Raw genomic sequence first — 72,089 nt, 5'->3', positions numbered from 1 at the left:
ATTCTCCAGGGGTGCTGCCTATGCTGTATAATTCCAGTGATGCAGCTGTACTTGATCCTAAGTTTAAATGAAAGCCTAGAGCAGAATATGAAACAAGCTTCAACATCACAAACAGTTTTGTGAAAACATAGCAGCAAATGTGGAAATGGAAATTGCAATTTTGACGAAGTGTTTTCCAATGAGACCATATTTGTGGCCAAAGTCAGTGTGACTCAGAAGAAACAGAATCATAATCCAGCGCATCTGCCGGAAAGGTAAAAGTGAGATTTTCTGCCAGAGCATTAGAGAGAGGTTCTTCTCAATTATTTCATGTTAGGGACTCCAATTAAACCTTAATTTTGATTTTTTATTAATGTTCCACATTTTGGGATTATTTATTTACAAGATGCAATTTGTTGTACAGGGTTCTTTTCATAAAGGCAGCATAGGATTATCCCAAGACCTTGCAGTATTAGAAGAACAGAGTTTCAGAGATCTTGCATTGCATTAGCTTTCCATTGCAATGCAGCACTAGATGGGCCAGGAGCTCCTGTGAGGCACAAACAGTTACTGAATAAGGTCCAGTATGGAGTCTCATGGTGGCTTCAGCCAGAAGTATGTCTGGCTTGCCAGACTGAGGCATATTGTGGGCACAGAGGTTAGCATTGCTTCCTTCCACAGTCTTACTTATAGTATGAAATGATTTTCGACTGTAGAGTGGTAAGCTCCACTAGTGCAGGGGTTCAATAACAAAAAATTCACTGGACAGTCCTGCTTAGTGCTGTACCCAACCCACCCGAACTCAACTTGCCCCATCCGGGGCTGCTGTGGGGGCTCAGGAGGGGCTGCTAAAACATCTAAGGGGTTGCTTTATTTAAAAGTTAAATATGAAAAAATAAACAAGACACACAGGTATGCTCACATGCGTGTAACTGGGAGCTGTGAAAAACAAAAATAAGGCATCTGCCACAAAATATGTAAATAAAAATGCAATAAAAAAATGGAAAAAAAGAATATCACGAGATTTTCACAAAATAAGTATCCAGACTCCGTGGAGGGGAAAATATCCAATCTTGATCCTGTGGTATACACCAGTTTATTTACATCCCAGCATTAAATCTGAAATTATTTTAATCCTCGAAAATGGAGAAGGCGGTACAAATTTGGAGGCTTTGGCCCCAAATTTTTCAGTTTGTCCAGTAATATGGTAATTATATATTTGCTTGGTTGAAGTCCTTTCAGTTCCACACCAATATAGGAGTGGAGGTGAAAGCCTGTATGTTGTTCCAGATTGCGTGTCCCTTTCTCATTTTTAATCACCTTCTTGACACGGTCCTCTTCCTCTTGCCTCTTCTCATAATGTAAAAAGTCATCAAAGAAGGAGAGGTATGTTTGTAACTAGCTATGATTCGGACAACTTGGCAAGATTTTTCCAGGGGGACCATCTGTTGCTGAAAATATGGGTTTATTAAATTGTGCATGTCCTGTTTAAACAACTTAAGGGTTGGTGGGAGGGCCCAAGACAATTCCATCTTGCACCTCTTTTTTTTCCTTGCATTATGTGCTCTTTGGGGCCTAGTTTTAAAAACTGCCATCCTGTTTGCCACTGCAGTGCCACTCCAGTGCCACTCCTAGATGGGCCAGGTGTTTGTGCCACTCACTTGTGTCGCTTAGCTTAGTCAACTAGCGACCTCGGTGCAACTTTTTGGCCTAAAATCAATATTGTGAGGTGTTCAGAACAGACTGGAAATGAGTGGAAATGAAAATTATTGAGCTTCATAATACAGTAGGATCAAAATGACCCCCAAATTCTGTGATTTTAGCTGTTTTTATGTATTTTTTTTTTAAAAACATCCAGAGCCAAAACCAAAACTCAAAAGGGTGGTTTGTAAAACCAATCCAGATCCAAAAACAAAAAACAAAACCTCAAAAGTGTCCGCCGCACATCTCTAGTACTGTGTGACATAATGTGCACTGGGTGCACTGTGTGACATAATGTGCACTGGGGGCACTGTGTGACATAATGTGCACTGGGGCATTGTATGGCATAATGTAATCTGGGAGCACTACAGTGTGGCAAAAATAAGATTTTACTCACCGGTAAATCTATTTCTCGTAGTCCGTAGTGGATGCTGGGCACTCCGTAAGGACCATGGGGAACAGACGGGCTCCGCAGGAGACTGGGCACTCTAAAAGAAAGATTAGGTACTATCGGGTGTGCACTGGCTCCTCCCACTATGACCCTCCTTCAGACCTCAGTTAGGATACTGTGCCCGGAAGAGCTGACACAATAAGGAAGGATTTTGAATCCCGGGTAAGACTCATACCAACCACACCAATCACACCGTATAACTCGTGATACTATACCCAGTTAACAGTATGAAATATAACTGAGCCTCTCAACAGATGGCTCAACAATAACCCTTAGTTAGGCAATAACTACATACAAGTATTGCAGACAATCCGCACTTGGGATGGGCGCCCAGCATCCACTACGGACTACGAGAAATAGATTTACCGGTGAGTAAAATCTTATTTTCTCTGACGTCCTAGTGGATGCTGGGAACTCCGTAAGGACCATGGGGATTATACCAAAGCTCCCAAACGGGCGGGAGAGTGCGGATGACTCTGCAGCACCGAATGAGAGAACTCAAGGTCCTCCTCAGCCAGGGTATCAAATTTGTAGAATTTAGCAAACGTGTTTGCCCCTGACCAAGTTGCAGCTCGGCAAAGTTGTAAAGCCGAGACCCCTCGGGCAGCCGCCCAAGATGAGCCCACTTTCCTCGTGGAATGGGCTTTTACTGAGTTAGGATGCGGCAATCCAGCCGCAGAATGCTCCAGCTGAATTGTGCTACAAATTCAGCGAGAAATAGTCTGCTTAGAAGCAGGAGCACCTATTTTGTTGGGTGCCTACAGGATAAAAAGCGAGTCAGTTTTCCTGACTCCAGCCGTCCTGGAAATATATATTTTTAAGGCCCTGACTACGTCCAGTAACTTGGAATCTTCCAAGTCCCTAGTAGCCGCAGGCACTACAATAGGTTGGTTCAAGTGAAAAGCTGATACCACCTTAGGGAGAAACTGGGGACGAGTCCTCAATTCTGCCCTATCCATATGGAAAATCAGATAAGGGCTTTTACATGACAAAGCCGCCAATTCTGACACACGCCTGGCCGAAGCCAAGGCCAATAACATGACCACTTTCCACGTGAGATATTTCAAATCCACAGTTTTAAGTGGCTCAAACCAATGTGATTTTAGGAAACTCAACACCACGTTGAGATCCCAAGGTGCCACAGGGGGCACAAAAGGGGGCTGAATATGTAGCACTCCCTTTACAAATGTCTGAACTCCAGGCAGTGAAGCCAGTTCTTTCTGGAAGAAAATCGACAGAGCCGAAATCTGGACCTTAATGGAACCCAAGTTTAGGCCCATAGTCACTCCTGACTGTAGGAGGTGCAGAAAACGACCCAGCTGAAATTCCTCTGTTGGGGCCTTCCTGGCCTCACACCACGCAACATATTTTCGCCAAATACGGCGATAATGGTTTGCGGTTACTTCTTTCCTGGCTTTTATCAGCGTAGGAATGACTTCCTCCGGAATGCCCTTTTCCTTTAGGATCCGGAATTCAACCGCCATGCCGTCAAACGCAGCCGCGGTAAGTCTTGGAACAGACAGGGCCCCTGCTGTAGCAGATCCTGTCTGAGCGGTAGAGGCCATGGGTCCTCTGATATCATTTCTTGAAGTTCTGGGTACCAAGCTCTTCTTGGCCCATACGGAACCACGAGTATCGTTCTTACTCCTCGTTTTCTTATTATTCTCAGTACCTTTGGTATGAGAGGCAGAGGAGGGAATACATAAACCGACTGGTACACCCACGGTGTCACTAGAGCGTCCACAGCTATTGCCTGAGGGTCCCTTGACCTGGCGCAATATCTAGTTGTTTTTTTTTGAGGCGGGACGCCATCATGTCCACCTGTGGCCTTTCCCAACGGTTTACCAACAGTTGGAAGACTTCTGGATGAAGTCCCCACTCTCCCGGGTGTATGTCGTGTCTGCTGAGGAAGTCTGCTTCCCAGTTGTCCACTCCCGGAATGAACACTGCTGACAGTGCTAAGACGTGATTTTCCGCCCATCGGAGAATCCTTGTGGCTTCTGCCATCGCCATCCTGCTTCTTGTGCCGCCCTGTCGGTTTACATGGGCGACTGCCGTGATGTTGTCTGATTGGATCAGTACCGGCTGGTTTTGAAGCAGAGGCCTTGCCAGACTTAGGGCATTGTAAATGGCCCTCAGTTCCAGAATATTTATGTGTAGGGACGACTCCTGACTTGACCAAAGTCCTTGGAAATTTCTTCCCTGTGTGACTGCCCCCCAGCCTCGAAGGCTGGCATCCGTGGTTACCAGGACCCAGTCCTGTATGCCGAATCTGCGGCCCTCTTGAAGATGAGCACTCTGCAGCCACCACAGTAGAGATACCCTGGTCCTTGGAGACAGGGTTATCAGCCGATGCATCTGAAGATGCGATCCCGACCACTTGTCCAAGAGGTCCCACTGAAAGGTTCTTGCATGGAACCTGCCGAATGGAATTTTGCTTCATAAGAAGCTACCATTTTTCCCAGGACTCGTGTGCAGTGATGCACCGATACCTGTTTTGGTTTCAGGAGGTCACTGACTAGAGATGACAGCTCCTTGGCTTTCTCCTGCGGGAGAAACACTTTTTTCTGTTCTGTGTCCAGAACCATCCCCAGGAACAGTAGGCGTGTGGTAGGAACCAGCTGTGACTTTGGAATGTATAGAATCCATCCATGCTGTTATAGCACTTCCCTAGATAGTGCTACTCCGACCAACAACTGCTTCTTGGACCTCGCCTTTATAAGGAGATCGTCCAAGTACGGGATAATTAAAACTCCCTTTTTTCGAAGGAGTATCATCATTTCTGCCATTACCTTGGTAAAGACCCTCGGTGCCGTGGACAGTCCAAACGGCAGTGTTTGGAATTGGCAATGGCAATCCTGTACCACAAATCTGAGGTACTCCTGGTGAGGATGGTAAATGGGGACATGTGTCCAGGGATACCATGTAATCCCCCTCCTCCAGGCTTGCAATAACCGCCCTGAGCGATTCCATCTTGAACTTGAATTTTTTTATGTATGTGTTCAAGGATTTCAAATTTAAAATGGGTCTCACCGAACCGTCCGGTTTTGGTACCACAAACAGTGTGGAATAGTAACCCAGTCCTTGTTGAAGTAGGGGCACCTTGACTATCACCTGCTGGGAATATAGCTTGTGAATTGCCTCTAGCACAGCCTCCCTGCCTGAGGGAGTTGTCGGCAAGGCAGATTTGAAGAAACGGCGGGGGGGGGGGAGACGCCTCGAATTCCATCTTGTACCCCTGAGATACTACTTGAAGGATCCAGGGATCCACCTGTGAGCGAGCCCACTGATCGCTGACATTTTTGAGGCGGCCCCCCACCGTACCTGGCTACGCCTGTGGAGCCCCCGCGTCATGCGGTGGACTCAGAGGAAGCGGGGGAAGAATTTTGATTCTGGGAACTGGCTGACTGGTGCAGCTTTTTCCCTCTTCCCTCGTCTCTGTGCAGAAAGGAAGCGCCTTTGACCCGCTTGCTTTTCTGAAGCCGAAAGGACTGTACCTGATAATACAGTGCTTTCTTATGCTGTGAGGAAACCTGAGGTAAAACATTTTCTTCCCAGCTGTTGCTGTGGATACGAGGTCCCAGAGACCATCCCCAAACAATTCCTCACCCTTATAAGGCTCTATGTGCCTTTTAAAGTCAGCATCACCTGTCCAGTGTCGGGTCTCTAATACCCTCCTGACAGAATGGACATTGCATTAATTCTGGATGCCAGCCGGCAAAATATCCCTCTGTGCATCCCTCATATATAAGACGACGTCTTTAATATGCTCTTATGTTCGCAAAATAGTATCCCTGTTTGACAGGTTCACAGACCACGCTGCAGCAGCACTATCTGCAGGTCTCAGTCTAGTACCTGAGTGTGTAAATACAGACTTCAGGATAGCCTCCTGCTTTTTATCAGCAGGTACCTTCAAAGTGGCCGTATCCTAAGACGGCAGTGCCACCTTTTTTGACAAACGTGTGAGCGCCTTATCCACCCTAGGGGATATCTCCCAGCGTAACTTATCCTCTGGCGGGAAAGGGTACGCCATCAGTAACTTTTTAGAAATTACCAGTTTCTTATCGGGGGAACCCACGCTTTTTCACACTTCATTCACTCATTTGATGGGGGAACAAAACACTGCCTGCTTTTTCTCCCCAAACAGAAAACCCTTTTTTAGTGGTACTTGGGTTAATGTCAGAAATGTGTAACACATTTTTTATTGCCGGGATCATGTAACGGATGTTCCTAGTGGATTGTGTATATGTCTCAACCTCGTCGACACTGGAGTCAGACTCCGTGTCGACATCTGTGTCTGCCATCTGAGGGAGCGGGCGTTTTTGAGCCCCTGATGGCCTTTGAGACGCCTGGGCAGGCGCGGGCTGAGAAGCCGGCTGTCCCACAGCTGTTACGTCATCCAGCCTTTTATGTAAGGAGTTGACACTGTCGGTTTATACCTTCCACCTATCCATCCACTCTGGTGTCGGCCCCACAGGGGGCGACATCACATTTATCGGCATCTGCTCTGCCACCACATAAGCCTCCTCATCAAACGTGTCGACACAGCCGTACCAACACACCGCACACACACAGGGAATGCTCTGACTGAGGACAGGACCCCACACAGCCCTTTGGGGAGACAGAGAGAGAGTATGCCAGCACACACCAGAGCGCTATATAATTTAGGGATTAACACTATATTGAGTGAATTTTCCCCAATAGCTGCTTGTATATACAATATTGCGCCTAAATTTAGTGCCCCCCCCCTCTCTTTTTAACCCTTTGAGCCTGCAAACTACAGGGGAGAGCCTGGGGAGCTGTCTTACAGCTGCACTGTGAAGAGAAAATGGCGCCAGTGTGCTGAGGGAGATAGCTCCGCCCCTTTTTCGCAGACTTTTCTCCCGCTTTTTTATGGATTCTGGCAGGGGTATTTATCACATATATAGCCTCTGGGGCTATATATTGTGATATATTTGCCAGCCAAGGTGTCTTTATTGCTGCTCAGGGCGCCCCCCCAGCGCCCTGCACCCTCAGTGACCGGAGTGTGAAGTGTGTATGAGGAGCAATGGCGCACAGCTGCAGTGCTGTGCGCTACCTTGGTGAAGACTGATGTCTTCTGCCGCCGATTTTCCAGACCTCTTCTTGCTTCTGGCTCTGTAAGGGGGACGGCGGCGCGGCTCCGGGAACGAACACTAAGGCCAGTTCCATGCGGTCGATCCCTCTGGAGCTAATGGTGTCCAGTAGCCTAAGAAGCCCAAGCTAGCTGCAAGCAGGTAGGTTCGCTTCTTCTCCCCTTAGTCCCTCGATGCAGTGAGCCTGTTGCCAGCAGGTCTCACTGTAAAATAAAAAAATTAAAATAAACTTTCTTTCTAGGAGCTCAGGAGAGCCCCTAGTGTGCATCCAGCTCGGCCGGGCACAGAAATCTAACTGAGGTCTGGAGGAGGGTCATAGTGGGAGGAGCCAGTGCACACCAGATAGTACCTAATCTTTCTTTTAGAGTGCCCAGTCTCCTGCGGAGCCCGTCTGTTCCCCATGGTCCTTACGGAGTTCCCAGCATCCACTAGGACGTCAGAGAAATATTAATTTTGGGAAACTAATGATAAAATATTGCCGACCCTCCAGCTTACATGCGGAGGAGTCTCACTCTCATTGCAGAGTGAGGAGGAAACAGAACATGCTATGAAGTTGTTAAAAATCTGCCTTGAATCATTAAATGGGACAGAAGGAATCCTAATTTATATGTGAAAGAGGGTTTCAATGTAATTTCAGTATTGTTGAAATCAGGAGTATTCAACATGCAGCCCTCCAGCTCCTGTGGAACTACACATCACAGCATGCCGTGCTACAGTTTTTCTATTAGGGCATGTGAAAACGTGCAGCACATAATGGGATGTGTAGTTTTACAGTAGCTGGAGGGACACATGCTGAATTACACTTGTTTACAACAACTGCCTGGTGATTACGTCATTAAATATAGGATAAATAAATTGCTACTTCTGATCTATCCTGACTTTGCTCCATTGAGTTTCATGGAGACAAATTACTAAACTTTAAGATGTGTAATCTTTCTTTCATCCACCAAAAAGGTACATCCCACGGTGGAATGGAATACCTTGAATATTCTACAGTGCTATTAAAATAAAGGATTCCTACTAAGAGCACTTTGGAAGACATTCTAGGCTCCTATTGAAGAGAAAGTTGGAAAAGAAGAATTTAAGACAATGCACTAGTCTTTTATTAATTAAAAAAAGTTACAAATTTAGTCCCCAGGTGGCGCTGTTAACACACTGTAAAATTCATGTGACTAGTAGTCTGATAGTGGTTTAACACTGATTCCCAGCAATTTGACAGACTGATTACTGGTACAGCCAAAACAACGGTGGCCTCTCATCACTTCCGATGACTATGCTGTAATACTACTGTCATGATTTAATTGTACTGATACAACTAAATTTCCTTCAACTTAATTCCTACATATCAGATATCTTATTCATAGCTTGTGCCACCATTCTTTGAGTGGTCACCAGGGGTGTAGTGATGGTGGCTCCAGTGGAGCACGAGCTCCAGGTGCCGGAAAAGTTTGAGCAGGAGGAGCAGAGAAGGAGCACACTGACTCGGACTCTGAGACTAGGTAGGGAATAGGGCAGGCAGAGGCGACAGCAGGAGACACTGACAGCCAGCACATGCAGAAGCTCTCTCTGGCCCTCAAACTGTTGCGGAGCAGCTATTTCTGCCACTCAGGCAATTCTGGGGCATTATTTTGATTGAGAAATTGGGAGATTATAAAATCTGTGGAGAGGGTCTGTTTTGGGGCATTATTTTCATTGAGAGATTGGGGGGATTATCAGGTCTGTGGGAGGTCACATTTGGGGCATTATTTTCATTAAGGGATTGGGGTTAGTGCGGTCAGGTCAGTCGAGGGGCATACATAGTGTTTTTAATTTATTTCAATTAAAAAAGTAAACAATTGAATACAGTTACTTCCATAGTGGCTCTACTGTGGTGTAACATGTATGAGGAGCTCTACCATGGCATAACATGTATAAGGGGCTTTACCAGGTGAAATGTGTATAAGGGGCTAAACTGTGGCATAATATGTATAAGGAGCTCTACTGTGACATTGTCAGGGATATACTAGCCAGGACTGGTGATTCCGAACTGGGTTCAGGATGGGAGACAGACTCTATGGGATAAAAATGTCCTGGTTGGACGAAGTTCTATGTTAGCACTGAGGTGTCGGCTGGTACTGGTGCCTTTGAGCCTTGTTCAGACTGGGAGACGATCTCTCTGGGAAGGAAGCGGGCTGGTTGAATAAAGTTCCTTCTCATGAAGTGTATTATTCAAGACATAGACTTTAAAGATGAAGAAGAAGAATATGATGAGGGCACTGAAGATCCGGATTGACTCCACTGGGATAGGCGTAGGAACCGTTTTTTTGTGATCAGAAGCTGAGTTGCTCCTTTGCGGACTGAAGCTGTAGTGGAGGTGGCTGAAGCACGATGATGTCAGTAGTTGGACCACTCGGAGCTGTTCAGGTCTAGGAGCATGAGAGCTAGGTAGGTAGGAACCAGAAATCAGGACTGCAATAACAACAAGAACCAGGAGCAAGGACACACTCTGGAAACTGGGAGCACTAGCATGCAGACTAGCTGCAGAAGACGTTGCACTGGCATCAGAACAGTGTCGTAACTAGGCATTTTAGCGCTGTGTGCAAGAAACAGCATTGGCGCCCCCTTATGTAAAATACGGGCACATTTATGGGGAAGGGATGTGGCCACAAAATAATACCAATTCGCACAGAAGCGCCGCACAGTAGCGCCACTACACCAGGTAGAGCCCCTTTTACACATTACGGCAGCCAGTCCCCTTTTTACACATTACGGCAGACAGCGTCCCCCTTTTTACACATTACAGCAGACAGTGCCCCCTTTTTACACATTACGGCAGACAGTGTCCCCCTTTTTACACATTACAGCAGAGAGCGTCCACTTTTTACATATTACAGCAGACAGCATCCCCCTTTTTACACATTACGGCAGACAGAATAGAGAGATAGATAGACAGAGATAGACAGACAGACAGACAGACAGACAGATAGATAGATAGATGGATCCACAGCAGCGCTATGTAATTGGTAGAGGTGCTGCTGCAGCTGTCCCTCTGCTTCCTCATTGGCTGCCAGCCGCCTCTGTGAATGCTGGGATGAGGGAAGCGCATCCCAGCATTCACAGCAGCACCAGCCAGCCAATGCGGAAGGAGAGGGACTGCTGCAGCAGCGCCGCTACCAATTACATAGCGCTGCTGTGGATCCAGTCCCCCTCCCTCGTCCTCCTCTGGGTACTCCGCTGACGCTGCTCCTCTCCTCTTCACCTCCAGCAGCGCACACAGCACAGGCGGTTTGTAATGAGTCAATTTGACTCATTACAAGCCGCTGACATAGTTGCTGGCCGCGCGCCCTCAGGGTGACTGCGCTGTGTGCCAGGCACACCTGGCACACACGTAGTTATGGCTCTGCGTCAGAATGCCCCAGAATGCTCCAAGATATTACCCTGCCCTTCCCAAGCATTGGCTGCAGCAGGATTGTCTGAATCAGACCTCTGATTGGCCTTTGCTGAGCATGTGATCAGACCAAGATGGCGGCACCGTTAGCCCGGCGGTGCCCGCACTGCAGCCGCACTAAGCTCCCCTGTGATGTCACCCGGCCTCCTCCTGCTCCCCGAACCTCCGTCCGATCATTGGCCGCCTGCTCCCGCCAGCCACCGCAGCACCGCAGAAGAAGCAGCCATAATGCACGGACAGGTAAGCCACAGCTCCCCGGTGCCACACTCCCACTGGCCGTGACAGACATAATGTGTTTAAGTGGCTCTACTGTGTGTTGTAAGGTGAATAACAGGCGGTGTAATGTGAATTGGCACTATTATGTGGCCACGCCCAATATTTTAGTTGCTTGTCTTCTGCGCTCACTGTCCATATTTTATACATGGGGGCACCCAAAGGAAACTTTCACAATGAGCTCTACAAGGTCTAGAATTGACCCTGTCACCAATTTAAATATTGTTTCTTTTCAAATGTAACATGCCATCACATGTTGGCGAGGACCCCAATTCAGTACAGGGGAGAGGGGCGCCAAAGCATGCCCTTGCTCCGGGCACCATAGTACCTAGCTACACCTCTGGTGGCCATCATTCCTTGAGTGGCATTTGTTATTTGAAAACGGTAACAAAACATGCATTGACGGACTTTAGTCTGTGACTATTTTATTGAAAAAAAAAATTTCTTCATTATATTACGTTTTTTTTCTTTTATCCATCCCTTCCACTGACACCACATTGGAGGTGCCTGCTCTGGAACTTCTCCAGCGCAGTTCAATAGGTACCATGGTCTTGCAAGCAGTGGGAATCAATAATGAGCAGCTTCTGTAAATGTCTTGGAGCACTGGAAGAAGTCAGAATCCAACTTACGAAGTACAAACAACAGCTGACTCCTGATTGGGTAGTGAGCAATTGGTATCCGGTCTATAGATCTACACTAGGTCTACAGTCAATTGGTCGACCACTAATGGTAGACATGATTTAGGTCACCCGGCTCAAAAGGTCGACATGTAAAAGGTAGACAGTTCAGAAGGTAGACAGGGTCAAAAGGTTGACAGGTTCAAAAGGTTGACATGACAATTGTCAACACACATATGGCAGACTCAAATTTTTATTTCAACTTTTGCATACTTTACCATCCACATAGACTACGATTGGAAATAGTAACCTGTGCCCGGCGCAGCAGTAGCGGAGTGAGGCACTTGCCGGAAGCCGCAAGCCATGTGATGGGACGAGGTACACTAATGGGGCTTGTTTGTGGCAGAAAGTGAAAAACAATAAAACATTTAATAAAATTGTGTCTACCTTTTATTGTGTTGACCATTTCTATGTCGACATGTTATCGACATTTTGAACACGTCAACCTTTTCTACTGTCTATTCATTCTATGTCGACCTTTTGACCCCGTCGACTATTGGCTGTAGACCTTTTTAGTGTAAATCTAATAATCCACACTCTGAGCAATCACCCAGTCAGGAATCTGTAGTAATTTCTAGTTGATCTATCCTTCCTCTATCATTCAGGTATTTGCCAAACATGACCAGCAGGGGACGACAGTGATCACCATCTGTTAATCTAAAGAATAAACTCACTGTGAAATGCTACTGTGTGGGAGGCAGAGGTCACAATACTTTAAACCATATCACCCATGGCAGATTACCATTAGGACCCGCTGTTGGTATACTGACGGCCAGCATCCCGGGCCGCCGATATATCATACTGAATCCAATATAAGGCCTAATTTACTCTCTTTATTCTTTATCAAATGAATTACCAAGACCAACACATGTGCAACTTGTAACTGAAACCTCTGAAAACTCAAGCTGGGCATACACTATATAATAATCTGGCAGACCATCTGTCCAATCTGGCTGGTTGGGATGAAAATCGGCTAATGTATGGGAACAAATTACAATCAACCATATGCATCCAAATACTGGAAAACGGCTACTTAACCAGTTTGTGTGAACAACCTTTTTTGTCCATTTTCCAGTGTTTTGATTTGCTCCAGTACATTATCAGATTTTCATTCCAACCAGCCAAATTGGACAGATGGTCTGTTAGATAATTGTATAGAGTATGCCCAGCTTTATAAATCTCTAATTCAATTACGTCTTTATGTAGGCTTCAATTTATTACTGGTAGGGTCAGTGCATCCTTATTATGATAGAAATAATAGGCTGTACAGCTCATTTGTATATCTGTCCAGTTAGAAACATTTACAAGAATTAGAATCGTTAATTTCCAATATTATTAAAACCAGATTTTCTTTGTCCACAATACTGATAGTAGTTATGTCATACCCTTTAGAATAACATCATTTATAGACTGTGTGACATAATTCAGGTTGGTTGCATTTAATCCAGAGATATTAATCTGTCCGTTTATACATAAGTATACGTGTTTTTTCTTAGCCAGGAAATCCACTTGATCCGCTGTCAGAAAAAATAGAAAGTAGCAAATTATCTTCCTGAGGATTCAGATTTGCTCTGAAATTCTATGCACGGTAACAATATGTATGAAAATGCTGTAAAATGAACTGAGAGGTCAATGAGTTAGACGGATTAAGCAAGGGGCAACAGCGGTGGCCGTCCCGGGGACCCCCACACGTTCTGTTTTTGAATTGGAGGAGTCCCATCCGGAGGCTCAGCTGTTCATTAACAGGATCATGAGGGGAAATCCCGCGAGACAGTTTGTGTGCTCCGATGCGCTGTCATGCTGCTGCAGCGCTGCTCTGCTCCAGAGGTGGGTAGGTGAGTGTGCTCTGGTGCACTGTACGTGTGCATGTGTGTGTGTGATGTATGTGTCTGCGTGCGCGCACTCGTGAATGTGTTGGGAGGAGCGCTTTGCCAGCAATAGTGGGGGCCCCACAACTTCTGTTGCCCCGAGCCCCCACCTGCCTTAATCCGGCCCTGCCAATGACAGATAAGATTGTTTCATTTTTCTTTTCCCCTGTTCTAAATACAAACATAAATAAAAATGTTGTTTTTTAAACCTACCCGCACAATACGAAACTTTAGACTGCCCCTGTGGCTCATAATATAGTCTCTAATACAGTATTCACATTTAGTACCCAAAGAAACATTAATAGTTTATCCCCTTCACTGCTAAGGATGAGTGGTACTCTGTCCCCACATATGCCCCTCCTAGTCTCTTTTTAGTCTTTGTATATCTAAATCATACTTGCCAACTTTCTGACTGAGCCCTACAGGAGGAGGCAGCTAGGTCGGCACAACAGGGGGTAGAACATCGGCATAGGTGGGTGGTGCAGTGGTGTGGAGTTGTGATTGCATCATCGCATCCCTGCTCCCATTTATTACCAGCATTATAAAGCAGGTGGTGGGGCTATGATGGCGTGATTCAGCATGGATCGCATCATCACTTTCGCTCTGCAAGTGGGCGAATGAGGGGGGCAGTAGGGGGTGTGGAGCCGGCTGGCCAGGTTCAGGAGACTTGCCTTTTTTTCTGGATGGCCAGGAGAGTAGGCAAGTATGATATAGTATATATATATATTAGTTAAATGCGGGGGATGAAGGATATGTAGCGACCTTGGTGTCAATATAAAAGGTATATAATTGCCAATTATAGTTAAAAATAGATATTTAATTACATGAAAAGTTAAAATGTTACAGGATAGTTATAAAGTAATTAAAAAGAAAAACATTCTAAAAAATGGGACAATAATAATACACAATATGAACTAAAAACATTTAAATGAATTTTAAAATATATAAGAGCAAGTATAAGAAGTTCTTTCTTATCTTAATTTGAGGTAGGTGTATGTTCCCAACGCGTTTCGTCTACTGAGACTTCTTCAAAGGGTGAGGGTACAATGAACTTGTGAGACTATTTATAGCTGGTATAGCATGGTGGGAGGATCAAAATTTACCAGGGAGTCATGTGATGCAATCAAATGTAAAATGCAGTTGGTATATCTTTAAATATAATATAATTACTAACAGTCAATTGGGGATGTTATAGTGAGAAAAAACGATTGGTTCTGAACGTTTTTAGATAGTATAAAGATGAGAAATGTCCGTTTTTTATGTAATTGTGGCACTTCCGCCACACTTCCGGTGGACGGAGGCCGCGGGACGTCACTTCCGCCCCACTTCCGTTGTTGTCTGCGCATGCGCCCGCGGCGCTGCGACGTCATTTTATCAGTTCTTTTAGTTCACATAGTGGCTTTGTATGTTCGCGCATGCGCCCTCGGCGCTGCGACGTCATCCTTGCAGTTCACATAGGGGCTTTGTGTGATGAGGATCATGGAGTCTTTACAATGTGTCCTCTCTCGGCGGCCATATTTGATAGGCTTTCAGCTGTCCCTGCTCCCATTTATTACCAGCATTATAAAGCAGGTGGTGGGGCTATGATGGCGTGATTCAGCATGGATCGCATCATCACTTTCGCTCTGCAAGTGGGCGAATGAGGGGGGCAGTAGGGGGTGTGGAGCCGGCTGGCCAGGTTCAGGAGACTTGCCTTTTTTTCTGGATGGCCAGGAGAGTAGGCAAGTATGATATAGTATATATATATATATATATATATATATGTATGTATATGTATGTATATGTATATATATGTGTATGTATATGTATATATATATATATGACTGGACTTTACAGTATTCCCCACCTAACGTTGCATAATATGCAATCTAGAAGCCATTGTTAGATTGAGTGACCTTCACAACATTATTACTTACAGGTTAATCCAGTGATAGCAAACAGGCCGCCCTGCTTGGTGATGTGCTCCCAAGATCGCAATGTTCCTAAGAGTCTCATCCTCTCCCTCATCTTCTCTCTGATAATTAGGAGGCGTATTACTGCCGTCTTAAGGCTGTCCTTCCTCGTGACAAGAAATATCAGCATTATAATGAGACATGGGAGATGCACGGGTAAAGAAAATATGCACAAATAAAAGGACTCAAATATTTGCACTAAGGGGTGCTGTGCATGTGGCACGGTGCTGTGGGGGTATGAATGTGTGCTTTTTATGTGAATGGAAAACATGCGTTGGCATAAGGATCATTAATCCTGGTACTGTACATTGGGCAAAATTCTGAGTTGATTGCAGCAGCATATTTGTTAGCAGATGGGCAAAACCATGTGTACTGCAGGGGGGGGCAGATATAACATGTGCAGAGAGAGAGAGATTTGGGTGGGGTGTGTTGAAACTGAAATCTAAATGGCAGTGTAAAAATAAAGCAGACAGGATTTACCCTGCACAGAAACAAAATAACCCACCCAAATCTAACTCTCTCTGCACAATATATCTGTCCCCCCAGCAGTGTACATGGTTTTGCCCAACTGCTAACAAATTTGCTGCTGCGATCAACTCTGAATTACCCCCATTATCTGCTGCTGTGCTATGCACTGTTTTGGCCAGTGAAGTCAATCCAGGCCGCATACACGGGTTCACTACGGCTGGCCGGCGGTCGGGCTCCCGGCGACCAGCATCCCGGCGCCCGACCGCCGGCTTACCGACAGCTTGGCGAGCGCAAATGAGCCCCTTGCGGGCTCGCTGCGCTTGCCACGCTACGGGCACGGTGGCGCGCTATGCGCGCCACACTATTTTATTCTCCCTCTATGGGGGTCGTGGACCCCCACGAGGGAAAATAAGTGTCGGTATGCCGGCTGTCGGGCTCCCGGCGCCGGTATACTGAGCGCCGGGAGCCCGACCGCCGGCAAACAGAAGACCACCCCGCATACACATGTCAGAGCAAAGCCTCAACGTCCAGAAAATAAAAAGTGTGCTGTTTCATATTGTAGCTAACACCAAAAATCTGTTTGTCCAATAAGGAAATTGTGTAATACTACTGCGAGCATGGACATATATTTACTCATATATAAGAATATAAGGGGAAGCGGTTAACATACCGCCAGTCGGGATTCCGGCGGTCACAATACAGATGCCGGAATCCCGACAGGCAGTGAAATGCCCCCGCCGGAATACCGGCGACACAGGCTATTCTCCCTCTGTGGGTGAATATGACCTGTGGCGAACGCAGAGAACCACCGTGCCCACATTGTGGCAATCGCAGCGAGCCTGCAAGGGGGCTTTCTAGCGCTCGCCCCCTCTGCCGACATACTGGTGGCTGGGAAGCCACTATCGGTATACTGACGGCAGGCATACCGCTCGCCGGTATATCATATTGAATGCAATATAAGGCCTAATTTACAGCAGGTCACAATTATGCAGCCTGAAAGCAAAATAATGGCTGAAAGTCGTTGCTTAATGCCTGTTTTTTATGTTGACTGTATCTTATTCTTAAGACACATGTGTAAGTTTGCAGCCACATCAATATGCGCTATAATTGGGTCAATATATGTATGTGAACAGCCAATCAGTACGGTTTTTACACACTTCAGCCAATTGGGAGCAAGCTACTCTGATTGTCTAGTTTCCTTTTTTCCGTACTATCCCCTTCTCATTCATTATTGTTGCGAATTCGAGCAAGTACTCTTCAATCATTCTGGGTTTTATTTATTTTTTTATGCTCAGATAATTTAATAACAGAATAGGATTATAGGAGATATAATTATATAATTTAAAAAATAGGGATTACAATTTGGAATAAAATATCACACTATACAGAAAAAAATGACACAAGTTATAGGATGTTTCCTCAGCATGGAGAATTTCCAATGAGTCTGTGCAAGAGCTTGCTGGTGTTTTTATTTCCTATAAGAATTTACTTTATTGCTTTGGCACCAACCTCTAAGGGTCCCAAGAGGGACCCCTGAGCTATTCAGGGTGTTAGGGGTGCATGCTGCTTTTTCAGGCCCTATTCACCTTTGGTATTCCCATCTGTTTAGACCAGGCTTGGGCTGGTATAGTTGATATAGCCTATTAGGATGGTGGTCACAATAGGGGCACACTGTATGTAAAAGTGGCCATTAGGCCACACAGACTGTTCAAAACCAGGGTGCTGGGTTTATTGGTAAACAGTAGGTATGGTGGTATTGCAGGGGTTAACAGAAGTGATATCAAACAGTGGGTAATAGCAGGTACAGTATCTGTGTTTCTCACCCCAGGAGCTAAGTACTGCAGTACAGTGACACTCTTACAGATGAAACATGGCTGCAGTCTGCCTGTGCGCAGTAGTACATAAGGTTGTAAGTCGCACCTGCCTGCAGACTCTGGGCCCAAGTGTCCAGAGTGTATGCAGCATAGCAGACAGAGCATAGTGCTGCTCTCCCAACAGGCATCACATTTTTACAGAGGAACCCAAGCAGCAGTCACTCTGCTAGTGTGACTAACCCTCAAGGGCTGGCTGGGCAGGGGGGCAGGGAGCCATCTGCCCCCTGGGCCAGTGCAATTTAGGTGTTCCAGGGCCACATGACTGCAGATTCCCTGAGAAAAAGTGAGCTGCTTGCTTGAGTCTGACCCCAAGGCTGAAAGTTGCCAGCCAGCCCCTGCTAACGCTGTCGGATATACAGTAGCCTGCCCCAGGTTCACACTTTTGCAGGTGTATGTATCGTTCATTGAATCACTATATTATTGGTACCAGCCCAAGTTATAGCACTGATGTTGGCTAATTATTTTAAGAGGACATTTATTTATGGGGCACATTTTTATTTCAGCATCGGAAACATATAGCTTAACCGAAGCTACTGTATAAGAAAGCACTAAACAGTCCTAGAGGGTACAATACATTCACATGTGCACTACACTACTGTATGTAACTTTTACGTGCACACTAACCTGATAGTCCAGGCATAGAAGGAAGAAAATCCTAGTTTTGCCTAACTCTGAACTACACTGTGCTTTTCTGTGCAAGCATAGTAACATAAAGCAGATTTATGGCCCACAGGTGGACTTGCATCCAAATCTAAACCAGGCCCATGGTTTGTTTATAATCACACACACAGGTCAGCCAATAACTCACCATTCTGCATACAAAGTCGGATTATTAAGGACTGTCGCTACCACTCTTGATCCTATAGCTGGTGGTGTTGACCATTTTCCTTGCACAAGAGCCTCCAGTTGAGAGCGCACTCTGATAACAACTTCATTGTTCCTCAGAACTATTAGCAGGTTCCCAACGCTCTCGCCTGATGATCAAGAAGCAAGAATCTCTCATATTATTTCTCATATTTGTCTGGTTAATACCAACTACAGGTACAAAGTATAATGTTAGGTGGCAGGAGCACACCTGTAAATATTAAGATCTTACTTGGCATTACATTAATAAATGTTTTCCTTCATAGGTACAAAGTTTTTTATTTCAATGAAGTGATTTTCCTTAAAGCGTTAATGAGATGAGATCAATAAATGTCCCTATAAAACGCACCATACAATCCAAAATTGGCGGAAAATGATTGGGCGCAGAACAGCTCAAAGTCTTCAGATACAAAGTACCGCAGAGGCCAGGCATCTGCCTCGAGGTCCCCGGAGGCCAGACCCTGAGCTGCCAGGTGGAAAAACGGGAACATGTTCTTTTTCTGAAATGCATATAAAGAAGATAAAAACATCTTAAAAGGGTTCAACAAACCTCAAATTATTGTGCCTTAAACCAGTGGTTCTCAACCTCGGTCGTCAAGTACCCCCAACAGTTCATGTTTTCCAGGTCACCTAGCAGGTGCACAGGTGTATTCATTACTCACTGACACATTTTAAAAGACCCACAGGTGGAGCAAATTATTTCACTTGCAATCCTGTGAGGAGACCTGGAAAACATGAACTGTTGGAGGTACTTGAGGACCACGGTTGAGAAACACTGCCTTAAACCATAGTGAAGGCTTGTTGTACTTGCTTACTTTACTTACGTCCCTTACAGGCGAGGCAGTGGTGAGGTATGAAAAGGAAAGAAGAGTGAAACTTGATGTCATGTTAAAACTTGCTAATATGAGCTCATAGCAATAAATTAACATCTACGGATGTGTTGCCTGTACTAATATTACCTTGGGAATTCTCTGTATCGGGTATCTATAACAGCGTAGAGCCCCAGAATCTCCAAATAATCTATGGGATGATATAAACCTACCAAGTATGTTAATTTATTGAACAATGATGCCCTTGATGTCATTACATGGACAATAGAAAATGTATGATGGTATAGATTCTGTGTTGTGTTCACTAAAGTGAGCAGTGCTTGATGTGATGTGATTTGTATTGCAGTTGCCCACTTACGCCCACCCACCTTTCACAAAGCTTTCTGCTCATTCTGGGGAAAAGTCTCCTAATCTGTGAGTTCACCGACATTCCAGGAGGGTATTTATGTATGAGAAAGAGATCCCCAGTGAGAAATATAAACCATTTACCTGCTTCTATTCCCTCCACCTTTAATGTCCAAACTTTATGCACCAATATGTAACATATAATATTTTTTTTTATATAGCGCTTTTCTCCCATAGGACTCAAAGTCACTTTACATACACCAAAACCATGATACATAATACAGAGAATTTAGAATTAGAATGAAGTACCAAACTAAACAGAAATAATTAAGAACAACAACTAGAAAACACAATTGGCACAATTGCAGGGTTTGGTGCAAACATTTTGGGTAATAACTTCCACAGATTGTCCACTCCACCCACACAAGGTACCAAGTAGAGATGAGCGGGTTCGGTTCGTTGAGATCCGAACCCCCCCGAACTTTACCTATTTTACACGGTTCCGAGGCAGCCTCGGATCTTCCCGTCTTGCTCGGTTAACCCAAACTAGGCCGAACGTCATCATCCCGCTGTCGGATTCTCGCGAGATTCGTATTCTATATAAAGAGCCGCGCGTCGCCGCCATTTTCACTAGTGCATTGGAGATCGAACGGAGACGTGGCTGCGTTCTCTCCCTGAAAAGCTCCATATCTGTGCTCAGTGTGCTGCAAATATCTGTGCTAAGTGTGCTGCAAATATCTACGTTCTCTGCCTGAAAATGCTCCATATCTGTGCTCAGTGTGCTGCAAATATCTGTGCTCAGTGTGCTGCAAATATCTGTGCTCAGTGTGCTGCAAATATCTGATCAGTGTGCTGCATTGTGGGGACCACCAGTATATAATTATAGTACAGTACAGTAGGCCATTGCTGTATCTTGCAGCTCCGTGTCAGACTCAGTTCTAGACAGAATCCTGATCATCAGTGCTCAATATCTGCTGCATTGTTGAGTGACCAGTATATATATGTAGTACAGTGCTGCATTTTGGTGACCGCCAGTATAGTAGTACACTACAGTAGTCCATTGCTGTATCTTGCAGCTCCGTGTCACTGCAAGTATCCATCCATATCTGTGCTGCATTGTTGTGAACAGTATACATAGTAGTACAGTGTAGCATTTTGGTGACCAACAGTATATAGTTGTACAGTACAGTAGTCCATTGCTGTATCTTGCAGCTCCGTGTCACTTCAAGAATCCATATCTGTTCTGCATTGTTTGTGAGCAGTATATCAGTACAGTGCAGCATTTTGGGGACCACCAGCATATAAAGTAGTACAGTACAGTAGGCCATTGCTGTATCTTGCTGCTCCGTGTCACTTCAAGTATCCATATCTGTGCTGCATTGTTTGTGAGCAGTATAGTAGTACAGTGCAGAATTTTGGGGACCAACAGTATATAGTTTTACAGTACAGTAGGCCATTGCTGTATCTTGCAGCTCCATGTCACTTCAAGTATCCATATCTGTGCTGCATTGTTTGTAAGCAGAATAGTAGTACAGTAAAACCAAAAGGTGTACTCGACACCCAATATGCCAGGCGCAATATTCTGATATTAATTAATTTCACTCATATTGAGAGATCACTAGCTGCACCAACTAAGGCTTTGCAAGAGCCTAAGTAAAAACTAGAGATGAGCGGGTTCGGTTTCTCTGAATCCGAACCCGCCCGAACTTCATGTTTTTTTTCACGGGTCCGAGCGACTCGGATCTTCCCGCCTTGCTCGGTTAACCCGAGCGCGCCCGAACGTCATCATGACGCTGTCGGATTCTCGCGAGGCTCGGATTCTATCGCGAGACTCGGATTCTATATAAGGAGCCGCGCGTCGCCGCCATTTTCACGGCTGTGGCTACCTCTGTGTCGGCACTCAGCAGCCCGTCCATAATTGTATATACCACCTAACCGTGGTTTTTTTTTCTTTCTTTATACATACATACTAGTTACGAGTATACTATCTCTTTATCAACCAGTCTATATTAGCAGCAGACACAGTACAGTGCGGTAGTTCACGGCTGTGGCTACCTCTGTGTCGGCACTCGGCAGCCCGTCCATAATTGTATATACCACCTAACCGTGGTTTTTTTTTCTTTCTTTATACATACATACTAGTTACGAGTATACTATCTCTTTATCAACCAGTCTATATTAGCAGCAGACACAGTACAGTGCGGTAGTTCACGGCTGTGGCTACCTCTGTGTCGGCACTCGGCAGCCCGTCCATAATTGTATATACCACCTAACCGTGGTTTTTTTTTCTTTCTTTATACATACATACTAGTTACGAGTATACTATCTCTTTATCAACCAGTCTATATATTAGCAGCAGACACAGTACAGTGCGGTAGTTCACGGCTGTGGCTACCTCTGTGTCGGCACTCGGCAGCCCGTCCATAATTGTATATACCACCTAACCGTGGTTTTTTTTTTCTTTCTTTATACATACATACTAGTTACGAGTATACTATCTCTTTATCAACCAGTCTATATATTAGCAGCAGACACAGTACAGTGCGGTAGTTCACGGCTGTGGCTACCTCTGTGTCGGCACTCGGCAGCCCGTCCATAATTGTATATACCACCTAACCGTGGTTTTTTTTTTCTTTCTTTATACATACATACTAGTTACGAGTATACTATCTCTTTATCAACCAGTCTATATATTAGCAGCAGACACAGTACAGTGCGGTAGTTCACGGCTGTGGCTACCTCTGTGTCGGCACTCGGCAGCCCGTCCATAATTGTATACTAGTATCCAATCCATCCATCTCCATTGTTTACCTGAGGTGCCTTTTAGTTGTGCCTATTAAAATATGGAGAACAAAAATGTTGAGGTTCCAAAATTAGGGAAAGATCAAGATCCACTTCCACCTCGTGCTGAAGCTGCTGCCACTAGTCATGGCCGAGACGATGAAATGCCAGCAACGTCGTCTGCCAAGGCCGATGCCCAATGTCATAGTACAGAGCATGTCAAATCCAAAACACCAAATATCAGTAAAAAAAGGACTCCAAAACCTAAAATAAAATTGTCGTCGGAGAAGCGTAAACTTGCCAATATGCCATTTACCACACGGAGTGGCAAGGAACGGCTGAGGCCCTGGCCTATGTTCATGGCTAGTGGTTCAGCTTCACATGAGGATGGAAGCACTCAGCCTCTCGCTAGAAAAATGAAAAGACTAAAGCTGGCAAAAGCAGTAGCACCGCAAAGAACTGTGCGTTCTTCGAAATCCCAAATCCACAAGGAGAGTCCGACTCCAATTGTGTCGGTTGCGATGCCTGACCTTCCCAACACTGGACGTGAAGAGCATGCGCCTTCCACCATTTGCACGCCCCCTGCAAGTGATGGAAGGAGCACCCGCAGTCCAGTTCCTGATAGTCAGATTGAAGATGTCAGTGTTGAAGTACACCAGGATGAGGAGGATATGGGTGTTGCTGGCGCTGGGGAGGAAATTGACCAGGAGGATTCTGATGGTGAGGTGGTTTGTTTAAGTCAGGCACCCGGGGAGACACCTGTTGTCCGTGGTAGGAATATGGCCGTTGACATGCCTGGTGAAAATACCAAAAAAATCAGCTCTTCGGTGTGGAAGTATTTCACCAGAAATGCGGACAACAGGTGTCAAGCCGTGTGTTCCCTTTGTCAAGCTGTAATAAGTAGGGGTAAGGACGTTAACCACCTCGGAACATCCTCCCTTATACGTCACCTGCAGCGCATTCATAATAAGTCAGTGACAAGTTCAAAAACTTTGGGTGACAGCGGAAGCAGTCCACTGACCAGTAAATCCCTTCCTCTTGTAACCAAGCTCACGCAAACCACCCCACCAACTCCCTCAGTGTCAATTTCCTCCTTCCCCAGGAATGCCAATAGTCCTGCAGGCAATGTCACTGGCAATTCTGACGAGTCCTCTCCTGCCTGGGATTCCTCCGATGCATCCTTGCGTGTAACGCCTACTGCTGCTGGCGCTGCTGTTGTTGCTGCTGGGAGTCGATGGTCATCCAAGAGGGGAAGTCGTAAGCCCACTTGTACTACTTCCAGTAAGCAATTGACTGTTCAACAGTCCTTTGCGAGGAAGATGAAATATCACAGCAGTCATCCTGCTGCAAAGCGGATAACTGAGGCCTTGACAACTATGTTGGTGTTAGACGTGCGTCCGGTATCCGCCGTTAGTTCACAGGGAACTAGACAATTTATTGAGGCAGTGTGCCCCCGTTACCAAATACCATCTAGGTTCCACTTCTCTAGGCAGGCGATACCGAGAATGTACACGGACGTCAGAAAAAGACTCACCAGTGTCCTAAAAAATGCAGTTGTACCCAATGTCCACTTAACCACGGACATGTGGACAAGTGGAGCAGGGCAGGGTCAGGACTATATGACTGTGACAGCCCACTGGGTAGATGTATGGACTCCCGCCGCAAGAACAGCAGCGGCGGCACCAGTAGCAGCATCTCGCAAACGCCAACTCTTTCCTAGGCAGGCTACGCTTTGTATCACCGCTTTCCAGAATACGCACACAGCTGAAAACCTCTTACGGCAACTGAGGAAGATCATCGCGGAATGGCTTACCCCAATTGGACTCTCCTGTGGATTTGTGGCATCGGACAACGCCAGCAATATTGTGTGTGCATTAAATATGGGCAAATTCCAGCACGTCCCATGTTTTGCACATACCTTGAATTTGGTGGTGCAGAATTTTTTTAAAAACAACAGGGGCGTGCAAGAGATGCTGTCGGTGGCCAGAAGAATTGCGGGACACTTTCGGCGTACAGGCACCACGTACAGAAGACTGGAGCACCACCAAAAACTACTGAACCTGCCCTGCCATCATCTGAAGCAAGAAGTGGTAACGAGGTGGAATTCAACCCTCTATATGCTTCAGAGGTTGGAGGAGCAGCAAAAGGCCATTCAAGCCTATACAATTGAGCACGAAATAGTAGGTGGAATGCACCTGTCTCAAGCGCAGTGGAGAATGATTTCAACGTTGTGCAAGGTTCTGATGCCCTTTGAACTTGCCACACGTGAAGTCAGTTCAGACACTGCCAGCCTGAGTCAGGTCATTCCCCTCATCAGGCTTTTGCAGAAGAAGCTGGAGACATTGAAGGAGGAGCTAACACGGAGCGATTCCGCTAGGCATGTGGGACTTGTGGATGGAGCCCTTAATTCGCTTAACAAGGATTCACGGGTGGTCAATCTGTTGAAATCAGAGCACTACATTTTGGCCACCGTGCTCGATCCTAGATTTAAAGCCTACCTTGGATCTCTCTTTCCGGCAGACACAAGTCTGCTGGGGTTGAAAGACCTGCTGGTGACAAAATTGTCAAGTCAAGCGGAACGCGACCTGTCAACATCTCCTCCTTCACATTCTCCCGCAACTGGGGGTGCGAGGAAAAGGCTCAGAATTCCGAGCCCACCCGCTGGCGGTGATGCAGGGCAGTCTGGAGCGACTGCTGATGCTGACATCTGGTCCGGACTGAAGGACCTGACAACGATTACGGACATGTCGTCTACTGTCACTGCATATGATTCTCTCAACATTGATAGAATGGTGGAGGATTATATGAGTGACCGCATCCAAGTAGGCACGTCACACAGTCCGTACTTATACTGGCAGGAAAAAGAGGCAATTTGGAGGCCCTTGCACAAACTGGCTTTATTCTACCTAAGTTGCCCTCCCACAAGTGTGTACTCCGAAAGAGTGTTTAGTGCCGCCGCTCACCTTGTCAGCAATCGGCGTACGAGGTTACATCCAGAAAATGTGGAGAAGATGATGTTCATTAAAATGAATTATAATCAATTCCTCCGCGGAGACATTGACCAGCAGCAATTGCCTCCACAAAGTACACAGGGAGCTGAGATGGTGGATTCCAGTGGGGACGAATTGATAATCTGTGAGGAGGGGGATGTACACGGTGATATATCGGAGGGTGATGATGAGGTGGACATCTTGCCTCTGTAGAGCCAGTTTGTGCAAGGAGAGATTAATTGCTTCTTTTTTGGGGGGGGTCCAAACCAACCCGTCATATCAGTCACAGTCGTGTGGCAGACCCTGTCACTGAAATGATGGGTTGGTTAAAGTGTGCATGTCCTGTTTTGTTTATACAACATAAGGGTGGGTGGGAGGGCCCAAGGACAATTCCATCTTGCACCTCTTTTTTCTTTTCTTTTTCTTTGCGTCATGTGCTGTTTGGGGAGGGTTTTTTGGAAGGGACATCCTGCGTGACACTGCAGTGCCACTCCTAGATGGGCCCGGTGTTTGTGTCGGCCACTAGGGTCGCTTATCTTACTCACACAGCTACCTCATTGCGCCTCTTTTTTTCTTTGCGTCATGTGCTGTTTGGGGAGGGTTTTTTGGAAGGGACATCCTGCGTGACACTGCAGTGACACTCCTAGATGGGCCCGGTGTTTGTGTCGGCCACTAGGGTCGCTTATCTTACTCACACAGCTACCTCATTGCGCCTCTTTTTTTCTTTGCGTCATGTGCTGTTTGGGGAGGGTTTTTTGGAAGGGACATCCTGCGTGACACTGCAGTGCCACTCCTAGATGGGCCCGGTGTTTGTGTCGGCCACTAGGGTCGCTAATCTTACTCACACAGCTACCTCATTGCGCCTCTTTTTTTCTTTGCGTCATGTGCTGTTTGGGGAGGGTTTTTTGGAAGGGCCATCCTGCGTGACACTGCAGTGCCACTCCTAGATGGGCCCGGTGTTTGTGTCGGCCACTAGGGTCGCTTATCTTACTCACACAGCGACCTCGGTGCAAATTTTAGGACTAAAAATAATATTGTGAGGTGTGAGGTATTCAGAATAGAATGAAAATGAGTGGAAATTATGGTTTTTGAGGTTAATAATACTTTGGGATCAAAATGACCGCCAAATTCTATGATTTAAGCTGTTTTTTAGGTTTTTTGGAAAAAAACACCCGAATCCAAAACACACCCGAATCCGACAAAAAAAATTCGGTGAGGTTTTGCCAAAACGCGGTCGAACCCAAAACACGGCCGCGGAACCGAACCCAAAACCAAAACACAAAACCCGAAAAATTTCCGGCGCTCATCTCTAGTAAAAACTAGAATACAATCGAGGGGGTCAGTGCGCTTCAGTGACCCTGAATACAGTGAATATTTGATGGGTGTTTGCTTTCACTTAAAAAACCAAGATACTTGTTATAATATAACCATTTACTAAAACACAAATAATAATACACTTTATATTGTTTAGTGATGAGCGGGTTCGGTTCCTCGGAAACCGAACCCCCCAGACCTTCACCCATTTTACACGGGTCCGAGGCATACTCGGATTCTCCCGTATGGCTCGGTTAATCCAAGCGCGCCCGAACGTCATCATCCCGCTGTCGGATTCTCGCGAGATTCGGTTTCTATATAAGCAGCCGTGCGTTGCCGCCATTTTCACTCGTGCATTGGAAATGTTAGGGAGAGGACGTGGCTGGCGTCCTCTCCATTTATTAATAATATTTGTGCTGCTTATTGCTTAATTGTGGGGACTGGGGAGCAGCTGTATTATATAGGAGGAGTACAGTGCAGAGTTTTGCTGAACAGTGACCACCAGTATACGTTGTCTGCCTGAAAAACACTCCATATCTGTGCTCAGTGTGCTGCATATATCTGTGCTCACACTGCTTAATTGTGGGGACTGGGAAGCAGCTGTATTATATAGGAGGAGTACAGTGCAGAGTTTTGCTGACCAGTGACCACCAGTATACGTTGTCTGCCTGAAAAATACTCCATATCTGTGCTCAGTGTGCTGCATATATCTGTGCTCACACTGCTTTATTGTGGGCACTGGGGACCACTAGTATATTATATAGGAGGAATACAGTGCAGAGTTTTGCTGACAGTGACCACCAGTATATATAGCAGTACGGTACGGAAGGCCACTGCTCTACCTACCTCTGTGTCGTCAAGTATACTATCCATCCATACCTGTGGTGCATTTCAGTTGTGCGCAGTATATATAGTAGTAGGCCATTGCTATTGATACTGGCATATAATTCCACACATTCAAAAATGGAGAACAAAAATGTGGAGGTTAAAATAGGGAAAGATCAAGATCCACTTCCACCTCGTGCTGAAGCTGCTGCCACTAGTCATGGCCGAGACGATGAAATGCCATCAACGTCGTCTGCAAAGGCCGATGCCCAATGTCATAGTAGAGAGCATGTAAAATCCAAAAAACAAAAGTTCAGTAAAATTACCCAAAAATTAAAATTGAAAGCGTCTGATGAGAAGCGTAAACTTGCCAATATGCCATTTACGACACGGAGTGGCAAGGAACGGCTGAGGCCCTGGCCTATGTTCATGGCTAGTGGTTCAGATTCACATGAGGATGGAAGCACTCATCCTCTCGCTAGAAAAATGAAAAGACTTAAGCTGGCAAAAGCACAGCAAAGAACTGTGCGTTCTTCTAAATCACAAATCCCCAAGGAGAGTCCAATTGTGTCGGTTGCGATGCCTGACCTTCCCAACACTGGACGGGAAGAGCTTGCGCCTTCCACCATTTGCACGCCCCCTGCAAGTGCTGGAAGGAGCACCCGCAGTCCTGTTCCTGATAGTCAAATTGAAGATGTCACTGTTGAAGTACACCAGGATGAGGATATGGGTGTTGCTGGCGCTGGGGAGGAAATTGACAAGGAGGATTCTGATGGTGAGGTGGTTTGTTTAAGTCAGGCACCCGGGGAGACACCTGTTGTCCGTGGGACGAATATGGCCATTGACATGCCTGGTCAAAATACAAAAAAAATCACCTCTTCGGTGTGGAATTATTTCAACACAAATGCGGACAACAGGTGTCAAGCCGTGTGTTGCCTTTGTCAAGCTGTAATAAGTAGGGGTAAGGACGTTAACCACCTAGGAACATCCTCCCTTATACGTCACCTGGACCGCATTCATCAGAAGTCAGTGACAAGTTCAAAAACTTTGGATGACAGCGGAAGCAGTCCACTGACCACTAAATCCCTTCCACTTGTAACCAAGCTCCTGCAAACCACACCACCAACTCCCTCAGTGCCAATTTCCTCCTTACACAGGAAAGCCAATAGTCCTGCAGGCCATGTCACTATCAAGTCTGACGAGTCCTCTCCTGCCTGGGATTCCTCCGATGTATCTTTGAGTGTAACGCCTACTGCTGCTGGCACTGCTGTTGTTGCTGCTGGGAGTCGATCGGCATCCCAGAGGGGAAGTCGGAAGACCACTTGTACTATTTCCAGTAAGCAATTGACTGTCCAACAGTCCTTTGCGAGGAAGATGAAATATCACACAGTCATCCTGCTGCAAAGCGGATAACTCAGGTCTTGTCAGCCTGGGTGGTGAGAAACGTGGTTCCGGTATCCACCATTAATTCAGAGGCAACTAGAGACTTGATTGAGGTACTGTGTCCCCGGTACCAAATACCATCTAGGTTCCATTTCTCTAGGCAGGCGATACCGAAAATGTACACAGACCTCAGAAAAAGAGTCACCAGTGTCCTAAAAAATGCAGTTGTACCCAATGTCCACTTAACCACGGACATGTGGACAAGTGGAGCAGGGAAGACTCAGGACAGCCCACTGGGTAGATGTATTGCATCCCGCAGCAAGAACAGCAGTGGCGGCACCAGTAGCAGCATCTCGCAAACGCCAACTCGTTCCTAGGCAGGCTACGCTTTGTATCACCGCTTTCCATAAGAGGCACACAGCTGACAACCTCTTACAGAAACTGAGGAACATCATCGAAGAATGGCTTACCCCAATTGGACTCTCCTGGGGATTTGTGACATCGGACAACGCCAGCAATATTGTGCGTGCATTACATCTGGGCAAATTCCAGCACGTCCCATGTTTTGCACATACATTGAATTTGGTGGTGCAGAATTATTTAAAAAATGACAGGGGCGTGCAAGAGATGCTGTCGGTGGCCCGAAGAACTGCGGGCCACTTTCGGCATTCAGCCACCGCGTGCCGAAGACTGGAGCACCACCAAACACTCCTGAACCTGCCCTGCCATCATCTGAAGCAAGAGGTGGTAACGAGGTGGAATTCAACCCTCTATATGCTTCAGAGGATGGAGGAGCAGCAAAAGGCCATTCAAGCCTATACATCTGCCCACGATATAGGCAAAGGAGGGGGAATGCACCTTATTCAAGCGCAGTGGAGAATGATTTCAACGTTGTGCAAGGTTCTGCAACCCTTTGAACTTGCCACACGAGAAGTCAGTTCAGACACTGCCAGCCTGAGTCAGGTCATTCCCCTCATCAGGCTTTTGCAGAAGAAGCTGGAAACATTGAAGGAGGAGCTAAAACAGAGCGATTCCGCTAGGCATGTGGGACTTGTGGATGGAGCCCTTAATTCGCTTAACCAGGATTCACGGGTGGTCAATCTGTTGAAATCAGAGCACTACATTTTGGCCACCGTGCTCGATCCTAGATTTAAAACCTACGTTGTATCTCTCTTTCCGGCAGACACAAGTCTGCAGAGGTTCAAAGACCTGCTGGTGAGAAAATTGTCAAGTTAAGCGGAACGTGACCCGTCAACAGCTCCTCCTTCACATTCTCCCGCAACTGGGGGTGCGAGGAAAAGGCTAAGAATTCCGAGCCCACCCAGTGGCGGTGATGCAGGGCAGTCTGGAGCGAGTGCTGACATGTGGTCCGGACTGAAGGACCTGCCAACGATTACTGACATGTCGTCTACTGTCACTGCATATGATTCTCTCACCATTGAAAGAATGGTGGAGGATTATATGAGTGACCGTATCCAAGTAGGCACGTCAGACAGTCCGTACGTATACTGGCAGGAAAAAGAGGCAATTTGGAGGCCCTTGCAGAAACTGGCTTTATTTTACCTAAGTTGCCCCCCCTCCAGTGTGTACTCCGAAAGAGTGTTTAGTGCAGCCGCTCACCCTGTCAGCAATCGGCGTACGAGGTTACTTCCAGAAAATATGGAGAAGATGATGTTCATCAAAATGAATTATAATCAATTCCTCCGTGGAGACATTCACCAGCAATTGCCTCCAGAAAGTACACAGGGACCTGAGATGGTGGATTCCAGTGGGGACGAATTAATAATCTGTGAGGAGTGGGATGTACACAGTGAAAGGGGTGAGGAATCGGAGGATGATGATGAGGTGGACATCTTGCCTCTGTAGAGCCAGTTTGTGCAAGGAGAGATTGATTGCTTCTTTTTTGGTGGGGGCCCAAACCAACCAGTCATTTCAGTCACAGTCGTGTGGCAGACCCTGTCGCTGAAATGATGGGTTCGTTAAAGTGTGCATGTCCTGTTTATACAACATAAGGGTGGGTGGGAGGGCCCAAAGACAATTCCATCTTGCACCTCTTTTTTCTTTCATTTTTCTTTGCATCATGTGCTGTTTGGGGACAATTTTTTTTAAGTGCCATCCTGCCTGACACTGCAGTGCCACTCCTAGATGGGCCAGGTGTTTGTGTCGGCCACTTGTGTCGCTTAGCTTAGTCACACAGCGACCTTGGTGCGCCTCTTTTTTTCTTTGCATCATGTGCTGTTTGGGGACAATTTTTTTGAAGTGCCATCCTGCCTGACACTGCAGTGCCACTCCTAGATGGGCCAGGTGTTTGTGTCGGCCACTTGTGTCGCTTAGCTTAGTCACACAGCAACCTTGGTGCGCCTCTTTTTTTATTTGCATCATGTGCTGTTTGGGGACAATTTTTTTGAAGTGCCATCCTGTCTGACACTGCAGTGCCACTCCTAGATGGGCCAGGTGTTTGTGTCGGCCACTTGTGTCGCTTAGCTTAGTCACACAGCGACCTTGGTGCGCCTCTTTTTTCTTTGCATCACGTGCTGTTTGGGGACAATTTTTTTGAAGTGCCATCCTGCCTGACACTGCAGTGCCACTCCTAGATGGGCCAGGTGTGTGTGTCGGCCACTTGTGTCACTTAGCTTAGCCATCCAGCGACCTCGGTGCAAATTTTAGGACTAAAAATAATATTGTGAGGTGTGAGGTGTTCAGAATAGACTGAAAATGAGTGGAAATTATGGTTATTGAGGTTAATAATACTATGGGATCAAAATGACCCCCAAATTCTATGATTTAAGCTGTTTTTGAGGGTTTTCTGTAAAAAAACACCCGAATCCAAAACACACCCGAATCCGACAAAAAATTTTCAGGGAGGTTTTGCCAAAACGCGTCCGAATCCAAAACACGTCCGCGGACCCGAATCCAAAACCAAAACCCGAAAAATTTCCGGTGCACATCACTAATATTGTTACACTTGTTAAAAATACAAGATAAAATGTATCAACTCAATGTTAACACAGACCATTGTAGGCCATTGCTGTATCTTGCAGCTCCGTGTCACTTCAAGTATCCATATCTGTGCTGCATTGTTGTGAGCAGTATATAGTAGTACAGTGCAGCATTTTGGTGACCACCAGTATATATAGTAGTACAGTATAGTAGGCCATTGCTGTATCTTGCTGCTCTGTCTCACTTCTAGTATCCTGATCAGTGCTTAATATCTGTGCTCAGTGTCAGTGCTGCATTGTGGCGACCAGTATACTACAGTACAATAGTCCAGTGCTATTCTCGCTGCTCAGTTTCAGTTCTCCGTAGTATCATCAGTGCTCAGTAAAATCAGTGCTCAGTATAATCAATGATCAGTATAATCAGTTCTCAGTATAATCAGTTCACAGTATAATCAGTGCGCTGTTAGACGTGCCCCGTTTTCCGCCATTAGTGCATTGGGATTTAGAGAATTGATGAAGTTATTGTGTCCCTGGTACAAAATCCCATCTAGATTCCACTTCACTAGGCAGGCGATAGCGAGATTTTACCAATTAATATCAGTGATTTATAATTAATTATTAATTACAGTGATCTTGCCAAATGATTCCAGTGATTTTGTCATTTTCTTCCAGTGATTTGGACCAATAATACCATTGATTAGAACAAATAATTCCTGTGATATTGAGGTGTTTGTGTCGCTTAGCTTAGCCGTCCAGCGACCACAGTGCACCTCTTTTTCTCTTTTCTTTGCATCATGTGCTGTTTGGGGCCAATTTTTTTAAGTGCCATCCTTCTGCCACTGCAGTGCCACTCCTAGATGGGCCAGGTGTTTGTGCCGCCCTCTTGGGTCACTTAGCTTAGTCATCCAGTGACCTCGGTGCAAATTTTAGGACCAAAAATAATAATGGGGGTAATTCTGAGTTGATCGCAGCAGGAACTTTGTTAGCAGTTGGGCAAAACCATGTGCACTGCAGGGGAGGCAGATATAACATGTGCAGAGAGAGTTAGATTTGGGTGGGTTATTTTGTTTCTGTGCAGGATAAATACTGGCTGCTTTATTTTTACACTGCAATTTAGATTGCAGATTGAACACACCACACCCAAATCTAAAGGCCCGTACACACTGGTCGATGTATCGGCCGTTCTCTTGAACGGCCGATACATCGCGGGACCGTCGGCCAGTGTGTACGGGCGATACGTCTGTGAACTCCGTCGTTCACAGACGTATCGCGTCGGCCGCGCAGCACAGCTGACAGCCAATATATCTAACGATATATTGGCCCGTCGCTGTGTGTGTACGGGGCGGTCGTCCGACCGCCCGTACACATGCTGCGGCGGCCGGCGGTGATTGACAGGTGAACTAGGCGGGCGCGATCGCCCGCCTGCTTCATGACGTCAGTCCCCCGACGGATCGGGCTGTGTGTATGCACAGCACACTGCCCGATCCGTACATAGATATATCTGCAGATCAATTGATCTGCAGATATATCTAATAGTGTGTACCCACCTTAACTCTCTCTGCACATGTTATATCTGCCTCCCCTGCAGTGCACATGGTTTTGCCCAACTGCTAACAAAGTTCCTGCTGTGATCAACTCAGAATTACCCCCATTGCGAGGTGTGAGGTGTTCAGAATAGACTGGAAAAGAGTGGAAATTATGGTTATTGAGGTTAATAATACTATAGGATCAAAATTACCTCCAAATTCTATGATTTAAGCTGTTTTTGAAAAAAAAACACCCGAATCCAAAACACACCTGAATCCGACAAATTTTCAGGGAGGTTTTGCCAAAACGCGTCTGAATCCAAAACATGGCCACGGAACCGAATCCAAAGCCCGAAAAATTTCCGGTGCACATCACTAGTTTTTATACTAAGAAGAGAAGCACAAACAGACAGTGTGCTCTCACAGAACAATAAAAAGATAGGAAGTATGACTGGTAAGACATCAAAAGCAATCCCCTTGTCCATTCATGAAGATAAGACAGACTGCTGCAGTGATTACCACTTACAAATAAAGATAATTATGTTGCTGTCACAGCTCAGTATGGCCCCCAGCCCTGACCCTGTAACTTACCTCTCTGGGCACTGTAGTCTCGGACGTGGTGGAGATCCCCGGGCACCTGCCGGCATCTGTTCATGGTTTCTTCTTCCAGTGCTGTCTCCCACTGGCATCTGTACTGTGAACTGACAGGTGGCTCCAGTGGCTCTCTGCATGTGGCACCCTCCAGCTCCGGAGTATAGGTGCCGTCATATTGCTCTGGGTCATCTGACTTCTGCACCACCAATGCAAGCACAATTCCTGGTCTCCTTACAGCTCCAGCCAATCCACAGCCAGCAGTCCCTATGAATAAAGGGACTTCCTAAAGTGCTGGCTGATTGCCAGTGCAACGTCTCTCACAGCTCTCACTGTTGGCAGATTCTCTGTGCTCCCCAGTGTGCTCTCCTTGAGTCTTGTACTGCAGTACTTTGTTCCAGCATTGCATTGAGTATGACTGGTTCTGACCCAGTGTCCAATACCTCCGGTATCAGCCCGATGTCCAGCCTCAGTACCACTGGTCCCAGCCCAGTGTCCAGTATTCATGTCTCACTGGTACCAGCCCAGTGTTCAACCATATTACCACTGGTCCCAGTCAGGGCCATAGACAGATACCCCGGCCTAATCAAGAAAATCAGGCCCTGCCCCCTTTTTTATTTTTTAAAACTACTGGTTATGCGCAGCTGTGCCTACAGAGGTGGGAACTATGAGCCCTTCAGCCAGGGTAAGGGGTGTAGCATGATCAGTGTGGTTGCTATCTTCCCCCTGTTGGCAGAGGAGACTGCTGTACTTAGCGGCAGCAGCCTTCCTGAACCCAGCACAGCCCAGCATAGAGCAGAGTGTGCAGGGCTGGGAAGAGAGGCAGCTGCAGCTGGCTGAGAGATAAGATGGGATGGGGGGGGGGGGACAAGGACCTTTATAAAGTATGGTCCAGGGTAATTAGTACCTGCCCTCATAGCCCCACACCCCACCCCCATCACTGTTCTCACACCTGGTGTCCAGTTCATGTTTCAACGGTCCCTGTCTAAAGTTCTGTTCAAGGCTCATTGTTTCCAACTCAGAGTTCTGTCTGATTGTTACTAGTTCTGCTGCCTACAGATCTATCCCTGATGCCATAGGCTCTGCCAGTACCAAGTCTCACATATATGCAAGCCTTGTATTCTACTGATCACTGACAGCCTCCAGAGTCAAGCCTCGCCTGTCCTGACCGGTTCCAACGTTGGCCTCACCGGCCTTCATCGGCTTTGTCATTTTAAGCTCTGCAGTCTATCAGAGCTCTCGGAAACTGGAGGTGATTGATAAATAGACAGTTCAAAGGTCAATGGTCAAAGGTCAACAGGGTCAAATGGTCGACAGTGTCATGAGGTCAACATATGGTCGTTGCATGTTTTTTTCATATTTTTACAACTTTTGCTGCATATACTATCCATGTCACAAACTTTTACCTTTAGTAACATTGCGGCGAGTGAAGCAGAATGGAGAGAGCCACTGCGCCCGAAGCGTGGCATGCAAAGCGAGCCTGCGAAGGGACCCATTTCAACACATTTGGGTTAAAAATGTTTAAAAACACAAAATAACATTCCAATTTTTTTTTTTGTGTCAACCTTTTGACTGTTGACCCTATGGTGTAGACCTAATGACGGCCTATCTTTTTAATGTCTCTCTTCTGTATCACACCCTCAGAAACCTAAACATTTAGAATCTTCTAGTAAACGCAGTGACTTGTGCTGAGGTCAATGGCTTGGGAGGCACTGGCTAGTATCAGAGCCAGATTCACACACATATATGAACCCAATGGTTCATGTGGGCATTATACAAATGTGCTGCAGTATAACCTGTTTTACCCTCTGGATCCAGTGCTCAACGCGCAGTGCAACCAGTGTATGACCCTATCAATCCACTGCACAATGTCTTCTTTTACATACTGTAAAAAGAATAAATAAGTAACGATACACAACCATGCAGCACACCTGACTATAACATAGGGGAGTCAGAGCTACTAGTTGCCTGACCTCTGGTCTCTCCTGACAGACCCCTATTTACTCACCACTTTTGTGAGTTTTGACTATAAAAATTATAAAATAATGCAATGCTGATATTTAAATATTTTCTTGTATTATTCTAATCATTTTTATAGTCATACCTCTGGAGAATACTGGAGTATGACAGGTGAGGCCTACCCTGACTGTACGTCACTGGGTAAACCCACAGTATCTCCAAAGCTCCACTCCATGCGCAGGAATTTCATCCAACCACCAAGCTTCTTGCACATTGCTTCACCTCCAACTCCAACCCTAGATACCAGTCTGGGAACACAAACTAATCCAGACTTGACAGGTGGTGTTTATAGTTAGAGCTAACGTCCAACAGTAGCTTTAGTTGACATTTAAGGGTAGAATAGCTCTGGCATTCATTGTGCTTAATTGCTCCCAAGGTGGCAGAATAATGTCAAGGGCTATGTTGCTCCCCCTTCACCGTATTATTACTTTCTTAACAGCTAGGAAAATAATTACCTCTTACCTTCATTATATCTGCTATCTGCTTCCACTCACTGTTGGCAAGCTGTATTCCAGTTGGATTGCAGGATGTTGGCAGCACAACAACGGAAAAGTCAGGAGAGTTCTGGCACAGGATAAAAAAGATAAAATGCTATAATCCGGACTTTCAGTGCACTACCCTAGCTGGTAAATATAACCACACTACAAATGTGTGTATAGCTCCATTATATTCCTGAGGAGATAAACTTTAGTGTTGAAAAAGTAAATATGGTGCAAGTGAGCTGCAACCAGACATCTGTCCTTAAACTGAAACTAAAGCGGTTGGGGGAAGGGGGAAGGAAGGGAGGGGGGGTAGGGTATTCAGTTACAGCTCTCTCCTACTCATTGACCGTCTACCAGGGTCGGACTGGCCCACAGGGGTACCAGGGAAACCACCGGTAGGCCCCACTGCCTGAGGTCCCACTCCTTCCTCTAGGGATCAGGTTCCAGACTGTGCACTTGTATTATACATGGTAGATATGTTGCATTACACTGCACTAAACTATTGTGTATTTCAAGCCTCTGTGGAGGCTGGTAACACCCCCCTTGTAGGCTGGCCACACCCCTGAGCATGGGCCCCTATAACTGCATTCCCCCGGTGGGCCCTTCATGCCTCAGTCCGACACTGCCGTCTACAGTATACCCTTGTTACCGTTCATCTATTCCAATGGCTGCCTGCCCCTAGTAGTACACCAATTACCTTCCTTACATCTCAACTGTGGTGTGTACTGAGAACAGTGGTGCTAATTGTTACCTGTGCTCTGTCACTGTTTTTCAGTTAAGTTTATACCCTGTATTGTTCTAATGTGTAGTGCTGCAAACCACTTGTGGAGCCATATAAATAAAATGTAATAATAATAAAATAAAAATATTGCAGACTACTGTCTACTACTGTACATAGGGGTTTATTCAATTAGTGCCGGTATTTCCAACAGTCAAAAATACCGTCACGTTTCGACAGGAATAGGTCGAATTTGCATTCGACCTATTCAATGCAAGTGCCGTTTTCCCGACTGTCGGAAAAAAGTGGAACTTGTCGAAAAACACGTGAATTGGCGGATTAGCCGCGGATCCACGGGTTTTGTCGAATTTGCGGCCAATTCCAACAGGATTTTGGCCCGTTTTCGACAATGCTGATCCGACTTAAAAAAAAAAGTCGGATCAGCATTGTCGAAAAACGGGCAAAACCTGTAGGAATTGCCAGAGAATTGAATACTGCACTGTCTGATCCTCTCCGGAGAGGATCCAAAATGCACTGAATACCCCCCATAGAGACATATAAATAACTTTAATAAGAAGAAAAAAGCAGCTGGATAGCATCTTACCTGCAGATCTTCTAGCATCTCAGGCAGTGCTAGGCTCATATTTTTGCTGTCCCAAAACCGGTAAGGACAGATATCTGTTACACCAGCAGCTTCAAATGTCCGAAGGTACCAGTCTTTCAAGTACAAAAAAAAAAAGCAGGATTGCAGGTAAGAAATAGAGATGGCTCAGAGTAGCAGTGTAAATGACGATTCTCTGCATGGAAAACAAGCATTTTTCCACAAATACACATTTAGGGCCTGTACACAATAGTCTTTGTTGATTCTTTATGCCTTTGGGTCTATTTTTAATAGGATGACGGAGAGGAGACAGAAGCTCTATTGAGAGAGACACCAGTGCAAAGAGGCAATGAGGATTGGGGACCTAGCGAGACAGATGACCAGGGGTTAAAGTGAGCTGGAACGGGGCTCACTTAAACTTTATGTGTACTACCTGGTCTAAAGCTCACAGCAACTTTGCTTTTAAAGGTGAAGCAGCTACCAATACACCTGTTGTAAAGCACCTAGGGAAACAGCTGAGACAGTTAACACTAATGTGATAGCTATTTTTATGGTAATTAGTTTGAATAATAGAGTAGGACCTGCAGTATAACAGGGTTCCATGTCGAGGTCTGCAGGCATAAAAATGCATTGATTTATACACATACATGCCGACTTTTTTGCTGTGCCTTCCAGGAGGGTGCAGCTATGTCAGCACTGCGAGGGCTGTGGCAGGCGATGCCGAATGTGGGCGGAGGGGGGGGGGGGGGGGGACGTGTGGCCCAGCTCCCGCTGCATAGTGCAGAGTATAACGGCGTTGCTAGCCAGGGCGTGGGTGCACGATGACACGCTGTGCGTCATTGCCCCCTCCCCGTACCGCGACAGCTGCAGGACGATATGTTTGGTAACGTGGTGGGCTGCGGCAGACTGCAAAGGGGTAGCAGGCCGATGGCGCCTGGCCCGGAGACTTGCCTGATTTTCGTGAGCCTCCCGGCCATTTTGGAAGAGAAGGCAAGTATGTCAATACATGAACTAAAACTCCGCAGTTTATTATTGGTAGTTAGTATGGTGAGTGCAGAACCTTTGTGATTTGTATTTAAACAAAGAAGGTGGTCACATACTGTGTTGCACCCCAAGTCTAGGAATGGTGAGTGCCGTGGATTAGTGCTTTTTGTATATACACACACACACACACATATTTACTGCTTTGTGAAGGTAGGCAGAGGCGTGTGACACCAGACCTGGTGCGGGAGGGCACATTAAGTGCATGGCGAAGCTGTGTGCCGGCAAAAAGGGGGCATGGCCTCATGGATAGTGGGCGTGGTTTTGTTGACAGGGACATGGCTGTGCATCCCAGATCCCTGTTTCGTCACTCCGGGGGTCCGGAGATGCGGGCTCCTGCACAGTGACAGAAGCAGGGTGCTGCATGTAATGTCACAGTGCAGCACCCTGTTCCTGTCACTGAAGAGCAGTCGGCACTTGGTGTCACCCCTCAGAGGGGTAACACTAGGGTGTGGGCCACACCGCCCACACCTCCGTTGTGACGCCACTGAAGTTAGGTGATGCTGGGTAGTAGAGATGAGCGCCTGAAATTTTTCGGGTTTTGTGTTTTGGTTTTGGGTTCGGTTCCGCGGCCGTGTTTTGGGTTCGAACGCGTTTTGGCAAAACCTCACCGAATTTTTTTTGTCGGATTCGGGTGTGTTTTGGATTCGGGTGTTTTTTTCAAAAAACACTAAAAAACAGCTTAAATCATAGAATTTGGGGGTCATTTTGATCCCAAAGTATTATTAACCTCAAAAACCATAATTTACACTCATTTTCAGTCTATTCTGAATACCTCACACCTCACAATATTATTTTTAGTTCTAAAATTTGCACCGAGGTCGCTGTGTGAGTAAGATAAGCGACCCTAGTGGCCGACACAAACACCGGGCCCATCTAGGAGTGGCACTGCAGTGTCACGCAGGATGTCCCTTCCAAAAAACCCTCCCCAAACAGCACATGACGCAAAGAAAAAAAGAGGCGCAATGAGGTAGCTGTGTGAGTAAGATTAGCGACCCTAGTGGCCGACACAAACACCGGGCCCATCTAGGAGTGGCACTGCAGTGTCACGCAGGATGGCCCTTCCAAAAAACCCTCCCCAAACAGCACATGACGCAAAGAAAAAAAGAGGCGCAATGAGGTAGCTGTGTGAGTAAGATTAGCGACCCTAGTGGCCGACACAAACACCGGGCCCATCTAGGAGTGGCACTGCAGTGTCACGCAGGATGTCCCTTCCAAAAAACCCTCCCCAAACAGCACATGACGCAAAGAAAAAAAGAGGCGCAATGAGGTAGCTGTGTGAGTAAGATTAGCGACCCTAGTGGCCGACACAAACACCGGGCCCATCTAGGAGTGGCACTGCAGTGTCACGCAGGATGTCCCTTCCAAAAAACCCTCCCCTTATCAGCACATGATGCAAAGAAAAAGAAAAGAAAAAAGAGGTGCAAGATGGAATTGTCCTTGGGCCCTCCCACCCACCCTTATGTTGTGTAAACAAAACAGGACATGCACACTTTAACCAACCCATCATTTCAGTGACAGGGTCTGCCACACGACTGTGACTGATATGACGGGTTGGTTTGGACCCCCCCCAAAAAAGAAGCAATTAATCTCTCCTTGCACAAACTGGCTCTACAGAGGCAAGATGTCCACCTCATCTTCACCCTCCGATATATCACCGTGTACATCCCCCTCCTCACAGATTATCAATTCGTCCCCACTGGAATCCACCATCTCAGCTCCCTGTGTACTTTGTGGAGGCAATTGCTGCTGGTCAATGTCTCCGCGGAGGAATTGATTATAATTCATTTTAATGAACATCATCTTCTCCACATTTTCTGGATGTAACCTCGTACGCCGATTGCTGACAAGGTGAGCGGCGGCACTAAACACTCTTTCGGAGTACACACTTGTAGGAGGGCAACTTAGGTAGAATAAAGCCAGTTTGTGCAAGGGCCTCCAAATTGCCTCTTTTTCCTGCCAGTATAAGTACGGACTGTGTGACGTGCCTACTTGGATGCGGTCACTCATATAATCCTCCACCATTCTATCAATGTTGAGAGAATCATATGCAGTGACAGTAGACGACATGTCCGTAATCGTTGTCAGGTCCTTCAGTCCGGACCAGATGTCAGCATCAGCAGTCGCTCCAGACTGCCCTGCATCACCGCCAGCGGGTGGGCTCGGAATTCTGAGCCTTTTCCTCGCACCCCCAGTTGCGGGAGAATGTGAAGGAGGAGATGTTGACAGGTCGCGTTCCGCTTGACTTGACAATTTTGTCACCAGCAGGTCTTTCAACCCCAGCAGACCTGTGTCTGCCGGAAAGAGAGATCCAAGGTAGGCTTTAAATCTAGGATCGAGCACGGTGGCCAAAATGTAGTGCTCTGATTTCAACAGATTGACCACCCGTGAATCCTTGTTAAGCGAATTAAGGGCTGCATCCACAAGTCCCACATGCCTAGCGGAATCGCTCCCTTTTAGCTCCTTCTTCAATGCCTCCAGCTTCTTCTGCAAAAGCCTGATGAGGGGAATGACCTGACTCAGGCTGGCAGTGTCTGAACTGACTTCACGTGTGGCAAGTTCAAAGGGCATCAGAACCTTGCACAACGTTGAAATCATTCTCCACTGCACTTGAGACTATATCGTGCTCAATTGTATAGGCTTGAATGGCCTTTTGCTGCTCCTCCAACCTCTGAAGCATATAGAGGGTTGAATTCCACCTCGTTACCACTTCTTGCTTCAGATGATGGCAGGGCAGGTTCAGTAGTTTTTGGTGGTGCTCCAGTCTTCTGTACGTGGTGCCTGTACGCCGAAAGTGTCCCGCAATTTTTCTGGCCACCGACAGCATCTCTTGCACGCCCCTGTCGTTTTTTAAAAAATTCTGCACCACCAAATTCAAGGTATGTGCAAAACATGGGACGTGCTGGAATTTGCCCATATTTAATGCACACACAATATTGCTGGCGTTGTCCGATGCCACAAATCCACAGGAGAGTCCAATTGGGGTAAGCCATTCCGCGATGATCTTCCTCAGTTGCCGTAAGAGGTTTTCAGCTGTGTGCGTATTCTGGAAAGCGGTGATACAAAGCGTAGCCTGCCTAGGAAAGAGTTGGCGTTTGCGAGATGCTGCTACTGGTGCCGCCGCTGCTGTTCTTGCGGCGGGAGTCCATACATCTACCCAGTGGGCTGTCACAGTCATATAGTCCTGACCCTGCCCTGCTCCACTTGTCCACATGTCCGTGGTTAAGTGGACATTGGGTACAACTGCATTTTTTAGGACACTGGTGAGTCTTTTTCTGACGTCCGTGTACATTCTCGGTATCGCCTGCCTAGAGAAGTGGAACCTAGATGGTATTTGGTAACGGGGGCACACTGCCTCAATAAATTGTCTAGTTCCCTGTGAACTAACGGCGGATACCGGACGCACGTCTAACACCAACATAGTTGTCAAGGACTCAGTTATCCGCTTTGCAGTAGGATGACTGCTGTGATATTTCATCTTCCTCGCAAAGGACTGTTGAACAGTCAATTGCTTACTGGAAGTAGTACAAGTGGGCTTACGACTTCCCCTCTGGGATGACCATCGACTCCCAGCGGCAACAACAGCAGCGCCAGCAGCAGTAGGCGTTACACGCAAGGATGCATCGGAGGAATCCCAGGCAGGAGAGGACTCGTCAGAATTGCCAGTGACATGGCCTGCAGGACTATTGGCATTCCTGGGGAAGGAGGAAATTGACACTGAGGGAGTTGGTGGGGTGGTTTGCGTGAGCTTGGTTACAAGAGGAAGGGATTTACTGGTCAGTGGACTGCTTCCGCTGTCACCCAAAGTTTTTGAACTTGTCACTGACTTATTATGAATGCGCTGCAGGTGACGTATAAGGGAGGATGTTCCGAGGTGGTTAACGTCCTTACCCCTACTTATTACAGCTTGACAAAGGGAACACACGGCTTGACACCTGTTGTCCGCATTTCTGGTGAAATACCTCCACACCGAAGAGCTGATTTTTTTGGTATTTTCACCTGGCATGTCAACGGCCATATTCCTCCCACGGACAACAGGTGTCTCCCCGGGTGCCTGACTTAAACAAACCACCTCACCATCAGAATCCTCCTGGTCAATTTCCTCCCCAGCGCCAGCAACACCCATATCCTCCTCATCCTGGTGTACTTCAACACTGACATCTTCAATCTGACTATCAGGAACTGGACTGCGGGTGCTCCTTCCAGCACTTGCAGGGGGCGTGCAAATGGTGGAAGGCGCATGCTCTTCACGTCCAGTGTTGGGAAGGTCAGGCATCGCAACCGACACAATTGGACTCTCCTTGTGGATTTGGGATTTCGAAGAATGCACAGTTCTTTGCTGTGCTGCTTTTGCCAGCTTGAGTCTTTTCATTTTTCTAGCGAGAGGCTGAGTGCTTCCATCCTCATGTGAAGCTGAACCACTAGCCATGAACATAGGCCAGGGCCTCAGCCGTTCCTTGCCACTCCGTGTGGTAAATGGCATATTGGCAAGTTTACGCTTCTCCTCCGACAATTTTATTTTAGGTTTTGGAGTCCTTTTTTTACTGATATTTGGTGTTTTGGATTTGACATGCTCTGTACTATGACATTGGGCATCGGCCTTGGCAGACGACGTTGCTGGCATTTCATCGTCTCGGCCATGACTAGTGGCAGCAGCTTCAGCACGAGGTGGAAGTGGATCTTGATCTTTCCCTAATTTTGGAACCTCAACATTTTTGTTCTCCATATTTTAATAGGCACAACTAAAAGGCACCTCAGGTAAACAATGGAGATGGATGGATTGGATACTAGTATACAATTATGGACGGGCTGCCGAGTGCCGACACAGAGGTAGCCACAGCCGTGAACTACCGCACTGTACTGTGTCTGCTGCTAATATATAGACTGGTTGATAAAGAGATAGTATACTCGTAACTAGTATGTATGTATAAAGAAAGAAAAAAAAAACACGGTTAGGTGGTATATACAATTATGGACGGGCTGCCGAGTGCCGACACAGAGGTAGCCACAGCCGTGAACTACCGCACTGTACTGTGTCTGCTGCTAATATATAGACTGGTTGATAAAGAGATAGTATACTCGTAACTAGTATGTATGTATAAAGAAAGAAAAAAAAACCACGGTTAGGTGGTATATACAATTATGGACGGGCTGCCGAGTGCCGACACAGAGGTAGCCACAGCCGTGAACTACCGCACTGTACTGTGTCTGCTGCTAATATATAGACTGGTTGATAAAGAGATAGTATACTCGTAACTAGTATGTATGTATAAAGAAAGAAAAAAAAACCACGGTTAGGTGGTATATACAATTATGGACGGGCTGCCGAGTGCCGACACAGAGGTAGCCACAGCCGTGAACTACCGCACTGTACTGTGTCTGCTGCTAATATATAGACTGGTTGATAAAGAGATAGTATACTCGTAACTAGTATGTATGTATAAAGAAAGAAAAAAAAACCACGGTTAGGTGGTATATACAATTATGGACGGGCTGCCGAGTGCCGACACAGAGGTAGCCACAGCCGTGAACTACCGCACTGTACTGTGTCTGCTGCTAATATATAGACTGGTTGATAAAGAGATAGTATACTCGTAACTAGTATGTATGTATAAAGAAAGAAAAAAAAACCACGGTTAGGTGGTATATACAATTATGGACGGGCTGCCGAGTGCCGACACAGAGGTAGCCACAGCCGTGAACTACCGCACTGTACTGTGTCTGCTGCTAATATATAGACTGGTTGATAAAGAGATAGTATACTCGTAACTAGTATGTATGTATAAAGAAAGAAAAAAAAACCACGGTTAGGTGGTATATACAATTATGGACGGGCTGCCGAGTGCCGACACAGAGGTAGCCACAGCCGTGAACTACCGCACTGTACTGTGTCTGCTGCTAATATATAGACTGGTTGATAAAGAGATAGTATACTCGTAACTAGTATGTATGTATAAAGAAAGAAAAAAAACCACGGTTAGGTGGTATATACAATTATGGACGGGCTGCCGAGTGCCGACACAGAGGTAGCCACAGCCGTGAACTACCGCACTGTACTGTGTCTGCTGCTAATATATAGACTGGTTGATAAAGAGATAGTATACTCGTAACTAGTATGTATGTATAAAGAAAGAAAAAAAAACCACGGTTAGGTGGTATATACAATTATGGACGGGCTGCCGAGTGCCGACACAGAGGTAGCCACAGCCGTGAACTACCGCACTGTACTGTGTCTGCTGCTAATATATAGACTGGTTGATAAAGAGATAGTATACTCGTAACTAGTATGTATGTATAAAGAAAGAAAAAAAAACCACGGTTAGGTGGTATATACAATTATGGACGGGCTGCCGAGTGCCGACACAGAGGTAGCCACAGCCGTGAACTACCGCACTGTACTGTGTCTGCTGCTAATATATAGACTGGTTGATAAAGAGATAGTATACTCGTAACTAGTATGTATGTATAAAGAAAGAAAAAAAACCACGGTTAGGTGGTATATACAATTATGGACGGGCTGCCGAGTGCCGACACAGAGGTAGCCACAGCCGTGAACTACCGCACTGTACTGTGTCTGCTGCTAATATATAGACTGGTTGATAAAGAGATAGTATACTCGTAACTAGTATGTATGTATAAAGAAAGAAAAAAAAACCACGGTTAGGTGGTATATACAATTATGGACGGGCTGCCGAGTGCCGACACAGAGGTAGCCACAGCCGTGAACTACCGCACTGTACTGTGTCTGCTGCTAATATAGACTGGTTGATAAAGAGATAGTATACTCGTAACTAGTATGTATGTATAAAGAAAGAAAAAAAAACCACGGTTAGGTGGTATATACAATTATGGACGGGCTGCCGAGTGCCGACACAGAGGTAGCCACAGCCGTGAACTACCGCACTGTACTGTGTCTGCTGCTAATATATAGACTGGTTGATAAAGAGATAGTATACTCGTAACTAGTATGTATGTATAAAGAAAGAAAAAAAAACCACGGTTAGGTGGTATATACAATTATGGACGGGCTGCCGAGTGCCGACACAGAGGTAGCCACAGCCGTGAACTACCGCACTGTACTGTGTCTGCTGCTAATATATAGACTGGTTGATAAAGAGATAGTATACTCGTAACTAGTATGTATGTATAAAGAAAGAAAAAAAAACCACGGTTAGGTGGTATATACAATTATGGACGGGCTGCCGAGTGCCGACACAGAGGTAGCCACAGCCGTGAACTACCGCACTGTACTGTGTCTGCTGCTAATATATAGACTGGTTGATAAAGAGATAGTATACTCGTAACTAGTATGTATGTATAAAGAAAGAAAAAAAAACCACGGTTAGGTGGTATATACAATTATGGACGGGCTGCCGAGTGCCGACACAGAGGTAGCCACAGCCGTGAACTACCGCACTGTACTGTGTCTGCTGCTAATATATAGACTGGTTGATAAAGAGATAGTATACTCGTAACTAGTATGTATGTATAAAGAAAGAAAAAAAAACCACGGTTAGGTGGTATATACAATTATGGACGGGCTGCCGAGTGCCGACACAGAGGTAGCCACAGCCGTGAACTACCGCACTGTACTGTGTCTGCTGCTAATATATAGACTGGTTGATAAAGAGATAGTATACTCGTAACTAGTATGTATGTATAAAGAAAGAAAAAAAAACCACGGTTAGGTGGTATATACAATTATGGACGGGCTGCCGAGTGCCGACACAGAGGTAGCCACAGCCGTGAACTACCGCACTGTACTGTGTCTGCTGCTAATATAGACTGGTTGATAAAGAGATAGTATACTCGTAACTAGTATGTATGTATAAAGAAAGAAAAAAAAACCACGGTTAGGTGGTATATACAATTATGGACGGGCTGCCGAGTGCCGACACAGAGGTAGCCACAGCCGTGAACTACCGCACTGTACTGTGTCTGCTGCTAATATATAGACTGGTTGATAAAGAGATAGTATACTCGTAACTAGTATGTATGTATAAAGAAAGAAAAAAAAACCACGGTTAGGTGGTATATACAATTATGGACGGGCTGCCGAGTGCCGACACAGAGGTAGCCACAGCCGTGAACTACCGCACTGTACTGTGTCTGCTGCTAATATATAGACTGGTTGATAAAGAGATAGTATACTCGTAACTAGTATGTATGTATAAAGAAAGAAAAAAAAACCACGGTTAGGTGGTATATACAATTATGGACGGGCTGCCGAGTGCCGACACAGAGGTAGCCACAGCCGTGAACTACCGCACTGTACTGTGTCTGCTGCTAATATATAGACTGGTTGATAAAGAGATAGTATACTCGTAACTAGTATGTATGTATAAAGAAAGAAAAAAAAACCACGGTTAGGTGGTATATACAATTATGGACGGGCTGCCGAGTGCCGACACAGAGGTAGCCACAGCCGTGAACTACCGCACTGTACTGTGTCTGCTGCTAATATAGACTGGTTGATAAAGAGATAGTATACTCGTAACTAGTATGTATGTATAAAGAAAGAAAAAAAAACCACGGTTAGGTGGTATATACAATTATGGACGGGCTGCCGAGTGCCGACACAGAGGTAGCCACAGCCGTGAACTACCGCACTGTACTGTGTCTGCTGCTAATATATAGACTGGTTGATAAAGAGATAGTATACTCGTAACTAGTATGTATGTATAAAGAAAGAAAAAAAAACCACGGTTAGGTGGTATATACAATTATGGACGGGCTGCCGAGTGCCGACACAGAGGTAGCCACAGCCGTGAACTACCGCACTGTACTGTGTCTGCTGCTAATATATAGACTGGTTGATAAAGAGATAGTATACTCGTAACTAGTATGTATGTATAAAGAAAGAAAAAAAAACCACGGTTAGGTGGTATATACAATTATGGACGGGCTGCCGAGTGCCGACACAGAGGTAGCCACAGCCGTGAACTACCGCACTGTACTGTGTCTGCTGCTAATATATAGACTGGTTGATAAAGAGATAGTATACTCGTAACTAGTATGTATGTATAAAGAAAGAAAAAAAAACCACGGTTAGGTGGTATATACAATTATGGACGGGCTGCCGAGTGCCGACACAGAGGTAGCCACAGCCGTGAACTACCGCACTGTACTGTGTCTGCTGCTAATATAGACTGGTTGATAAAGAGATAGTATACTACTAATATTATATATACTGGTGGTCAGGTCACTGGTCACTAGTCACACTGGCAGTGGCACTCCTGCAGCAAAAGTGTGCACTGTTTAATTTTAATATAATATTATGTACTCCTGGCTCCTGCTATAACCTATAACTGGCACTGCAGTAGTGCTCCCCAGTCTCCCCCACAATTATAAGCTGTGTGAGCTGAGCAGTCAGACAGATATATAATATATATAGATGATGCAGCACACTGGCCTGAGCCTGAGCAGTGCACACAGATATGGTATGTGACTGACTGAGTCACTGTTGTGTATCGCTTTTTTCAGGCAGAGAACGGATATATTAAATAAACTGCACTGTGTGTCTGGTGGTCACTCACTATATAATATATTATGTACTCCTGGCTCCTGCTATAACCTATAACTGGCACTGCAGTAGTGCTCCCCAGTCTCCCCCACAATTATAAGCTGTGTGAGCTGAGCAGTCAGACAGATATATATAATATTATATATAGATAATAGATGATGCAGCACACTGGCCTGAGCCTGAGCAGTGCACACAGATATGGTATGTGACTGAGTCACTGTGTGCTGTGTATCGCTTTTTTCAGGCAGAGAACGGATTATAAATAAAACTGGTGGTCACTGGTCACTATCAGCAAAACTCTGCACTGTACTGAGTACTCCTAATGCTCCCCAAAATTAGTAAATCAAGTGTCTCTCTAATCTATTCTAAACGGAGAGGACGCCAGCCACGTCCTCTCCCTATCAATCTCAATGCACGTGTGAAAATGGCGGCGACGCGCGGCTCCTTATATAGAATCCGAGTCTCGCGATAGAATCCGAGCCTCGCGAGAATCCGACAGCGTCATGATGACGTTCGGGCGCGCTCGGGTTAACCGAGCAAGGCGGGAAGATCCGAGTCGCTCGGACCCGTGAAAAAAAACATGAAGTTCTGGCGGGTTCGGATTCAGAGAAACCGAACCCGCTCATCTCTACTGGGTAGTCAATGTCAGGTATATATCGGCTGATGAAATAATCTGCAGATACATCTACAGCACATTTACCTACTTTGCAGCATTGTAGGTGCATGGGGGCGTGGCCGGCAGCAGGATGGGTGGTCTGGGGCGTGGCTGACAGGGAAGTGGACAGTCCGGGGGTGTGGCATCAGGATCATGTCATCGTGGCACCACCCCCCGCTATGCAGTGCCGAGAAAAGAGGCGCTGTATAGCGGGGGGCAGAGCTACGATGACGCGATTCAGCGCAAATCGTGTCATCGGACCGCCCACATGTTCTCTGCTGCGGGCAGCCAAGGAAGGTCGTGGAGGGGCTGCAGGGAAAGCGGGAGGCTTGCCCACCTTTCCACCCAATTTTCGGGAGCCTCCCGGCCATTCCGGGAGGGTAGGCAAGTATGATCTACAGATATATCGGGCAGTGTGTTGTGCATACACACTGCCTGATCCGTCTTGACTGACATCATGAATTGGGCGGGCAGTTACATGCGCCCGCCCAGTTGCACTGTCAATCACCGCAGGCTTGTGCAGGATGTCTGTGCTGCAGGGTCGATGCAATATGTCTGTGAACGACGGCGTTCACAAACACATCGTTGGTACACACTGGTCGACGGACCACTGATATATCGGCTGTTCTATAGAGCGGCCAATATATTGGTCAGTGTGTACGCACCTTGAGAATGCTTCCCATGGCATACAGGAGAGGATAATGTCCATTAACCACTCAGATATAGTGTTGTCTATTTTCATCCAGGGAAGTACAATAATATTCCCTTTATCCTCAGGAGCATGCATGCAATGATTCTCTGGGGTAAAAAAAAAGTCTTGCATAGAGATCAGTGGAGCTCATACATCTTACACATTCTATACTGAATACCCGGATAGATTTGGCAATAAAACACAATCCTGCAGTCCCTTTGATGGTTGCTGAACAATATAAATAAAGATTGCGTAAGTAGACAATGGAGGTGCCATCCTATACAATGCCATTGCGTGTGATCCAGCTATGCAGAGGACCAAAGAGCAGCATATTTATATCTAGTCTGAATGCCATTGGTCAGCAGCCCTGGTAAACTATACAGCAGCCGGATTATGTTTTTTCCTTTTGTGAGTGTAGCCGCCCATATCTTCCTGTCATGAAACGAGAAATGCTAACACAGAGAGATGATATGTAGCTTTAACTACAGAAAGGAAATGAATAAAAATAGACAAAAAAAGCAACGGCCTGTGGATGTGGGCATTGCTCCCAGTAGGCATTTAACAGTCGGAAGTAAGGAAATACAATTCAGGCTGGAGGGGTGGAGTGAGCTGTATATATGGCACTGAGTGAAATCTCTCCCAGGAGTGACTGTAGTTGTTTCTAGCGTGCCAAGCATCGTTTGTTTACAAATGCCAAGCTTAAAGACTTTGCTGGGAATTCTGGGAAAGCCGGATACACCGGTGTCATCACCACAGGACCTCAGCTGGTTATCTGATCAATTCCTGTTCCAAAAATGCATTATTAGATAATTACTCAACCAAGGGCTCCTCATGGAGCTATGAAAGGATCTCAATCTATAATCAGGGGGGAGGGTTTGTGCCTAAAATAAGGTTTTAGCAATGTTTTTACTGGTAAAATATTTTTTACTTAATATTTTATTTTAGGAGTATCCTTGGCTTCTTGAGCTTTAAGGTCAAAAGTTACACATCACAATTTTGGGTATATTAACTAAGGTGTGAGTTTTTTAGACGTGGAGATATTCCCCAAAGCAAGTTGCAACAAATCATATTCTAGCTATTATCTTCTAGAACCAGCTACATAAATATGGAATCTGATTGGTTGCTATGGGCAACATCTCCACTTCTAAAAAAAACTCACAGCTTAGTGAATATACCCTTTAATTCTCGTTTGAAGGGGGTAATTCCAAGTTTATCGCAGCAGGATTTTTGATAGCAATTGGGCAAAACCATGTGCACTGCAGGGGAGGCAGATATAACATGTGCAGAGAGAGTTAGATTTGGGTGGGTTATTTTATTTCTGTGCAGGGTAAATATACTGGCTGCTTTATTTTTACACTGCAAATTAGATTGCAGATTGAACACACCACACCCAAATCTAACTCTCTCTGCACATGTTATATCTGCCTCCCCTGCAGTGCACATGGGCCCTCATTCCGAGTTGTTCGCTCGGTAAAAATCTTCGCATCGCAGCGATTTTCCGCTTAATGCGCATGCGCAATGTCCGCACTGCGACTGCGCCAAGTAAATTTGCTATGCACTTAGGAATTTTACTCACGGCATTTTCATCGTTCTGGCGATCGTAATGTGATTGACAGGAAATGGGTGTTACTGGGCGGAAACAGGCCGTTTTATGGGCGTGTGGGAAAAAACGCTACCGTTTCCGGAAAAAATGCAGGAGTGGCCGGAGGAACGGAGGAGTGTCTGGGCGAACGCTGGGTGTGTTTGTGACGTCAAACCAGGGACGACAAGCACTGAACTGATCGCAGATGCCGAGTAAGTCTGGAGCTACTCAGAAACTGCTACGAGGTGTGTAATCGCAATATTGCGAATACATCGTTCGCATTTTTAAGATGCTAAGATTCACTCCCAGTAGGCGGCGGCTTAGCATGAGCAAATCTGCTAAAATCCGCTTGCAAACGAACAACTCGGAATGAGGGCCATGGTTTTGCCCAATTGCTAACAAAAATCCTGCTGCGATCAACTTGGAATTACCCCTGAAGTATGTCTCAGCTAGAGTGAAGGAACCTACATATGATCAATAGATAGATAGATAGATAGATAGATAGATAGATAGATAGATAGATAGATAGATAGATAGATAGATAGATAGATAGATAGATATTTGTAGCAGCAGTTACATACAAAAATAATTCTCTCATAAAAGTAGGATTTCCTAGGTTACATCCTAAGTCAGCACAGTGCAGCTGTATTCTTCACACAGACAATTAGCATAGACCACAGTTCAGTGACAGAAGACGAACAGCTGCTTTGGCAGTATTCTGACTGGTTTTGCTGCATGAGAGGATGCTGAATAATGTACATTATTCCAAACTGAACATTAATTTCAAACATCAAACAGGAATCACCATTCTGCTGCAGCCCAAATGGAAATGCCAATTAAGTAATGCAAATAAGTTTTCAGTCATGTAGTGTAGGTTATAGAGCGGTCATCATGTAGTACAGGGTATAGACGGGTCAATGATGTAGTGTAGAGTATAGAGGGGTCAGTGATGTAGTGTAGAGTAAAGAGGGGTCAGTGATGTAGTGTAGGGTATAGAGGGGTCAGTGATGTAGTGCAGGGTATAGAGGGGTCAGTGATGTAGTGTAGGGCATGGCGTAGTCAGTGATGTAGTGTAGGGTATAGAGGGGTCAGTGATTTAGTGTAGGGTATAGAGGGGTCAGTGATGTAGTGTAGGGTATAGCGTGGTCAGTGATGTAGTGTAGGGTATAGAGGGGTCAGTGATGTAGTGTAGGGTACAGAGGGGTCAGTGATGTAGCGTAGGGTATAGAGGGGTCAGTGATGTAGTGTAGGGCATAGAGGGGTCAGTGATGTAGTGTAGGGTATAGCGTGGTCAGTGATGTAGTGTAGGGTATAGAGGGGTCAGTGATGTAGTGTAGGGTATAGAGGGGTCAGTGATGTAGTGTAGGGTATAGAGGGGTCAGTGATGTAGTGTAGGGTATAGAGGGGTCAGTGATGTAGGGTAAAGAGGGGTCAGTGATGTAGTGTAGGGCATGGCGTAGTCAGTGATGTAGTGTAGGGTATAGAGGGGTCAGTGATTTAGTGTAGGGTATAGAGGGGTCAGTGATGTAGTGTAGGGTATAGCATGGTCAGTGATGTAGTGTAGGGTATAGAGGGGTCAGTGATGTAGTGTAGGGTATAGAGGGGTCAGTGATGTAGTGTAGGGTATAGAGGGGTCAGTGATGTAGTGTAGGGCATGGCGTAGTCAGTGATGTAGTGTAGGGTATAGAGGGGTCAGTGATTTAGTGTAGGGTATAGAGGGGTCAGTGATGTAGTGTAGGGTATAGCGTGGTCAGTGATGTAGTGTAGGGTATAGAGGGGTCAGTGATGTAGTGTAGGGTATGGCGGGGTCAGTGATGTAGTGTAGGGTATAGCGTGGTCAGTGATGTAGTGTAGGGTATAGAGGGGACAGTGATGTAGTGTAGGGTATAGAGGGGTCAGTGATGTAGTGTAGGGTATAGCGTGGTCAGTGATGTAGTGTAGGGTATAGAGGGGTCAGTAATGTAATGTAGGCTAAAGAGGAGTCAGTGATGTAGTGTAGAGTATAGATGGGTAAGCAATGTAGTGTAGGATATAGAGTGGTCAGTAATGTAGTGTAGGGTAGGGTATAGAAGTGTCAGTGATGTAGTGTAGGATATAGAGGGGCCAGTGTAGTGTATAGATGGGTCATTAATATAATGTATGGTATAGAAGTGTCAGTGATGTATTGTAGGGTATAGAGAGGTCAGTGATGTTGTGAAGGGTACAGAAGGGTGAGTGATGTAGTGTAGGGTATAGCGTGGTCAGTGGTGTAGTGTAGGTTATAGAGGGGTCAGTGATGTAGTGTAATGTATAGAGGGGTTAGTGATGTAGTGTAGGGTATAGAGGGGTCAGTGATGTAGTGTAGGGTATAGCATGGTCAGTGATGTAGTGTAGGGTATAGAGGGGTCAGTGATGTAGTGTAGGGTATAGAGGGGTCAGTGACATAGTATAAGGTATAGCGTGGTCAGTGATGTAGTGTAGGGTATAGAGGGGTCAGTGATGTAGTGTAGGTAATAGAGGGGTGAGTGATGTAGTGTAGGGTATAGAGGGGTCAGTACTGTAGTGTAGGGTATATATGGTCAGTAATGTAGAGTATAGAGGGGTCAGTGATGTAGAGCAGGGTATAGAGGGGTCAGTGATGTAGTGAAGGGTACAGAAGGGTAAGTGATGTAGTGTAGTGTATAGCGTGGTCAGTGATGTAGTGTAGGTTATAGAGGGGTCAGTGATGTAGTGTAGTGTATAGAGGGGTCAGTACTGTAGTGTAGGGTATAGATGGTCAGTAATGTACAGTATAGGGGGGTCAGTGATGTAGAGCAGTTTATAGAGGGGTCAGTGATGTAGTGCAGGGTATAGAGGCATCTGCAGAGTAGTGTAGGTATAGAAGGGTCACTAATGTATTGTAGGGAATAAAGGGGTAGGTAAAATATTATTAAATTAAGACACAAAATACAGGAAAAAGTAAAAAGTAACCAATCTGGTTAAAAAAATGGCAGAGGTCCGATACAAATGACCCACGCCTTGCACCTTGCGATATGCTTAATGTGAGATATGTTCACTTTTTGTATAGCAGGGAAAGGCACAAAATACATTTTTGTACAAAGTTCTGCTTGGTCTAGAACCGTCCCTAACAGTCTGTATACTTCCCCATTACCCAGTGCAGCACTCTCTGCAATGGGTAATCAATGGAAGCCTGCAAACTCAGAGAACGGTACTTACCATAAGCGGGTAGGGGAATGCAGGCTGACACTTTCCCATTTATATTATACCATCGTCTGAGGAATTCCGCACCTACTCTGAAAGCGCCGGTGCTCCCTACTGTTTGTATGCCACTTGCCTGACAATATATAGAAGAAGAATGGCAATCCATTATTTTCAACAGATTGGGCATGTTATCAGATATCCACAGGAAAGTTTTACTTTTGAAGTTTAAATAAATTTAGTGAAAACTATTAATTGCATCTTCTAATGCCTGAATTCGTAGATCAAATTTTACGGTCGAATGCATTTACTGACACATAAGACAAAACCTGCGTTAGTAAATATCTAATAACTGTACCAATATTTATTAGTGTGTACAAAGTGATCGTATGATGTAACTTGCTGATTACAAATGGATGGAGACTATTTCTTGGCAAACACTGGGCCTAATTCAGACCTGATTGCTCGTTAGCTGTTTTTTGCAGTCCTGCATTCGCATTGTCGCCGCCCACCGGGGAGTGTATTTTAGCTGTGCAAGTGTGCGGTCGCATGTGCAGCTGAGCGGTACAAAAAGAGTTTGTGCATTTTCTGAGTAGCCCAGGACTTACTCAGCCGCTGCGAGCACTTCAGCCTGTCTGGGCCCGGAATTGACGTCAGGAACCCTCCCTGCAAACTTATGTACATGCCTGGGTTTTTCCAACCGCTCCCAGAAAATGGTCAGTTGACACCCACAAACGGGTTCTTCCTGTCAATCTTCTTGCGAACGCCCGTGCGATTGGGTTCTTCGCACAAACCCATCATCCGCTTTGTACCAGTGTGATGCGGCTGCGCATTGCGGTGCACATGCATGCGCAGTTTAGTCCTGATCGCCCGCTGCACGAAAACGCAGCCTAGCGATCAGGTCCGAATTAGGCCCAATGTTACCTTCTATTGTCTGTAAATGACTGGTGCATTTAAACGGGTCCTTTAAGCCTCTTATCACTCTTTTCTAATGGCAAAAGGTGCTTAAGCAACTTTCCGTTGTCTGTGAAAGCAGATACCAGAGTTTAACTAATTGGAGTGTGCAGCACTCACCTGCCTCTTCCCCTTTTGTGCTTAATATCTCAGACTAATTGGGGGTAGACACGGGGCGACTTGTGCCTGTGTGCTACGCGATACATCGCTATACACCGCTATACACACAGAGATGTGTGCTGAGCCAACTGTGCTAGCCAGTGTCTTTTATGCACATGCTAGGCGATCCAACTAGATCTTGCCTGCATGTGCTAAAGATCTGAGCATGCGATGGCCACGCGTGGGATTGCGCATCGTCATCACTATGGGGTATACACACGGAGCCTAATTTAGAAGCGATCTAGACAGATCGCTAAGAAAATAGGTAAAAATCGCCCAGTGTGTACCCCCCATTACTGCTCGTTGTGAAGATTCAAACTCACCAGGTAATCCTGGCATGCAGCTGTGCTGACCAGTGGTAATGTCCCAGCGGTTAGCCGGCATCCAGGACATTGGGCCTAATTCAGTAAGGATTGCAAATTCTGCAATTCATCCCAGGGCAAGGCCGCCAAGCATGCTGACCGCCGCCTCCCCTCCTTGATGAAGCACAAATTGTGATCACATCGCAATCTCTACTTCATGGCAGAAATTAAGATTGCCTTCGCAGCTTAGCTTTCTGATCGCGGTGGCTGCGTGTGACGCTCACACCACGCCCCCCATTTCAACTATGCCACCCCCATTTGGTCGCCTCCACCCTTCACAACACTCCTTCTCCGCCTAGGAAAAGGAGCATTGCCATCCCCCAACCCACGGATGCCTCTGCCTGATTGACAGGCAGAGGCGATCGCATTTTCTGCGCCCCCTGCGCTTTGCAATCCAACCTGAATTAGGCCTATTACCCACAATGCAGTGCTGCAGCTCTGTCTCCTGGACACTCTCTTCTTTCCCACTCACTGGCCCCTTTCTCCTACTCTACTTCTCTTTCTTCTGCTCTGTACATTGAACTCCTTACAATCAGTCTTTGCATGCACCAGCTGCAAGGACCTCTCACAGATCCTCTTCATATGTCAGAACCCGTAGATGAGAAAAAAACGCTGCACGTTAAAATAACTCTACCACTCACATGGTAGTGTTAAATATTAGAAGCAGTTAAGTAAATAGCGCTGCGAGCAGGGGAACGAGAGCGGGTGCTATCTTGCACATGTTGCCCCCCCCCCCCCCCCCCCCCCCCCCCTCTCCCCTGCACACACCTTTTTAGACAGGGCATTTATTACATTCATTTGTGATGTGTTGGAGAGAACATTCACAGGGCAAGGACAGAGCATTTCAGCAAAGTCACTTCTTGCACATAGGCAAGCAGGTAGGTGAATGTTTAGCCACTGATTATAGTGGCAGAATGTTAATAACAGAACATTATTGATGTCATTCTACTGTCAAACTGCTATGGGACGTTTATTTTGCACATGTACCTCTCCATGAAACTTGTTTACATATTTTCTAAAGTCATTGCAGATGTACACTGTAAACAACAGTTCAGCAGCCAATGGTTTACCCTGTTTTCCAGGATAGCCTTGCTGTTCTTCCCAAGAGCAAGTTCTGTAACTCCTCGGATAAACTCTGTAGATCCCGTTATTGGCTGAGGCTCATAATTTCGTGTTGGGTCACTGATTATCTGTAGATACACTCTCCTCACTGGCGGTGGAACCCAGGGCTGACCGTCATCAGACACAAGTTCTGTGCAACAAAGAGGAACGTCTAACACGTATAGCAGAAAAGAGACAGAATGATCATATGATTTGGGGACCGAGCAACATATCATATCTCATAGAAGACCTCTTTGTTTAGTATCTTTTTGACTCTGTTAGTAAATAGGAGGAAGTTTTGAGAGTAGGGCTATCATTTTGTATATAGTGAAGTAGTATATTCTCCTGAATGACTCTTTGTTGTCCAATAATGCAATGTGCCTACTGCCAGCGATGACAATGGGCTTGGAGTTACCCAGTGGAGGTTGGGAATGGGCACACATCAAAGGGACATGTCCTTATGTATGAAATGCCACACCGCTGGGGTTTGACATTTTGGGGGAGTGAACGCATGTCATTCCCCATTACCTTCTCTTTGGGGGCTTTCCCAGTGCTCCAGGAACTGCTGGGCAGCTAACAGCGTATCCTCGCTCAGTGTGGATGATGCATGTCATCCATCACTGCTATCACCTCTGCTCACTAACACCATCCTAGGGATGACCCCTGAGCAGCTCTGATGTTTTGGTGTCACCCTCTTTGACGGTGTCACCCGGTATGGTCTGCGGGTGTGGTTCATCAAATCGACAGTGTCTAGGTCGACAATGTTTAGGTCGACCACTATAGGTCGACAGTCACTAGGTCGGCATGGATGGAAGGTCGACAGGGTTTCTAGGTCGACATGTGCTAGGTCGACAGGTCTAAAGGTCGACATGAGGATTTTTATTTTATTTTTTGTGTCGTTTTCTTTGTAGAGTGACCGGGATCCCAAATTAGTGCACCGCGTCCCCTCGCATGGCTCGTTTCGCTCGCCATGCTTGGGCATGGTGCCTTCGCTCCGCTACCGCTTCGCTCGGCACACTTTACCGTTCCAATCGTAGTCCACGTGGATCGTTAAGTATGAAAAAATTCAAAAAAAGAAAAAAAATGTGAAAAACTCATGTCGACCTTTAGACCTGTCGACCTAGCACATGTCGACCTAGAACCCATGTCGACCTTCCATCCATGTCGACCTAGTGACTGTCGACCTATAGTGGTCGACCTAAACATTGTCGACCTAGACACTGTCGATCTTCAGACCGGATCCCATGGTCTGCACCCATGTACCTCCCTAGTGAAGCCATTGACTGCCCTGCTATTCTACATAGGGTTAGAATACAATAGGTTTCCACTTTACCTCTTCGCTGGAGGATAACTTTTCTGTCATCTGTGTCTGTGAGAAAAGCCTCTTCCTGTAGTTTTTCAATTTCCTTAGGAGTTTTAGGAATATCAAGGAACACAGACAGAGATGTCATCTTCTTCTTCTTCTTTAATTGTTTAATTCAACAAGAACTCATACACCAGCTTTGCTGCTGAGGAAGCAAAATCATCTGTTTGAATAAAGGTAAATAGTTTAATATAGGAAGTGTCTAGCGCACTTTTAAAGTACCATCAACAGGTCATGTTTTCCGGATTTCTTAGGTGAGTTAATCTATTTTACTGGGTCAGTAATTATCCCACCTGTTTCCACAGATAGAAATAAAACAAAATATGACCCATTTGGGCAGGAGTGCATTAAGTGCGGAAGAGGCCTGTGTGCAGTCTCTGCCCCCTGCTAGAGAGGAGTCCATAGGCTTCTATAGGCAAGGCCATCTATAGATGGCATTGCCTGTCAGACACAAACTCCAGAATGTTTTGGTTTCTGGAGTTTGATGCATACCAGCACATCTCAGCCTATAGCATTCTATGGGGATTGCAGTGTCAGCAGTCCATAGAGCATATCGGTGATATCTGATGCTGACCACTTTAATGTACTTGGGGTTTGCTGCAAACCTCCATCAACAGTAGCAGTTTTTGGAGGTATGTCCACATATTGGAGTTTAGTACATCTCACCCACAGTGTCCTGATTCTTGTGTCTGTGGATATCATCATTGACAAAGCACAAAGTTGCATACATACATAATGTCTCTTACATTGGGCTTCTTTTGAGGTCATCACATCTCATAGCTGCTACAACTCACATTTCCACTTGCCATGTAGCAGAATGTTCCCAAGACAAATTTTAAAGATAAGTACATTTACAATGAATACTACTATTTTCTGCACAAAATACACTGTATCAAGCTTTGGAGAGAGATAAAGTGGAGAAGTTGTGCAAAGTATCAGCCTCTAATGGTAATTTATCTAGCACAGTCTTTGAACAGTTTGGGGAGGAATGTAATAGGGTGTGAGAATCAGGAAGTGAGAGATTTTGTGAGATTTCTCCTGTGTTTTTTTTTTTGGGGGGGGGGTTAAAGTGGCAATCATTTACATGGCAAAACAAGGTTGATTTTTCCATATAAGTGATTGCCACTATAAAAAAACAGGAGTACTCTCACAAAATCTCTCACTTCCTGATTCTCATACTTTTGACTCTGATTGGCTGTTTTGGGCAACTACGCCACTTTATCTCTCTCCAAGGCTTGATGTATCTCCCCCTTAAAAATCATATAAATAAAAAACACATAAAGGCTGGTGGCCAAAAGACTACTTAGAGAGTTTTTGTCCCAGCAGTACCATACATGCGGCATCCTAGGCCAAGCCAAACGTGACATACTTGTGGCTCTCCTGCATGCCCTGCCCCAGTTGTAGCATTTTTAGCATTAGCAAAACTGGGGCATGGCATGCTGAGACTTGTAGTTTCAAACAACTGGAGCGCCACAAGTTTGCCAAGCCTGCCCTAGGCCATACATGTGTCAGAGAGGGTGGAAGGATCTGAATGCAATTAGTACCTTTTTCCTATAGGAAGGAGCAGGGATCAGTGAGTTTATTCATCTGGATATTGCGCTAGTCCCACCTTCATGCATACAATGTCCCCATACAGTGTAGGTACGTCAGGTATTTAGTGATCACAGGAGATATCTGCTTTATAAATAGGTGCAACAAAAGAAAACATGCCAATCATACTAAAACTTTAATTCCACATGTTTAAGGGAGGTGGGTACTTTTGATAATTAAATCCCATACCACCCACCCCCAGTGTTGTTTTATTCTCATGTTTGCTGCCAATTGTAAAGTGCTACATAGCTTTAGAAATAAATGATAATACTTACAGTGTATCGCCAAATTGCATGGAGATTATGTAAACATTTTCTCAAAATTAAGATAAGAAAATCTAGGGAAGCATTTTAATAACATACCCCACAACATCGCATGTCTCCAAAATGGGTTAGAGGTGTAGATATGGCACATTGCGGCAGGGCAAAACCTGCAAATTGGTACAACATTTCTGATCTTTGGGGGAAGGGGAGGAGTGGCAGAACGGACCTCCAAATTTGGTACTGTCTTGCCAGACGTGGCACAGGTGAGAGACATGCTGCGGAACATGCAAACTACATTCATAATGCCATGAAATCCACATAGATCTTTCTTGAAAGTAGTTTAGAGTCTGACTTACCTTTTCACATGAATGGAACACGGTCGTGCATAGGTTTCCTAACTACGTTTCAAGGACCAAACAGGCTACTCATTGTTTTTTCAATTGTAACAATATCCAAGGAACAATCCTCTGTCTTTCGTATTACATACATTTACATGGGACTGTGCTGTACACACAGCCTGTGGGCACCTGTCACTTCCTTCTGCCTGGAGTCTGCAAGGCTCCAACCACACAGAGGCTGTTCAGTATCTTTGTTGTAGGTAGCAACAGAATTTTAAGGACTTTGGTTACCGAGGTGATGTCAACACAGCTACATAGGTTTGTCTTCCACTTACTTACTGTGAGAAAGTGTGATGGTGTTTTCTTTGTGCAAGTTTGTTTCCCACAAAAAAAACTACATTATTCTTATGTATTTATTTGTTCTAATTAATTTGATACAAAAACCTGTCCTACTCTGGCCTTTTGCAAGAGTTTTTGTTCCATTAATAAGAAATGTTCCTTTACATTGTAATCCACCATGCCACCTTCCTGTGGGATCTGCTGCTTCCCTTTAAAAAGTTTTTTCCAGATTCTAAATATTGACTATCTAAAAGCTTGGAAATGGAAGGTTTAATGCATATAAAAAAAAAAAAAAAAAAATATTTTAACTTATATGCAAATTACATTTGTACCAATGTTTAAAAATATATTGGCATATCGCGACTCCATGTGTACGCCACAGTGCAGGACATCTGCTGGTATTTAGTGCTGTCTCCTGACCAAGTATTGTTTCGGGATGCGGTCAATTTACCTACAATCAAAATCCTGACGGACAAAATACCGACATGGTCAAAATACAGACATTTCAAATACCGACAAGGTCAAAATACTGACATTTAAAATGTCGACAGGTCAAAAAGTCGACATGAGTTTTTCATGATTTTTTTATCGCAACCGACTTGTTCATACTTTACCATCCCAGTGGGCATGGAGGGGGAATATAACAGTGTGCCAAGTACAGTGAGGCACCGTGCCTGAAGTTGCTTGCCATGCGAGGGGACGCAGTATACTTATAGGGTGTCTATGTCAACCTATGTCAACATACAAACAAAAAAACAATGAAAAACTCGTGTCGACTTTTTTACCTGCCGACATTTTAAATGTCAGTATTTTGACCTTGCCTGGAGTTTGACCATCGGTCAATTGTTGTCGGGATTTTGATTGTAGGTATTTCATACTGATCCCTTTGTTTCCACACCTGCTAATGGATGGTACTTCACAAAGGTTTCCCGGGCCCTTGCTGCTTGTTCCACTTTGTGGCAGATACCGGGGCATAGACACCTTAGTCTCCAGCTGATAGCTCAGGTGATGTTAGAGTCACATGTCACAACCCTACGCGTTTCATCATAGGACTTTGTCAGAGGGATGGCCATTGTGACTACACAGTGGGGACTATTTACTAAGCCTTGGAGAGAGATAAAGTGGACGGAGATAAAGTACCAGCCAATCAGCTCCTTATTGCCATGTTACAGGCTGGTTTTAAAAAATGACAGAAGCTGATTGGTTGCTACCTTATCTCCGTCCACTTTCTCTCTCTCTCTCTCTCTCTCTCTGAAGCTTAGTATATAGAACCCAGAGTCTCTTTACAGTGTAAAACTACCAATCATGTTTTTCTAATCAGTAATTAAGTAATTCATCTATTCCAGGTAAAACAGTATCATGGCTGAAGAAATCTGTGAACCCATAATAATGTTTAAAAGGTTCATAGGTAATCGAATAGTCTGGAATTCATCTGGATCTTAAATGTTATATGTAGTATATAAACATAAAGGATTATAACTTGAAATTCACATCATCGTTAAGTTAAGGTAAAATAAAATTTATACATCTAGTATTGGATACCATAAAACCAGCTGAGAAATTAGAAACTTATACACACTTTAACAATGTGGGCAGGAACAGCAACGCAGAATTTACTAGCTGTCGTTATAATCAATGGAAAAATACCTTTCTCGCAATTGGCATGATTAATATGAAACTGTAGCAACACTGAAAAATATGATGAAGAATCAAAGGTATATAAAAAAAGATTTGTAGAATGGGGGTATCCAAAAACATCTTTTAGATGTGTCCTACAAACAAGCAATGGCTAAAAAAATATATGCAGTCCTACCTGCAGAGCCGGTCCTAACCAATTTGATGCCCTAGGTAAGATTTTGGCTGGTGCCCTCTAGCACTGCCGCTAGTTCTGCCTCTGACCCAGCACCCCTCTCCCAGCACAGCACCTATCATCCAGCAGCACAGATTACAGCAACACTCATCACCCGTCACACATACTAATCCTCATTTTGGTGCTTTATGACAGCAACAGTTTCGGTGTCCCCACACCCCATATTTTAAATAGTGACATTGCATACCATATTTATATAGTTACATAGTTGTTGAGGTTGAAAAAAGACAATTGTCCATCGAGTTCAACCTATAGAGCTATATACTGTATTACATCTTTTATTACAGATTATATCCTTGGATGCTATTGTCGGCTAAAAATTTGTCCAATCCTTTCTTAAACACCTCAATTCAGTCAGACATTACTTTCTCTGGCATTGAATTCCATAATCTTACTGCCCGGACTGTGAAGAAACCCTTCCTACACTTGGTGGTAAACTTCCTCTCCTCTAACCAAAGAGGGTGACCTTGTGTCCTATGTACAGATCTCTCGATAAATAAGCGCCTGAAAGTTCCTTATATTGACACGATGTATTTGAAGATATTATGTCCCCTCTTATACGCCTTTTTTCTAGTGTAAACATATCCAATCTAAATAGCCTTTCCTCATAATCCAAAGACTCTAATCCTTTTCTAGTTCTACTATGTCTTTTTTAAAGTGAGGAGCCCAGGACTGTACACAGTATTCTAGATGGGGCCATACCAATGATTTATACAGTAGCAGGATTACACTTCCATCCCTAGTCTCTATTACCCCGCTTTATGCATGCTAATACCTTATTGGCCTTAACTGCAGCATCTTGACATTGCGAAGTACTGCTAAGTCTACTGTCAATGATCACCCCCAAATCCTTCTCCATTACTGATTTTCCAAGAATTACCCCATTCAGTGTATAGATTGCCTGTTTGTTTTTTGATCTCAAAATGCATACCTTTACATTTCTCTATATTAAACCTTATACTCCACTTTGCTGCCCAAACCCCCAGTTTAGTGAAGTCTCTTTGGAGATGTCATTATCTTACAAAGTTTAGTATCTTTTATACATATGTTAAACAGCAGAGGTCCTAGTAAAGACCCTTGAGGTACACCACTTAATACTTTAAGGGGGGTACACACGGAGCGATAATCTAAGCTATCTGACTAGATTGCTTAGATTTTCAGCAAGATCGCTCCATGTGTAGCCCTAACAGCAATAGCGATGCGCAGCCCCGCGCATCGCCATCGCTGGTGCTAGATTGGCCTGCACGCAGGCCAATCTAGCGGGTCGCTCACTTCACCCGCTGGGTGAAATGAGTGCCCCCCCCCGTCTTCCCCCGCACGCTCAGCACAGATCGCGCTGTGCTGAGCGGTGGGAGAGATGTGTGCTGAGTGGTTCGCTCAGCACACATCTCTCCTGCATCGGCCCGTCTATATGGGCCTTAAGTCCAAAATGTTCCATTGACCACCACTCGCTGTTCGCTAATTTCTAATCAGTTTTGACCCAAGTACAAATGCTGTCTCCAAGACCAAGCACTCTTAATTTAAGACACAACCTCATGTGAGGAACTGTGTTTAAGGCTTTCGCAAAATCTAAAAAGACCACATCCACAGCATTTCCCATATCTAAGTTTGCACACACTTCTTCATAGAAGCTATACCAAAGGTGTGCATCCCAAAGAAGGGATGTGTTCTTGTAGGGAAGGGGTGGAAACACAATAGAACCCCAGTTCAAATTACACTACACAGTAGTACAACCTTATTAACATTACATCACACAATAGTGCCCCTTATTTGTGTTATGTCGCACAGTAGTGCCCCTTATTCATGTTGCATCGCAACAGAGGCAAGGTATTCACAGGTTACAGACCCATTGGTAGTAAATCCCAAATGACTTCCTAGCTCAAACCCCTATGCTGTCCCTGCCACTAGATAGATAGATAGATAGATAGATAGATAGATAGATAGATAGATAGATAGATAGATAGATAGACAGACAGAATGGATCAACCCACTAACATTACAGGGCTGGCACGCCCCTTTGTCAAAGTGAACCTTTGAAAATGGTAATTTTTTTTTCTTTAACCATTTAACTCAGGGGTGGCCAACCAGTCAGAGGCAAAGAGCCAGAAAAGTTCTGTAGTCAAGAGCAAGAGCCACTATCATGTGCGCGCATAAAGGCGTGCGCGCAAAAATGGAGGCATGACCTAGCTGTCATAAAGCCACACCCCATTTTTGTGCGCACACCTTTCGGTATGACATTTGTAGGATTATGACCTCATATCATAACCCTGTTTTTCGTCATGTTGTACAGTGCCACATACATATAATGCCCCAGTACAGTGCCACATACATAAAAAAATGCCAAAAAAATGGGTGCCTCCACAGTGCCAGATACATATATGCCTTCACACTGCCAGATACCTATATGCCCCCAGTGCCAGATACACATATGCCCCAAAGTGCCAGGTACACATATGCACCACAGTGCCAGATACATACATGCCCACAGTGCCAGATTCACATGTCCCACAGTGCCAGCTATGCCCCCAATGCCAGATAGATACACATGTGCCCCCAGTGCCAGATATGCCCCCATTGAAGATACACATGTCCCCACAGTGCCAGCTATGCCTCCAGTGCCAGATACACATGTCCCAACAGTGCCAGCTATGCCCCCAGTGCCAGATACACATGTCCCCATAGTGCCAGATACACTTGTCCCCACAGTGCCAGCTATGCCCCCAGTGCCAGATACACATGTCCCCATAGTGCCAGATACACATGTCCCAACAGTGCCAGCTATGCCTCCAGTGCCAGCTATGCCCCAGTGCCAGATATACATGTCCCCACAGTGCCAGCTATGCCCCCAGTTCCAGATACACATGCCCCCAGTGCCAGCTAGGCCCCCAGTGCCAGATATGCCCCAGTGCAGATACACATGTCCCCACAGTGCCTGCCATGCCCCCAGTGCAGATACACATGTCACCACAGTGCTCAAACCCCCCCCCCTTCCTCCCTGCTCACCGCGCTGCTGCTGCTCAGTGCTCACTCTCCGACGGCGGTGTCTCTCTTCAATTAGGCGCCGGTCCATGAGCCAATCAAAGCTTGCGGTCCGGCAGCCAATTAGGGGCCTTAGCTGCCGGTCCATGAACTCTGATTAGCTCACGGGCCGGAGCCGAATTGAAGAGAGACACCGCCGCCGGAGAGGTGTGTGTCTGGGGCTGTGGGCAGGGGTGGCCAGGAGCAGACCAAGCCACATGCAGCACGAGAGCCGCGGGTCTGCCACTGCTGACTTAACTGATGATTTTTTTCCCACAAAAAAACACTCAGAAATTGACTTTTTTATTTTGTTTTATTTAAAAAAAAAAAAAGTTTAAAAAGTCTCTTTAATAATATAAATTAATATTTAATTATAATAAATATAAACCTAAGGGGTGTTTTAACCAGCCCGCCCCTACCTTACCAACCACCTTTGGCAGGACCGTACTGCATTTCTCCTGCTGTGTGAGGCTGGGAAAGCTGTTTACTCTGCAGAAACATTTAGGTTTGGGAGTAGCATGCATTTTCTGATCTTTGAATGCCAGTGTAAAAATACGGCTGCCTAGTAATTGTGTCCTGCTGCAGTATCTGGTGCTCTATCTGGCATCATGTGTATAATGGGCTCTACCTGGTGTAATGTGTGTAATGGGCTCTACCTCGCATAATGTGTATAAGATGTTCTACCTGGCGTAATGTGTATAAGATGTTCTACCTTGCATAATGTGTATAAGGGCTTTACCTGGCTGATGTGTACAAGGGGTACAACTGTGTGGTGTGATGTGAATTGGTAACATTCTGTGACTATGCCCCTCCCCATAAAGCCACTCCCCTATATTTTTGACATGTGCTTTAGTATTCAGAAGGCACCAATTCTCTTTCTGGCATAGAGTACCAAAATGTCTAGTTATGGCTATGCCCACAAGAGTCACTGCACCTAGTATTATCTCATGCTGTGCACAGAATGGATACAACATGTCAGCGATTGCTCACTTTCTGCTCTAGTCTTGTAGCTCAGGGAATGGCTCACTCAACTTTTTAAGAATATGTATGGATTGCATAGTGTCACATAAAGCCAACTCATTAGTATACATGGATAGGACAGACATGTTTTGCTTATCTGTTTATAAGAACACTGAAGCATGGGTAACAACTGCAAGGCTTCTTTATTCAGCCATTACAAACTATGGGGTCTGTTTACTAAGCCCTGGAGAGAACTAAAGTTCAAACCAACCAGCTCCTAACTGACACTTTTCAAACACAGGGGCAGATTTATTAAACCTTGTGAAGTGATAAAGTGGAAGGTGATAACGCACCAGCCAGTCTGCTCCTAACTGTCGTTTTTCAAACCCAGCCTATAAAATGTAAGTTAGGAGCTGATTGGCTGGTGCATTATCACCTTCCACTTTATCACTTCACCAGGCTTAATAAGTCTGCCCCACAACCTGTAAACATGGCAGTCTGGAGCTGATTGGCTGGTACTTTATCTCCATCCACTTTATCACTCTCTAAGGCTTAGTAAATAGACCCCTTTATCTCTCTCTGCATTATATATCTTCAAGACTTATTAAATAGACCCCTATATACACACTGTACATTGGACCAAAACCACTTTCCAGCATTTTCCATGGTCCTAGGGACAGTCACTGAAGATTCAGGCTTTAACATCAAATAAGGGGGTGTCTACAAATATCTAATGCAATAACATGACAAGACAGCCATTGGAGGTGGCATGTTTCTGAGGTGAACATTTTTCCTTCTGTTTTTCTGGGATTAGAGCATTGCATGTAAAACCAGTACCGCAAATCGTAGTACTGTACAAACAGATGAGACTATAAAGACCAGTGGCGTAACTCCCAGAGACACTAGAGGCATTTGCCACCGGGCTCCAGCTGTCAGAGGGGCGCAAAGAAAGAAAGACCGAGGGGGCTTCTGAAGTAGAAAAGAGCCCTCTCCACTCACAGTGATTTGCTACAGTCACAGCTCACTGCTGTCCAAGCTCAAAAAAAAACCTTGAAGACCCCTACAGCTGAAGAGTCTGAAATATGTCTGATAACAGATAAAAGTATAGTATGTACAATGATCTACAGCTCTGCTGTTGTTTCTTACATGAGGAAAGAAAGGAAAGCAGAAGTTGGTTTTCAGAAAATACACTCATTATTATAATAAAACCTTTAAGGGGAGTGTTTATCAAAGCTTTGAGAGAGAGAAAATTATGAGATAAGGTACCATCCTGTCATTTTTCAAACACAGCCTGTAAAATGTAAGGAAAAGCTGATTGGCTGGTACTTTATCTATCACAATTGTATCTCTCCGAGCTTTAAGAAAACCCAACCTCGTCGCTCTATTTGTTATCATTTGCAGACAGCACCCAAAAATAAAGATTCCTTATCGCCACAACTAGCTGCAATAATTCATCTTTATTCTCCCAGATGTATTGGCAAGTCAATGGGATGTCAGCACATGTGCAAGCCGGTGCCACAGGGAAGGGGGCACCACTTTCTATTTCGCCTCCAGACGCCTGGCATGAACTTACGCTCCTGATTGAGACTCATCGAGTGACTCCAGTGTAATCAGAGTATTATGACAAAATGTGACACTCAAGTGAGATAACTAGCACAGGCTACTGTGTAAGTGGGCTGTGCTCCCTGACCTGCTTGTTGCATCAGAGCAAAATTGTCATATCGTCACATGCTGCCACATTTTCTTTATTGCTGTTCACATTTTACTAACCCTATTTACCTATGATCAATAATATGCCGCCTGACTGTCTATTTGAAACTAGGTGTATAACAGCAGATATGAGTGAGGGTAATGACAATACCAACACCGTAAATGAAATATTATTTTTTTCCCACCAATAAAATGTACCTGTCCCCCAAGTGTGGCCAGAAGAGCCTGCAAAGCAATACATCTTACAAGTCTACACAGAGATTACAGTTATAGGGGTATATTCAATTGACGTCGAAAGCTGCCGTCTGTCGACTTTTTTTAGGTCGGAAGGGGTTCCAACCTATTCAATATATTCAACAAGTCGAGGAATTCGACTTGTCGAAAAGCACGTGGATCGGCAGAACAGCTGCCGATCCACGTGCTTGTGTCGAAAACGGGGCCAAAACCGACAGGTTTCGTCACCTTTTTGACCATCTCAGTCCGACATCAAAAATAGTCAGACTGAGATGTGGGACCCAGAGGAGGAGAGGGGGGGGGGAGCCGTGGGGAGACAGGGGGGAGCCGCAAGGCATACAGGGGAGAGAAGCGCTACAGCACTGCAGCAGGATGTCTCACAGCCACGCCACTCACGGCCGCGTCCACCCAGCTACAGCAAGTGAGGTCACGCTTGCTGGAGCCAGGTGGACACTGCAGTGAGGTTGGGCGGCTGTGAGACTGTAACGCTGCTCTCCTCCATCTGCCTGCGGCTGTCCCCGTTGGTCTCCCCGCGGCTCCCCCCCCTCTCCTCATCTGGGTCCCTCATCTCAATTCGACTTTTTAAAAGTCGAATTGAGATGAGATTGAATATGGGTTGTCGGATCCATTCTGACAAATGCATGTCGGAATGGATCCGACCCTAATTGAATATACCCCACAGTGTTCAACAATCACTACATGTACATATAAGGCCTGTTGGAATGTGTGTGTACAGGTGGTGATGGTATGGCAGACTGTAGGCACGAACATCCTAGTACTTAACCAGTGGCGAGGTTTATTGAGCAGTAATGTGACTTGTACAGCTGTACTAGCAGCTATGCTTTTATAGGCACTTAGCATAAAGCGGAGCATGCAGGTCAGCAGTGACTGAACCAGGGTAGCAGTGCAGAATACAAGAGGCATCAGCACCCTGGACAGCAATAATGGCAGGAAGCTAAGTGGAAGACATACATCTCCCACTGTGGTGCTCTAACACAGTGACAAGATGGCACCACACATACCACAAACTAAGGTTACGGATTGAAGCCGCCCTAACGGAGCCAATTCGGAGTATGCACAGTAGCACTCTCCAGCTTCAACAAGGCCTGTACTGGCTTCCATTCCTCACCAACATCACATACTGCACAATAGCAATGAGGTCCAGGATATAATGAAGTCTGAGATAGGGGACCATGCAGGATGCCATCTGAGGCATACAAAATATGAAAAAAGTGATGTCACATGGCGCTACCAACCAATATAGCTCTTAGACATTCTTCACATAAACATGATGATTGTTTGTTTTTCCAAAGGGGACTCTAAGAAACAAAGTAATACACACAATTGTGCAATACAGAGAGACAGAATTAAGGTCCAAAGATGTTTTTATTGGTCCCTCTCACAATTGTACTGGTTATTGATTGCGTATCACCCTCATAGGGTAAGTCATCCTCAGAGTAAATGAGTCTCCTTCAAAACTAGAACTTAGAAAGGACGTATATAGTGCAATATTGTCTTATTTAAAAACAAATTTTAAGAAACAATTGCACTCATAAGAATAAAAAACAAAGAGCATATCACAAAGCTGTAATGTCCTCTTTAGGGTCACCGTTTTAGTCCAGTCTGGCACGATGGATCCTTCCACAACACCGGAATCGTGGGAGATGGCAGCAGTTCTCATGAACATCCATGGCGTCCCTTTTAGAGGTTTCATCAGAAGCATGGAGACCATCCACCTAACTTCCTTTTTATACCCACTCTCATTATGACCAATAATGAGACCTCCTACATTTCCCAGCTGTCCCAGCCGGAAGTGCATCATTCAGAGGCAGCATGTAGAAATCCAACCATTTTAAAACATTTTCAAACAATAAATACTTGATATGAAATACACACTGACTGGAGTAATCAATGTTCCATAAAAAAACGTTAATTAACCATATTTTAAATTCATTAATAGCTCCGAGACCGGAAGTACGTCAACAGGAAGTGATGTAACGTCCTTTATATAATGGAGAAATGTTAATTTATATTTCTTACCACTTATATGGGACATATATGTAGTGGTCCAACTGACCACAATCTCAACAGGTCGTGGTCAGTCCCACTAGTTTAGCAGCTTGGACATTTATAAGAAACCAAAAATGCGGCACCTGGAAGTGCCGCAAATGCGTTCCAAATACAGGAAAATCATTTCCTGTTTGCATTCCACACCAGTCAATGTATATTCATTCACATAAGAGCCATACATTTTGAATGCAGCACATTTTTGAAAATTTTTGGCTCATAAAATTACAAAGAGAAACATTATAAAAATCTGGATATTGACGTCAAACAGATTCTCCACAACGGGCCCATGATAAAAAAAAATTAAATTAATAAAAAATGAGAAAAATAAATCAATATTAAAAAATATTACTAATAATACATGTTTAAAAAAACAGATTCAGCAGAAATAGAAGAGATTAATTGAGTTAAAAAAAATCCTAAAAGGAGACTGCAGGACTATAAATTTTCTTAAGAGGAAACAGCAGGACTATAAGAACCACTTGAGTTCGAAATCAGTGTTCAAACCCCGTGGCATAAATGTTCCTAATTTGTAGATCCAGCACATTTCCGCCTTGGCTAGACGAGTTTCTATGTCCTTATCACGCCAAGTGGAACTCACTAACTGGACACCCCAAAAGGACTTGATGCCACTGGTACTACAACCATGTACCTGTTTAAAGTGGGCTGATAAAGAGTGCGATTCCAACCCTTTTTTTATATTGTAGAGATGTTCTGAAAGCCTAACTTTAAGGCAGCGGGTGGTTTTGCCTATGTAAATAAGGCCACATTGGCATTCAATACAATAAATTATGTTCTTGGAGTTGCATGTTATGAATTCCTTTATAGCGTATTGAATATAATTAACCGTGAATTCCTTCATTTTGCTAACCCCCTTTGTGGCCCTATGCATGTTGCACATGGCACATCTATGAAAGCTACTTCTTTTTAATGGTTCAATCGCACTATGCACCAACTGATCTTTTAAGGTATTACTCCTCCTATATATGAAAGTAGGTCTATCTGGCAAATTTGTACCTATAATAGGATCTTTTTTTTAACCCTTCCAGTGACTCTTAAAGACCTGTTCGATTTCTTTATGTTGAAAGTTAAATTTGGAT

General features: G+C 45.3%; 1 protein-coding gene across 6 annotated transcripts; it reads right to left on the bottom strand.

The window, feature by feature from the left end:
* Window positions 1-12,772: 12,772 nt before the first annotated feature.
* On the bottom strand, window positions 12,773-61,030 carry LOC134936672 (aspartate aminotransferase, cytoplasmic-like). 6 transcript variants are annotated; one of them, XM_063931840.1, is made up of 11 exons: window positions 60,810-61,030; window positions 60,145-60,277; window positions 58,571-58,763; window positions 57,207-57,409; window positions 54,680-54,797; window positions 37,996-38,108; window positions 36,654-36,755; window positions 18,998-19,148; window positions 18,593-18,758; window positions 15,407-15,549; window positions 12,773-13,139 (listed from the first exon to the last, which is right to left on the bottom strand). In XM_063931840.1, exons 3-11 carry the CDS (start codon window positions 58,686-58,688, stop codon window positions 12,997-12,999), a joined length of 1,257 nt encoding a protein of 418 aa, XP_063787910.1. In that variant the 5' UTR covers window positions 58,689-58,763; window positions 60,145-60,277; window positions 60,810-61,030; the 3' UTR covers window positions 12,773-12,996. The 6 variants fall into 6 exon arrangements, with proteins under 6 accessions (XP_063787910.1, XP_063787909.1, XP_063787914.1 ...); XM_063931839.1 differs by having other exon boundaries at window positions 60,145-60,274; XM_063931844.1 differs by having other exon boundaries at window positions 57,207-57,388; window positions 60,145-60,274.
* Between the last annotated feature and the right edge of the window lie 11,059 nt (window positions 61,031-72,089).

The sequence above is a fragment of the Pseudophryne corroboree genome, chromosome 6 (genome assembly GCF_028390025.1).
Source record: "Pseudophryne corroboree isolate aPseCor3 chromosome 6, aPseCor3.hap2, whole genome shotgun sequence".
Lineage (NCBI taxonomy): Eukaryota > Metazoa > Chordata > Amphibia > Anura > Myobatrachidae > Pseudophryne > Pseudophryne corroboree.
The sequence above is the reverse complement of the archived record's forward strand: the minus strand, read 5'-3'. Positions and strand labels throughout refer to the sequence as shown.

Bases quoted from the DNA above. Each gene is read 5' to 3' on its own strand.
- LOC134936672 (XM_063931840.1), bottom strand. From the start codon at position 58,688: ATGACATCTCTGTCTGTGTTCCTTGATATTCCTAAAACTCCTAAGGAA. The intron at 57,410-58,570 runs GTAAAGTGGAAA...TATACGTGTTAG, and splicing joins AGTTATCCTCCAGCGAAGAG to ACGTTCCTCTTTGTTGCACA. The intron at 54,798-57,206 runs GTAAACCATTGG...ATATATTGTCAG, and splicing joins AGGCTATCCTGGAAAACAGG to GCAAGTGGCATACAAACAGT.